This window comes from Telmatherina bonti, assembly GCF_933228915.1.
Source record: "Telmatherina bonti genome assembly, chromosome: 14".
NCBI lineage: Eukaryota > Metazoa > Chordata > Actinopteri > Atheriniformes > Telmatherinidae > Telmatherina > Telmatherina bonti.
The window spans coordinates 29,943,658-30,015,746 of record NC_136612.1 but is presented as its reverse complement, the minus strand read 5'-3'; the positions used below and the strand labels follow the sequence as shown (position 1 = coordinate 30,015,746).

Below are 72,089 nucleotides of genomic sequence, written 5' to 3'. Positions count from 1 at the left end.
TGTCCACAGTGAGAGAACACGCCCTGTCCTACCGGGCACACCGTGCACTTCTCGCAGCGTTCAGACACTTGGCTGTAGAAGTAGTTGTAGTTGCAGATGCATCTGGCATCGTTGGAGTCGGTGCAGGGCGTCGCCATCCGCATCAAGCCAGTGCACTGAGTGCACGGCCTGCACTGCTCCGTGTGGCTGTAGTTCTCAGAGAAGGTCTCACCTGCAGATCAGAGGACAGGTTGAAGGAGACAAGACAGAGAAACCAGAGAAAGGAAATGTGAGATGGGGAGAAGAGGATGGGAGGGTGGAGAGTCCACATGAAATATGAGAAGGTAAACAAGGAGATAAACAGTGAGTCTAATTATATTAATCATGTTTACTGCACATTCATTAGAAGGAAGGACACATTGATCCGCAGGGCTCTTTGTGATTTGTGCTCCAGGACAAGAAAGGGGCTCCAGTAGGGGAGCAACTCAGAAGCCTCCTTTTGCTCAATATATTGATCCCAATGTGTTTGTTTTGCTCTGAGTCTTATAATATCAGTCATATACAGCCAGGAGGAGTGCAGGGGTTCCATCCACATGCTCATGCAGAAGATCTGCAGCAAAAAGTCCAAAGAAGTTCGTCAACCTGCCAAACCAGCCTTTCCTGCTTCCCTTAAACACGTCATGTTATGCTTTTAGGGGGGATTCCTGTAACGTGTGTAACAGCAGCATGATGAAGTGCTCGGTAAAGGTAGTTATTCTTCCTCACGCAGAGGGGTCACTTCCTGCACCACCTGATGCACAGCGGTTGGGTCAAAATGCTCCTTCCCTCATTTATCATGTAAAATATATTCATCATATAGAACCTGTTGGGTTTATTTGTTTATCTGTTTTTTCGTCCACATTTCACTGCTGCATCACAAGATGCATTTACATGACACACAGTATTTAGCAAAAACCTAAATACAACAATAAAAATATGCAAATGGAAAAAAAACCAACCTCAAATAACGCTAAAAGGATTTAGCTGTCATGAAGGGGTTTTTCAGTTTCAATATACAAGTGTATTGCTTTAAGTGTAATGGAAACACTTTTTCCGCATTTACGTATAAGGGGTCATGTGACCAGTTGTGCTGCAGTGTGGAACAAACAACAAATTTTAGCTTTACAATAAATAAGAAAAGGAAATGAGGGAAAAACACTTCAACAAGCTGCGGAAAGTTCTCCACAGCAAGTAGAAAGCTCCAACATAACGCTATGTGGCTACGCTGCTTATGAGTTAAACACCATCCGATGGAAACACCTGCAAATCGCAATTGTTTGTCAAAACTTACATCTTATCGCTTTTATTTTATTTCCAATCAGCTAAACAATCTGTTGTTGATCAGCCTGTTTAACAAAGGGATCGTTGCAGGAAGAGAAGGGAACAGAAAAAATGGCACTGCCAGTAGCGCTACACGGCAGCACCGTGTCCAACTGGACCCACAGCTGTCTGACCAGCACTAATCTACGATGCCCCCTCCTGTTTGATTTCTTACTTGTGTTGATTTCACTCTCAGATGAGATAGAATAGAATAGAAAAGGTGAGCTGTCCAGGGTGTACCCTGCCTTTCGCCCAAAGACATCTGGGATAGGCTCCAGCTTCCCCGCGACCCTGAATTGGATTAAGTGGTTTGGAAAATGAATGAATGAATAGAATAGGAAAAAAGGGATCTTTAAGCTCCGTGACAGTCGTCCTATGACACTCATAAACAAAATCTCAGTCAGATCATCTCAGTGACTTAAATGAGTTATCTCAGTGAGAGCCAGAATGAGCGGCAGCGTCAACCCTCCAGCACATCGGGCTAAAACCTGTTTGTTCTGGCTTTTGTCAAACCTTTGCAGAGCCTTCGCACTGTTTGGACAAACCAAAGTAAATTATCACGACTTGATTGTCCTTTCTCTTGTAAGATGTAAAATAATAATGCTTAAAAAATCAGCACACTTCCAAAAGACGTTTGTTCTAAAGCCCACCTCCCTTACATATTATTGATTTTGCTTTAAATAGTTTTATAAGGCTGTAAGCAACAAAGACTGCAGACCACAGCTGAGATTTGGAGAGCTGTATTGAATAGGAGGAGGTAAACGCCATGGTGACTAATTGCCATCTGCTTTTCAATTACTTCAGACACTTCAGATTTGCTCTCCAGGAACATTTGGTGTCGGGAGGATTTAGGAGAGTTCGTCACTGAGGAAGTGATGACCTCAAATTAGCTTTTTCTTACACTGAGAGCTCCTTGGGGCACAACGTATTCTATTAATATTGCATGTTCATATAGAATTATTTTCAGATATAATTGGATGCCTGCTGAATTATGCATACAGGCGAGAGGGAGAGTGTTTGTGTGTTTTAGTGGTTGAATGAGATGCGATGCAGAGTAGAGAGGCTGACAGAAGAGAGGGAGAAAAACTTGCAGCTCAGATTCATTACAGAGGCAGCTTCTCTCTTCTCCAAATCCCATTTTATGTTTTTGTGACGTGCTCAACATGAGAGCGGTCACCTTGCAGAGTTCAGACAGAAACGGTGTGGAGCATGACGTTTTGATCCCTGATGCTTACAGAAAAGTTTCAAGCTCTGCAGAATTACAGCTGGAAGATCAGTATGAAAGTTTCACAATGTGATATAATGAGCCAAGAATGTGTGTTCAGGCCCTTTCTTTTTTTCTTTTTCTTTTCTTTATTTTACATAGTTTAACACCAGAAACTGTCTTTTTGGCTTTTGATGTTACAAAATGAGCCATGTATTAAGTTTACTCTACTTAAAATCTTGTTGTTTAAATATACTTTGTTTTACAGTAATGTATAAATCATTTGGACTTGGTGGAACTAAATAAATAAAGCCACATGACTGTGTGGCCCCTCTGTGCCTTTCCATATGTTTCACTGTGCTTGTCTCATACGAGCTGCTTGGCGGCTGACATGTTGAGCAGTCGCATATTTCCAGAGTGAAAAACCCTGCAGACTTGTCCCAGCGCTTGCCTGTGCATTGTAAGCGGCTCCGGCAAGTAAACACTGGCACCGAGTGGAGCTTTGAACACCTTGTAAACAGCAGTACAGGTAGGTCTGTTACATACAGGCAGACTGAGCGGAGCAGATGGAGGCAATGATATGGAGACAGGTGGGGAGGAAGCTGTAAGATTTGCTCAAATGAATCTCAGGACTGTTTGACGCAACATAATCAGAAACAGTCTTTGAGGGTGGTCTAGAAGTCCAAACCCAGTCTAAAAAAAAAAAAAAAGCATAATTTGGCAATCAAAGTGTTGAGAAAGTGCTGATGAAAGACTGAAGAAGAAGGATCAGAGGAAGAGGGGAAAAGGGTTCAACTTGTGTCTCAGCTGCACCTCCGCATCCAGTGATTTTCTCTTTATCCTTCATCACCTTTTGCTCGTATTACTGCGTTCGGGCCCAAATAGAGGAGAGGAGTGACACTGACCAAACGATTCAGACTCAGAAGGTAAATGATTATTTGAATTAGTGAGCTTGAAAGTCTTTGTTTTGTTTGAGCTCAGGGAAAGCCTGTAAAGCTCCCTTTCTCGTTCATTTCAATTATCCCAGAGCGTGCAGGCCTCATTGCTCATTTCAACTGTGTATGCATGATCCCCTCTGCAGTCCTTGTGTGTAAACTTTTATAAATGTGACCATATGCAGCCAGTTTGAAACAGGCACAGAAGAGGTGTGTATGCGTTAGCGCTTTCATCTGAGGCCTAAAGACGTTACTTAAAGGCTATCGTGAGTCAGGAGGGGAGTACCTTCTTTGATGTTACATTCATTTTTTTCCCAGTTGTTCTCCAGTTGAGCGACATTCAGATCAGCTAAGCATTTAGAGTTTTTTATGTTTGGCTGTGATGATGGTTGTTGGAAAAGGGAGATGTGCGGTGGCCGGGTTTGTTCCACTTAAAACATGCCACTTCAGCCCCCCCCCTCTCCTTCACACAGTGATGTGTTTTGGTCCCATTAGTGTCATCAATAATGTAACTATGGATGGCCTTGAAACTGCTCAGTGATCTTCAGAATCAGCACTTTGGGTGTAAGCTTTTAGCCACGCCGGACATTTATCAGAGCCCACGATTCAGTGGAGACGCCTTTTTTTTTTTTTTTTCCTCAACCGAGTCGCTGACCCTTTACAGTCGAGGGATAAATGATCAACATGTGAAGAACTGCGTGACCGCTTTATTTGTCTTTTTTAATTCAGAACATGTCTGTGTGTAATTATCGCTCGGCTTCATAGGTCAGCTTAGCTGCTCTCCTAATCCGAAACAGGTGTTCGAGGATATTCCCAAAGTTATTATAACGAGGCAAACATTTACCTTTCCATCCTGTTCTAATGAGTTTTATTTTTTCCATGTCAAAGTGTGAGGAAGAAGCTTCCTCTTCTGTAGAGAAGATCCACCGCCAGTGGAAACTCTTCTGTTTCTCATGTCTTCATACTGAGCTAAAGTTGGGAGTGATTCTTGCTTCTCAGTTCCAGACGTGTCTGTGATTCTACTTTCCTTCCTCCTTAAATCCTGAGTGAGCTACGGTCCCGTCTGCCAGCAGGGATTGTCTTAAATTCTACTCTGTCTCCTGAAGCCTTTTTCTTTCAGAACTTCAGCCAGTTTTCAGTGCAAGCTTCTGTGAAGGGTTCAAGAGCGAAGCAGGTCTGGTTGTCTCGACTCCCTTGACGACAGAGAAAAGTGGAGGAGAGTGATGAATATTTCAGGGCTGCTGATGCTGGCACTCATCCCATGTTGGGATCGGAAGACCATGAGAGTGGATGGGGAGGGGGTTAACCGACAGGAAGTGGGAAAAGTGGCAAATCAAGAGAGGGGGGGGGTCGAGGTAAATACAGGTTTTTCCCCATATTTACCATGAAACAGGAAATGGAGTTGTTGAATTTGACTCTTTAATTATTCATTTCTGCACTTAAGGAAATGTATTTATGGCATTTTTTTCTGGTAGGGTCAGTGCCTTAGCCTCTAACCCCAATATAAATCCGGCTCAGCCTGTGGGTGTCAGGTACATTAAGATTTTATCTGATGTGACAAAAAAACAATATTCAAATATATGAAAATCCGCTCACACCGGAAATTGAGTGCGGCCTCCAGGGTGTTTCAACTTAATTGCTGAGTGTTTATCAGCAGTGAATAGCGTTGCTGTACTGCAGACTGGGATAATTGTTCACTGTTGGAGCCACAATAGACTTTTCAATACGGTTTAATTAGCTGGATCAAACAAGTAAGAATGCATTGATGTAACAGTATGCATGATAAATGAGCAGATCGTGCCCTTTGCTGCCTGGTCCTCTAATACCGTCTTATCTGCTAGTACAGACGATGAGTCATAGCAACCAGAAAGGCGGGCGGGGGGGGGCATGCGATGCTGGCTGAGAAAAGTGAGATCAGGAGAAGAAGGGAGACACGACAGTCATTTGCTGGCAAAGAGTTTGAGGAATTTAAGACAGAAAAATCCAATCAGTACAGTCCTGAGGGCCAGCCTACATCACAGGGTGACGAAGCTGCGGCAGCTTACTATCTACGCATCATCTGTCAGCGCTTTCTGCAGGAATATAAAAGGAAGGAAAACTCTGTGACGTCAAAACAGAGATAAAGTCCAGAGGCTCGTTTGTTTCTCTGCAGAGACCGTGCACCTCCTAACCAGTTCCCAGCATCAGCATGTTTGTTCAGTAATAAGCAGGAAATATTCTGCTCACTCCATAGCTTGAACAGTGTGAGGATTCTCCTCCTAACATCACATCTGTTGGGCAAGCTACACCGTAACGGATTATCAGGGAACAAAACAGCATCTCTGAAAGGCTGCAAGCGTTCCTGCAGAACTCCATCATGATGACATCCAGCGGCATTCTTGAGGTGTTTTGCAAATGAGAAGATTTGTTGTTGAAGGACTTAAACTCAGCAGTCCTTGTTTACACACAGGATTTGTTTCAGTGTTTACATGTTTCCATAATGGATTTATGCCTCCAATCAATGCTCACCAGCTCTGCAGTTTTCACTTCTCAGAGATGCTCATGACCTGCACTTTAAAGTTTGCTCATCATGCTGCCGTAGCTACAGACCAACGTCTGAAAGGGCAAAGACAACAGCTGGGATGTGATGCAAAGAGACTTCTGAATTAAAACGAAAAGGCTTCTTTGCAGCACTGACTCCTCATCACTTCTTTGCATCGTAGTGATGTTGGCACCTCTCCCAGCTCTGGTCTGTAGACTCAGTGCTAATGGTTTACAGCCTGAGCTGAGATGTGGGTGAGCACATTTGGACCCACTTACAAGCATCAAACATATGAATTCCTGACTTATATCAGAGGACATTCAATAAAGTCAAATCAGACACATTATACAAATGAGTAAATTGGAAGATAATAGTTTGTTTTGGCTTTAACAGCCTTTTTGTTTGGGATTCAGAGCCTGAGCTCAACCAGTAAATGTGGATTTATACAAACTTTAACCTTCCTGTGTTATGCTGCTGATGACATGTTAGTTTTTGCAGCAGTGTATAGATTTTCATTCATATATACACAGATCCTGTAAATGTCTGCAAATATAAGCTTAGCGAGACATTCAGGTGTTTGAAGTATGGCCACCTAAATCACTGCAACAAAGTAAGAAACAAAGAATTATTTATCATAACTGTACTGCGCCATACATAAAAACTGTTGATAGCGAGGTTTGCAGACACACCAACAAATTCTCACCTCCAGCTCATCATAAAGTGCTGCTTGGTCAGGAGTGCGAAGCCGAGTCTCCCCGCATCATTTTTCAGCATACAGGGTTGTTAGCGATCTACCTGTAAATCTTGCTGACGAAGCATGTGGGGTTTGGGTGGATGGTGGAGGAATAATTTGCAGAACTTCCAGCCAGAAGGCTCAAATTTAAGTCCTATGACTTTATAACATTTTCCAGTGTTGTAAATAAAATTTATGTTGAGAAAACCCTCCTTGATGAGTTGAATTCAACCCATTTACTCCATGAAATGTAAGACTCATGTCACCTGGTAACTATGGTGATGCATCCTTTAATTGTGATGTTACTGGAATATAACATTTTTTCTTCATCTCACAGTATTTAGTTCAGATCTTATGGGAATCTGACAACTTTCTTTTAGACATCCTGCACATTGGAAAGTCAGACTGATGAACTCATCCTTCTGTTAGATACTTGGTCAGAAGCCCTTAACATCCATTGCAGAACACAGGACACCCCTTCACTTCACACTGCCCCAATTCACACATCAGCAAATACAATAAAAGAGCAATACATAGGCCGGAGACATTTTTTAGATTTCTTTCATGGTTCTGTTGTTTCCATGAGCAAACCTCTAAGATGGATGGATGTTTTTTTTATTTTTTTATTTTGACTTTCAACACCTTGTTCATTGTGGTTCACATTGAGAGGATTTGGTTAAGATTCCTTTTCATGTCGATAAACCAACTAAAACATCACAGTAAGGTCTTATAATACACTTCAAAGAAGTTACTGCAGACAAACTTGCTGATATGGCAAGTTTGTCTGAAATGTGTGTTGCTATGGCAACACATCCAACAACTGTTATACTGTCTGCTCTGGGAAGCCCCGCCCATCAGTGTGGCCGAAATGAAACTTATTACCTGTTCTGGTATCTGGTTTGTTATTGGCTGATGTGCAGCTTTGCTTTGGTTTACGAGTAGGAAGCTTAAATAACATCTTTCCAAGTGCAGGGGCATGTAGATCAGTCCTCTGGGGCTTCTGTCCTGCAGGTTGTTGTTGTTTCCCTGCTCCAACACACCTGACTGAATTTAATGGGTCATTGTAAAGAACTTGGCAAGAAGCTGTTGGATCCATTTGATTTAAATCAGCTGTGTTGGAGCGACAAGGACACAACAAAAACTTTCAGGATAGCGGCCCTGCAAGACCCGAGTTTGACAGGATTTCATACAAGCAGACGACTTCTTCAGTAACAAGCGGTGGCTGATCTAAAAGACACTGATTAGTGATGTGTATGTGATATGACACATTTTGTGTTAGGACTTGAGTTTTAGTTCCATGAGCTTATATAGAATTCACAGCACATGCATAAATAAGGAACAAACAATAAAAAAAAAATCTCATTACTCACTGTCCAAACACTGAGCGCAGACAGTCTGAGAGGCTCCACATTCTGTCACCACTCCCTCTCCAGGTGGACACTCCTTACAGCACTCCCCACCGTTGGTGTACTTTCCAGAGTCACACTGCACAAGCACCGCCCGCTCAGTCTTAGACGCCAACGTTAATGTCACCTGGCACACCCGGGAGAGTGGTTCAGTTAAATCCCAGCAGTCCAGACACAAACACACTCACATTTAACCATAAACTTCACAGCATAGAAACAGTGGGACTTAAACACATACAGCAAAACAAATTGATGAAAATTACTTCAAGGTGTGCGACCTGTAACTGCTTTCAGGATTCATCATAAATCATGATGCCTTGGCCTGAATTAGACACACTTTGAGCAAAACTGTCACCTAAACTGCCTTAATGATTCCCCCAAAGGCACATCAGCTCTAATTGTAAACTTATGACATGCTGCAGTGGCGGCAGAGACCATAAAATCATGTGTGCACAGCATTATACACATGTCCATCCTTATTACTGTCCAATGGGGAAAAGCTGCTGTAAATGTCGGCCTGCGCCTCTGTTCACACATAATTATGCAAGTATTTCTGTACTTGGGAAGACTTTTCATTGAAAAGGTTCTTTCGCTTACCGTCACGAGTTTAAATCCATCATTTATCCTGAATCTTAATCCTCTTTACCTTCCCATTTAGAAGTGAAATCCTGCTCCAACTGCTTGCAAAACTCAGGACTCAAACTGGTCCTTATAAATCAGTGACATTGTTTCGATTAGAAAACACAAAAGCAGATGTTGTTTTTTTTTTTCTTTGAAATTCCTGAAGTCAGCCGACTTATTAAAGCTGCATATTTCTTCACAATTGGTGACATCACTTTAAACATGCAGCGGTTGTCAGACAGGTAAATGTTTAATATCATTTTTGACTCATTACGCATCTATTATTTACTGTTTTTGTATCATGTCAGTCGCCATCTCCCCTCTGCCTCCTTCTCTTGTTGTGTTTCCAGTCCTCTGGTGTAAATGCCACGCAGCTTACTGGCAGAGGAACTGAGGCTTCCTCTGCTGGTGTGTACACAACCATGTTAAGAGAAAAGAATTTGCATCCAGCAGAGAAAATTCATTGTATTGAATCGCTTTAATGTTCTGTGGTTTTTATTATGTAACTACAGCAAAAGTCCATCTCCACTGAATCAAAATTGCTGAGGCATCATTTCAGACTTTTCTGTCTTTCTCTCTGATTCGTCCCTCCTCGCCTCTCCCCCTCTCTGCCGCTGTCCCTGCTTTCATTCAGAAACAGATGTACTGAGCATTCTTTCTGCTTCTCTTGCTCAACGCTCCCCCCTCTCTGTCACTCCTCTTTAAGGCTCTCAGGGTGCATTTCTCTTTCTCAGCGTTTCCCCGTGACTCTGCAACCTGTTATCTCAATATTTCTGCACAAGCCTCAGTTTTTTATTCTGAGTGTGTTGACAGTCAAACTTAAATTTATGTCAGGATGCAGCTCAAAACCAGAAGATGTTCATGTCTCAGACTGCCAGCTTCTTTTTCCTGTGTCATCTCCCTGGAATATCACTCGGCGAAAACACAGATTAATAGCAGATTTTGTGGATTTTTTTTTTCTTCCCTCAGCTGCATCAGGAACATGCATCAGACTGCACAACGTGATGTGCTTTAGTTTGTATTCCCCACAATTTCATGGTCAATTTCAGAGTTTATTTCCAAATTTAATTTTATCAAAGTGCACCCGACTGTCACCAGTCTTTTACTCCAGCTGTCATAACAGAGTGTCCCCTCACATCCAGGGCTGTTCACATGATGACTGAGCTGAGCAGCTCAATTAGACCAGCTGCTGTGGACATGCCAGAGAGCTGGGAGGATGTGCCCTCTGCCTTCCTAATCAACTCGTTCATGTTATCAAAATAGCCTAATCTTTTATGCAAAAAATAAAAATCTAAAAAAAAAAGAAAAAAATCAGGCAAATTATTCCAGCTCTGTCTGGATGCAGATTTAATCTATTTACTTTCCACACGCTGCAGCATTTTAATCTGTTCTTGGTTTAAACCGTCAAATGTGTCCAAATTATAATGGAAATTAAAACGAAATTACTTTTAGTAATTAAGCCCCTATCAGCAAACTGGATTTTTGGAGGCAGAAATCCACGCAGCACTGTTAAGTTTACTTTCATGAATGAAAACCAACAGAGAGGAAATAAACGCGCAACTATGCGTGGGAGGACATGGATGGTATCATCTGTGCGCAAACATTCCCTGATGTTTTTAGACGTGAGATACCTGCACGTTCAGCAAAAGCAAAAAGCAAACTGGTGTTTTATTAGGACAGCACCTCCACTGCGAAACTTACACTGTTTCCAAACTTTTACAAAAACGGGCTTTAAAAATACACTAAAAGCTGAAAGGTCCCTGCAGGATTGTTAAAGCTTGGCCACTGCAACTCAGCCGCGATGTGCATCTTACTGGTGCATTGAAGAAACGTCACAGAGAAGAGAAACTGTTTTTTTTTTTGTTTTTTTTTTTAAATGCAAGAAAAAAAAAAAGGTACACGAGGCGCTGCAGGCTACTTACCAACGCGCACAAAATCACCAGCGATATGATTGCAGTCATCCTGGTTCCTCTGGTGGAGTCACATAAAAATAAGATCTTGAGCAGAAAGGCAACGTTATGTGGAAGAGAAGAGCCACTCAGCAGGAGTGCTCATCTTTATTCCAGCGGCACCATTAAAAAAAAAAAAAAAAAAAAAAAAAATCAGAATAAATTGTATCAATGAGTCCTCAGCATCGCGCTTCTGGTGGGACTTGGGCTGCTGTCGGATGCAACTGTCGTGCAGCCTCTGGACACAATATCACAAGCTGCCAACACACACACACAGAAAGAGACAGAAGGGGAAGACGAGGAGGAGGAGGAAGCCGTCCTGTCCGGAGAACTGCTCAGCTGCAAGTGCACTGCGGAGGAGCTGAGAGACAAGAGGAGAGGGGAGCATGTCCACCCTCCAGTTTATAACCCCCTTGGTAGTTCTGCAGCACCTCTCTCGTGCGCAAGCTCTCTCTTGAATCACGCGCGAACTGTTCAATGCAACAGTAAGAAAATGATTAACAGTTTAATCCCCTGAAAATAATTCAGGAAGTTTTGATATTACACCATAAAATGAGTTTTATATGATATTCTTAAGCTGTTAGTTTGACAAAGATGAATAAGATCATGGAGTCATTAAGCAGATCCAACTGGTCAGGCTGGTCAGGGACCCGAGGTGTCAGAGCCAGGGTGCTTTATCATGGAAATATGAAAAGAAAAACAATGAAACTGAAGTGATGCAACGGAGATTTAAGCAAGACTTAAAGATGAAGGGGCATTAAATGACCACAAAGACAGAACATGCCAAGAAGGACCCCCAAAACAACCAAAATGGGACTGAAAATAACCCAAAGGGGAAAAAATGACACCAAGTGTATAATGCTGTGCACCAAGAAAGCCAAATGAACAGATACAGCAAGACCAAATGTGACACAAAATGATCAAAGTTGGATGCAAACAACCACAAATAGATGGAAAAAATGACCAGTTTAAGTCACAAAACAACCATGAACAGATGCAGAGCTGACCACAAAGAGGCAGAAACTGTTCGAGAAAGACAAAGAAGCAACTTTCCTAAATGCAAAACGGCCTCATAAAGCAGAGTGATACTGGTGCACTGTTTTCTGCTGCACTGCATCATGCTAAGATGTGCTTCTAATGTTACTACATGTAAATAAATGACATTTAATATAGGAAACACCTGAATATTTAGAGCACTTAAAAATACCCTATAGTCTAAAACCTGATTCAGAAATGGGTCTATACGGTGCTGCTGTTCCAGACTTCCTTCATATCTATATTGAATGGTCTCTACCTCAGACTCCCGGAAGTGTTTTCATCATGTGCCACAAGAGGGCGACTCAGCTGAGCTCAGGTCAGCCGCAGCTCCCACTGAAACCTGCAGCTCAGCAGTGACAGATGTTCCTCCCCTCCTCATCACGAGATGAGCACCTGACAGAGGCTTCACTTTTAATGACAGCATGTATCATAACAGAGCTGCATGATCATGGTGTCTCACTTTAAAATGTTTTGTTTTTTCCACTTACTGTTTGTTTTCACTTCTCAGCATGACATGGACGTTGTGTAGTTTGAGGTTTTTGTTTGAAAACCTGCTAGGCATGTTGAGGTTTGTTGACTTTTTATCACATTAATCCATTAAGCCCCGTCTGCTGCCTTTTTTTTTCCCCCTTTCTGTCAAGATGATACTAAATTTGGGATGACCACTTCAAAACCACTAATGCGCATCTTAGCAGTGTAATTGTATTTTATGCTCATTGAGGTACTTAGCCTTTACACTCAAGGAAAACCAGTGTTGATGGATATTGATCCAAGATATTGTGGCCGTAAAGCAGTCGCTGTCATAAAAAAAAACATCCTTTTTTCAACCTTTCCCAGTCAGGATCTTCCTGATGCTGCAGCTTCAGCCTTCTCCACATGTCACTGTCAGGGAACACAGAGGCTGATGTCTCTGCAGCCGCAAGCTGATCTAGTTACACTGTTAGATCTGAATGCTCTTTAGCATTGATTTAAGGACACATCAATTTTCCCACTTCCTACATCCTCCTTTGAGATCACCCCAAGACTAGCCCTTGTTTTGATGACTTTGGCAGCACTTTCCTCTGTGCCACTGCTGGTTTTGCATTCATGTGTTGACTCAGTTAGATCCAGTAATTGCTATCTATAATCAATGCAGCATGGGTAAAGCCACTGCATCACCCCAGGAGTATGAAGTGCTCTTCATCAGCCGTGTAGCATCTACGTGTTTGTCAAACAAATGCTAATTTAACAGATTTCAGCCCGTCGCCATCAACTCTTTTTTTTTTTTTTTTTTTTTTTTTTTTTTTGTCTTGTCCAGCATTTAAGCAAGCAGACTGATGTTCTGGATGCTGTGTTCTGCTGAGCAAATTTATTTTGCCAAAGGGAACTTTTGTAGATGTAATGATCCCCTTGTATTTCTTGATTCTTATTTTATTTTTATTTTATTTGTTTTGGATAATAGCTTGTATTACAGAGTTTATGCTGCTGGACCCGACCGGAAAGGACAGGAAAGGGGCAGAAAGAGAACAGAAAAGAGAACATAAAAAAACAAAAAAACAAAACAAAAGAAAGAGATCAATGCATACATGTATATGCACATACATACCCACCTACATATATATGTATATACACTCGCACATACATTATATATATACATATATACATACATACATATACACATACATACACATGCATACACACACATGTACACATACATGCATACATAAAGATAGATATACATACATACATATACACATACATACACACACACATATATATATATATATATATATATATATATATATATATATATATATATATACACATATACATACTCACATACATACACACACATACACATACATACATACACATACATATACACATACACATACACACACATACACATACATATACATACATACACATACACTCACACATATGCATACATATATACATATCCATACACATACATACATACACATACACATAAGTACACACACATACCCACCCACACACATAAATATATACACCCACACAGGCCAACTCTAGATTCGTGGAGAACAAAACCGTTGACAATCATGAGGACCAGAAACTAGCAAGTTAAGTCAAAAAGACAGAAAGAGAGCTACCTGCTGTTAGTGAATAAACTTGCTGGATGACTCAGTGACTGTGACACATGCAGAACATTCATGCAGAACATTCAGAGTGGAACGTGTTTAGAGAAGAGTGATCATGCCAATGTGACCCCGCCCGCCTACAGCTAGAGGAAGGCCAGGAGAACCCAGAGACCCGGGTAACCGACAGTCACCCCCAGGTACAGATCCCAACCCCCCCACTCCAGAGCCAGCCATGCATCTGCCCAGGAGGTGGCGAAGGAGGTGCCCAACCAGAGTCCCCCGCAGTCAGGGGGAACAGGCCCCAGCAGGCCCAGGCCGGCAAGGGCCGATCCCGCCGGGCACCGGCCACCTAGGGCAGACAGAGCGCAGGCCCCAGGGCCCCAAGAGCCCGTGAGCAGCCCCCCGCCCCCGCAGGCAGAGGGCACAGCCCACACCGACGGAGGACCAGGATCCCCAGACCGCCACCCAGCGGCAGCCAGGTCACACCCCAGCGCACCAGCTGCGCCCCCGGGTACAGGACACCACCCCCCCACCACCAAACCACACACACATGTACATGCATACCACCCCCCCCCCCCCCCCCCCAACACGCACTCCCCTCACACATATACACATATACACTTCGCCATCAACTCTAACAACAGTGTAACTGAGATGTTCAGCGCTCCAAGGAAATGTATCCATCCAACGGCCAGAAATAGAAAAATGTCCTTTGAATGTGAGCTTGATTAGTAGTGTTATGGATTTATAGATATGTGCTGACAGGGCCTTTTGCTGTGTTTGTTTCTGTACATATCACGTTTCAACTATGTGACTGGTCAGCAGAGGCTAATGTCATATTAGTGAGCAAGGTCTCTGTCTTATATCAACAATGAAATGCTGATTAAGACAAATTGGTGTTTTGATTCATGGTTTGTTTTTATTTATATGTTTATTAAGTTGAAAATTAAAGAAGAAGAAACAGTGTGTGGCTGATCAGAGAGAGAATCACAACAACACAGAACCAAAGCCAAACCCGAACCAGCAAACCTTTAAGAAGCTCGAATTGAGCTGATTTCAAGTATCTGTTGTTCCATATAGACTTTCCTCTCACCTTTCAAGCCACATTTTCGATGACATTTATCCAGGCGGCCAAGGGCAAAAAAGACATAACAGTAAAATGTTCTCTATAAGAGATGAGTTATTTTCGCCTGTTTATTTATATTATATTATTATTATATCATTTATATATTATATTATTTATCTATTTATATATTATATGTGTTCTGCCATGGCCTTGAAATGTTTGACCCTTTGCACCTAGAGCCAAATGTAAGAAATGGCTTCGGTTTTATGTGAAATGGTGTTTTTTTTTAATGAAAGAAACTGAAAAGTCGCTATTTTGTTTGTCCTAAAAAGTTTAAAAGTAAAAGTTTGTCAAAAAATGTGTTTCACATGAAACTGAATTATTGGTGGAACTCATTCATTCATTCCTTCATTTTCCGAACCGCTTATTCCAATTCAGGGTCGCGGGGAAGCTGGAGCCTATCCCAGCCGGCTTTGGGCGACAGGCAGGGTACACCCTGGACAGCTTGCCAGTCCATCGCAGGGCCACACAGAGAGACGAACAACCACTCACGCTCACACTCACTCCTAGGGGCAATTTAGAGTGACCAATTAACCTATCATGCATGTGTTTTGGAAGGTGGGAGGAAGCTGGAGTACCCGGAGGGAACCCACGCATACACGGGGAGAACATGCAAACTCCACACAGAAAGGCCACTGACCAAACCAGCCAAGGATCAAACCAGCAACCTTCTTGCTGTGAGGCCACAGTGCTAACCACTGCGCCACCGTGCAGCCCTATTGGTGGAACTGAAAGTAATTAATACACCGCACTGAATTAGTCTCAGTGCAGACTAAATGAGAGCTGGTGGATGTTACATCAGCAGTTTGTAGATGAAAAGGAGGTGAAGAGGGAAATATTGTCCTTTCTAACCGTATGTTGCATGTTCATGTTGCCCAAAAGCCTTTATCTCTGCTGATATTCTCTTCATTTGAACTCAACTTTATTTGTATTTTACCAATTCACAACAAAGTCCTCTCAAGGCCCTTTACAGACACAATCAGTTCAAGCCATGTGATCGTGATTTATGAAAATAAATTCACTGTCCAATTTACAACAACTGTGTTCAAACAAGCCAGTTCATAAAAATAATGATCCATCTAAGGAAACCAACATGTTGCATCAGATTTTGTCCTCCATCCTGAGCACACATGGGACAGTGGAAATGAAAAAACTGTCACGATGCATGGTGGAGGTGTAGACCCAAATGCAGGAATGGGAGCCAGGGATGCAAAATCAAGATGCTTTAATAAACTAAACTGAAAGCTGGAAGGTTAAACTAAAGCACGGAGAAGCAAATAAAGGAGACTAAGGATAAACTAACACATGAAGCAAAAACATGAAGCTAACAAAAACACATGGAGCTCAAAAAAACAATGAACAGAATGGGAACAGAAACCAAGGGGTATAAATGTTATACAACTGTCCAGGTTATACTCACTCCTCTTATAGTTATGGGTAGTCTTGCCATCCATTACTTATGTGGCAATGGGGATGTTACCTGATGCACTGAGAAGTACCTCACTCTATTACTCTAATATATTAATGTATCAATATATGTCAATATTGCAGTCTCTAACTTATTAGCCGGGTTCTGCCGGAGGTTTTCTTCCTGTTAAAGGGGAGTTTTTTCCTTCCCACTGTCGCCGCATGCATGCTCAAGATGGGGGATTGGATCCAAGTCATGACTCGATGCAATCAGTTGGTTTCTATTATAGAATATGTATGAATTGGCTCGAAATGATGTGTATGTTGATAAAGTGCCCTGTGACAACATTGTTGTGAAGTGGCGCTGTACAAATAAAGCTGAATTGAATTGGAATGCAGGGAAACCAAAAAAGATGGAGGTGTAATGAATCAACTGAGTCCAGGCGAATCTAATGAACAGAAACAAAGGCTAAACAAGAAACAAGACACAAGGGAACTGAACAGGGAAGACTACAAACTAAACCAGGAAACCAGAACTAAAGATACAAAACACACATCATGACAAAAACTCCCTTCTATCTCGAAGGAAGCCCTCCAGTGGAATCTGGCTCGGAGATGCCGCCACCTGCCTCCACCTGCTGTAGGTGAAGAGGACAGGAAAGTAGGATCAACATGTACCATGACTTTTAGCCAGAGAAACCTGCTGAGAGAGAAGAAGAGAAATATAAGTTCAAAACTGCTATGAAATAAAAAGAGCAAAGAGATGAAAGGGAAAGAAGCTCAGTGCATCATGGGATATCCCTCAGCAGTCTAAGCCAATGCCAGCATAACTGGCTAAGCCCCCTAACAATAAGGCTGATCTAAAAGGAAGGTTTAAAGCTGAATCTCACAGGTAAAGAGGGTGTCTGAATCCTGAACCCGAACTGGGAGCTGGTTCTATAAGCGAGGTGCCTGAAAACCGAAAGCTCTGCCTCCCATTCTGCCCTGTGGCTCCCAGAAACTCTGGGAACCACAAGTAAGCCTGCAGTCTGAGAGCAAAGCGCTCTGCTGGTGATCTGTCGGACTGAGAGAGACAATGAAGCTCAGGAATTTCAGTCTGTTCTGGATTCTATCCTGCTGCTTCTCATCACTTCTCATCGCTGCAGCATTTTGGACAAACTGGAGACTTTTCAGAGCACATCTGTGACAGGGACAGTAAGGAACTGCAGTGGTCTAATTATGAAGTAACTTAAGCTTAGTTTAGTCCAGTGGTTCCCAAACTGGAGGGCGGGACCCCCAGGGGGGGGGCCCAGAGCTATCCCAGGGTTGGGCACGGCAAGGCTAAATAAAATTTGCGAGTTTTTACACTGGATAAATTTGTAAAAGTACTCATAGGAAATTATGATGAATCAACAAGAGAGACTTCAAGTAATAAAAAAGAACAATGGAGCAGATCTGTCCCAGCTTGACCAGTAATAACCAATGGTGGGTAATGAGAGCACAGACTTTTGCATGTACCAAAATATTATCATCTAATGTAATGAAGTATGAAGCCAAATAAGTTACACCCCCACTTGGAGACTTTTCATCCTGAACACAAAGAAAAGCCTGCAGGTTACTTTAGAAATAAACTATCCAACTATCATATACAGCACAGTTGTTTTCCTAAAGCAGCTTCGTCTCATAGAAAACTCACCTGAAGTAGTTTGCAGAGAATCCTGGTTTAAAATGTTTCACACTAAAGCAGAGGAATGGATCATAATAGACACGATTTCAATTATAGTTACCTACAATACATCCACTAAAACTAAAGACGCATTTCTTAGTATATGTTTCTGTGGTTCATGTGACGGGAGGGGGGGCTCAACATTATTGTCGTTGATGAAAAGGGGCCCTGCAGAAAAAGTCTGGAAACCACTGGTTTAGTCAAAAACAACTTTTCTACATCACTCTGTGACAGTAGGCCTCTTTTTAGCAATACTACATGGAATGAAGGTGGTCCTAGAAACCTGTTTTATATGTGGTCAAATCATGGTCAAAAATAACCTGAATTTACCACAAAACTAATCACTTTTCCATCTTTTTCCTTTGAGAGTTTCAGCTTATCAGGGAGACAAAAAAAGTGCATCTCTCTCTTTGATCCCAGTTAATCTCAACTCACATTTAGGTTGCCAAAACTATCAACATTAAATAACAAATGATGAAAAGACTGACTGAATTTCCAAGCTGCGGTGAAAGATTCATGGTTATGTAATCCGTTCTCTGGATACTGTAGCAAAACTAATTCCATCCTTAAACCTGAGATGAGAGTTCATGTTTTAATGGACGTCTTGTGCAGTGTGTGTCAGATCTCTGAGCATCACCTGTGTAAATACAACCTGTGCCCTGCGTCTCAGCTTCTGTTTTCCAGGTATGTCAGGTTCATCTGTTCTGAGGGGGTCACATGTTTTACAGCCCGCTGCCTCCCCACACAGTGACAGCGGGGGATCTGTGGGTGAATCTGGATGTGCGCGTGCTCTGACCACCAGCCAAGAGCAGACAAACAGAAGGAGCACTGAGGGTTTTTTTTTTTTCTTTCTTAAAGACAGATCAGGAATGTGTTTGCTGTACCTGCTCAGTGACACTGTTCTCCGTATGTCTGCTTTGTGTGTTCTGAAAAGACAGTGTGTTGGGTCACTGTGAATACAGTGAACCAGCTCAGAAGCAATATGACACCGCTCAGATGTTTTACTGCAGTTCTGCTGCATCCTGTGGCTGCCTGAGAAATCCCTCACAGGACATATTGGCTTTCTGCTCAAGACTGTTCTCCACCAAAGCGTGCTCACGTGGAGAGTTTGCATCCAGACAGATACATAATTATATGCAATTACGAATCTACAACCTCTTGCAGATGAAGATGCCACCCGTGATGGTGATGGGAATGTAAACAGAGTATATTTCAGTCTGTTTCACTCATGATTTGTTTTTGTTTTTTTTAACTGGAACCAAGTGTCTACGCCCAAAGCAAACCAGGAAATAAAGTTTCATCATAACATACTTTTCTGCTACTCTGCCAGTGTGTGAAAAGACATCCACAGCGGTGAGGATGTGACTCAGCTCAACCAAGGAGTGTTTAGTTTTGGTGTTGTTGAGTTTCAGAGGAAACACCTGTTGGGCTTGATGTCACACCTAATAAAGGCCTGTGGTTGAAAGCGCAGCATTTAGGATTTAGCATTTAGTAGAACCATCTAACCACCCTTCCTTCCTCCTTAGGAGGACTTTGTGGCTTGTTAAACAGTAGATTTCACAGTGACGTCAGCTTTGTATGAGGCATCTGACCCTCATTCTGTTTGTAGGAGTCGTGCCTTACAGGATGGGATCTGGACTCACCTTTTGAGAGTGTGAATAAATGACAGATGTGTCCATTTCAGTTCAAGAGCTTATTCTGATCAGACGTGCTCATCCTGCAATATGTCAGGGTCCCAGACATCGCTAAAGTTGCTTTCCTAGATGTGCTAGATGGGCTTTTCTATAGTGAAAAACAAACAATCTGATTTACTCAAATGAGCATGATTGCATCCTTGTTCAGTATATTATTGTTGTTACTTTAAATTTTTTTTAAATCAACAAAAACATACACAGAAGTATTTTATGTGTGGAGAATCAGCAGCATCCGTGTTGCAGGGAGCAGCGGTTAAATTAATGGTGTCCCTCACTTCCACATATATCATAGTCCAGGATGTCATGCTTTTTACTGTGGACCCAGCTGCATGATAAATGCAAATAACCACAGAGTGCACCCCTCCTACACACCTTTCTGTGTGGAGTTGGGATCTGGGAAGTGAATATCTGCGTTCCTATTTAAACCTTCAGTCTGACATCACACACACTTTATGCTGTGATTGACCAGTTCAGTCAAGATGTAAAAGGAATCAGGTTTTTCTCTTCTTTAACAATCCTGTGTTGAGAAAGTGAGACCCTATAATATTTAACAAATATGTTAAGTAACTACATAAATTTACTTCCTGCATCACCAGTTGTAGGAAAAGTAAGCGTTGCTAGGTGACTGAAAAAACATCCAGGGAGCAGATACTGTTTCCAGCTGCTGACTTGGGTGAGCCTGTTAAGCTTCGGAGGAAAGCCCTGGAATTATTTGTACTGAGACGTCAAGCAACAACGAAGGAGTGGGTTCATTAGATGTGCAATCATAATAATACCTTTCTGCTTCATGACCAAAGGGCTTTATGGAGGGTTCAGGTGCATCCAGGAGCTTCACCTGAACAGTGGCCTCTTTAAGGTTCCTTTCTGGATAAATAAATAGCCATTTGATAGTCTGTTGGCAAGAATCACAAATAGACTCACAAAAAGTTTATTGACCTCTGCAAAATATCTGTCTCTCAAGATGAAATTATTTTTCAGATCAGGGAGCATCGCCTCACATATTTATTATTGCTTAACCCATCAAACAGACAAGAAGGAACATAAAGTGAAAGAAAAGTTGAAAGACAGCTTCCTCCAGACTGGACTCATGGTTTCATGAATGTGTCTGACCGACAACACATACACTACAATTTAGTTCTCAGGTAAAATTGGTATTATTTCTCCATATAATCACACACAATATTATATTTTTCTGCTCCATTAAGGTTGATATCAAATTCATCAAAGCCAAAGTTCTGAACTTTGTATTTATTTTATTTATTTATTTCTTACATGGTCATACAAAAGGTAAAACAAGACTTTGCAAAAAAAAAAAAAAAAAACAGAACACCATGCTTGAAAAGGAGCAGAAAAAAGAAAATTTCTTGTAATATCTGCCCCCCCCCCCTTTTTTTTTTTTTTTTTTTTAAAGAAAACATAACGTACCAATAGATGGTTATTGGTTTTCTTCGCGATACTCAATGAAAGAAGACAAAAAAAAATCATTATCATAGCATAACATGCCATATGTCTTAGGTTGTTCACTTTATACATGAATATTCTTCCACATTTTAACTGCTTGTTATAATTTCCACACAATAAATTAAATTTCTCATACATATAGCTATGTACAATCACATAGATGTATATACATACATACATGCGCATATATAAATATGCACACATGAAGCATGTACATATATTGTGACAACATGGTTAAAATAGACTTAAACCACTTATAAGGATCATTTTTATACTCTTTTCCATTCTCTTATTTAAAAACTGCTAAAGTTATCCATAATCTTCATTAATATGCATTTAATTTCTAGTTTACTTCTAGAAATTAAATGCTTGAAGATTACCTTGGTATTCGTAAGATTTATTATAAGCAGTCAGCGGTCCTGATCCGTGCCTCCACCTTGACCTCTCCTATACTATTAAATATACACAATATAAAAGTTGTATGGCTGAAAACAAAGCTTTGAACATCCGAGCACAATGGATGAGAGGAAAAACTGTCAGATGAAAAGTCTGGAATTTGGACCTGCTTTGATTTTGGGCAACGCTTGTGTCTTTCCTATAAATTGCTCTTTAAGTCACAAAGAAAAGTCTGGCTTCGTAGAAATGGATAGTAAACATGAGTCATTGAGGCACAGCACCCAAGGGGGCAGTTCCTCTCACAAAAGCACACACATTCAGACAGGGTACACATGAAAGTAACAGGAAAAATAAAGGCTCAGTGGATCCAAGTACAGTCGAAGTCATTTATCACTCACCTAATGTAAGTAGCAGGAAGTTAATTTATGTGTACATAAATCAGTTTGTCAGAGTGTAAAGGGCTGATTAATGAAAACCCTGTCATGTGTCTTTATATCAATAAAACACGTGAGCATTTTGTAATTGTCAGTAAACAACAGCAAAGAAAACCTTTTTTTTTCATTATATTTAAAATGAATAATTAAGGCTTGTGTCACATAGCAGACCAGGAATTTTGAGCTGTAAAATTTCAGTGGTCATTTATCTCGTTCACATAAATATACAAGATATACGAGAATATTTTGGTTGAAAAGCTCGATGAAATGAAGCTGCAACGCTCTGAAGAGACTGATGGGACCATCTGCTTAAAAATCCATCTTTTTATTCCTGTCTTTGATCCTCTGATATGTGAGTGTAACGTACAGGACGCAGGCAGCCAGAGTTACACACACACACACACACACACACACACACACACACACACACACACACACACACACACACACACACACACACATAAAATTCAACAATGAATATGACAGTGTAAAGACGTCCTGCCAGCAGGAAACTGTGTGTTCAGTTTTGGCCCGTTTCCAGCCTTCAACATTTATATTTTCTGGTGTATATTTGCAAATGATTTGCGTCTGGTCAATGCATCTGCACTTCAGTGTGGAATCATAACAATAATTGCTGTTTTCAGATCTGTAACCAGACACAGGTGAGGTACTATCCCCTGCTTAGCAGCCTGTTTAAAACACGTGGCGTCCTGTTTTAGGGGCCCTCCCCACCAGCATCTTTCCCAATACATGCTGGGTTATAGCTTAATACAGTGACATCAGCCCAGATCTGTTACTTCAGCTGCATAAAGATAAGGAATGACTATGTAGCTATAAAATAATACCAGGGTCACACTGTTTTCAAGCTGCAGCAGAAGGTCGGGCTGTCATGAAAAACATGCAGTTTCTGCAGACTGAGCAGTGCAACATCTGCATTTCATATAGACTGGGTTTAAATACTTAAAGCGTTCCCTCAAAACTTCAGTCACGTTTCAAACAAAGTGGTGTTAACCTGTTTATTTGTTTTATTTATATGATCAGGGCTCGAACAAGAGTCAAGAAGTGACTGGATTTATGAAAAATGTTTATTCTTTACATGTAAAATAAAAAGATAGACATCAGTCTGACCAGGACAGAGAAAATCTAAACTTTTAATCATTTTCATTTTTAATCAGTTTTATTTTTTTGGCTTTTAACCCAACGTAAGACAGCTTCCGGTCAGTGTGCCTTATTTTTATTATTGGTTTTTACTTACTATTTATTTAGTTTGTTTTATTGTTTTAATTCCATATTCCTTATATGACCTTGTTTTTATGTTATTTATTTGCATTTGAACTGTTTTATTCTGTTTTTATTTTTGACGATTGTGCACAGCACTTTGTTTCAACTCTGGTTGTTTTAAAGGGCTTTTTAAATAAAGTTGAGTTGAGTTGAATTTTCTGAGGCTCTATAAAAACTGTCATTTGAATGTTGATCTGCTTTCTTATTTCTTCATTTTCTTTTGCTTTATTGGAACCAAAATGGGGTTAGATCCGACCTCATGTTGCAAGATGTTTAAACCAGTGGTATTTAAGGGTTTAACTCATGAACAGTTTTTATTGTTTAAAAGGTGTTTTACACCTTATAAATGACTTTCATTTAAAGTTTGCAGTGATAAATGACCAACACGGGTCAAAAACCTTATGATCACCCTTTCTTACTCTCAGACTGTCTGATATCGCCGCTGTTTGACAAAACTGGCATTTGAGTATTAAAGAAAATAATATAACTGTAAAAATGGCACATTGCATATAGTTGCTTATTATAAAGTGTTATTATTATTGTTGAACTGTATTTGCCTCATCCCATATCTGCACATTGCTGTGCTGAGGCACCAGTAAGACATCTACTGAAAGACAAAGTAGTCATTTTTGCTGCAGGAAGAATAAGACCTGATTGCTTGAGCAAAGTCTATGCGTCATTTAACCCACATCCAGCCACTGATGTCAATAATTATACATATCCCATTTCTGTGTGGACATTTTTTCATGTGGACATGGACGTGTCCTTTCCTTCAAACAGGACCATCTTCTTTTCATTTTGTCAAACTGATGAAATAATGTGTCAGAGTGCTGCAGAAAAGCTTGTAATTGTTTTTTCTTTGTTTGTTTTATTATAATAGCACCTCATTGTCACCTTATTACCATTTTAATTATCAGAGAAACTCTGTTAACATCTGACTTGAGTATTATAGCAAATTCCAGCTTTTCCCCACAGATTATCTTAATTAGATTTGTCAGAAGTAGAAAGTATTTGGAAAAAAAATGGCCTTTTCTGCTTTTTATTCCAAGGATTTGGTGAGAAGTTTGTTACATACTGTTGTAGTCAATATTTTTTGTTTATATCAGCAGATCTGCCCATAAGTCAGCTCATACAATGTGGAAATGATTCACTGTGTCTTTACTTTCAGTGAGAAAACATGTCTATATCTCCAGGCAAACATGTCAGTGATTCCTCACCTACAATAAGACTGAAAATGTCCTCAGGTTTTGCCAGCATGACACATTGGCTGCAGCAGTAATTGATGCCAGGAGCAAACATTGCCCCTTTCCCAGGTGACAAAATCCTCACATGGAGGTGTAATGCGCTGCCAAACGTACATTTCGCAGGCCTAGGATCAACGTATGTGTCAGACAGATGTGTTTTCACTTTGCTGTGCCTTAAATACCATGAGGTTGTGTTTCCTTCTTCGTTCTTCTGCTACACATTTTGATTCTTTTCATTTTCTTCATTTTCAACCCACACAATTATTTTAAATTTAATCATTAAACATTTTTTTTCTGGGCTGGTTTTTTTTCTATTATTTTCTACCTCTTAAAAAAGACAACAGCTTTGGAATAGACTTATAATGGACTTGGCAGGATGTTACAACACAGTTTCTTCATTCCTCCTCCTCCTCACAGGAAAGCGAAGACAGGATCGTTCTGTTATCCACTGGAAAGGAAGTACTTCTTATCTGTTTTTAGTCCTTCTTACTTCTTCACGGTGGCACTTCAGTAAACTACAATAATCCCCTGAATGGACGAGCTGCTTCGCTCTGTGTCTTGTGATGAAGTTTAGATAGGATTATGTGATTTTAAACCTTGACATTATTCTCTGCATTTTAAGGTACTTAAAACACCTGAGTAGATAAATGTTATGCAAATCGGATACACTTTCATTTAAAAAACTGCTGCCACATTTGCTATTTACGCAAACAGAAGCACTGCAACATCTGCATTAATAGCCTTGCAAAGCGGCATGTTTTCCATTGCAGGCATAATGTTCTGATATTAGAGCCGTTACATGTCATTGATAAGGTGAAACTTCCTCATTTCTGGTTTTATCTGCTGTTTATGAGCGTCTTCTGATCGCGTCATGTGCTAAACAAGAGATGAAAGGATGAGCCAGTAGTGACGAAGTGATGAATAGATTTAGCAGTAAAAATAGAGCCGTTCACCGAGAACAATCTGCAGATGTGTATTGACAGCCAAGTTGTGAAACTGGAGGAATACAATTAGTTGGATGGAAGATATTGAGCTGCAGTCATACATAACCTGATCCTCCTCCTCCTCTAACTTCCTATGAGCATCCTTTTACTACCAGAATGTGATCTGGACTTCTACAAACAGCTCCGTTACATAGAATAATACTAAATAATGAGAGCTTTAATTGCCTCTTGCTCATGAAGATTTGTGCACACGTTTTGGTATTTCCTCATCTTGATTTGATTGTATTACTGCGAGCGACGCTGATATAGTAATGTGTGTACTTGTGCACGTGTTTGTTCAGTGTGTAGTCATCTTGCATTTCCATCCCATCATGCTTTCTGTCTCATTGGCAGTGATCAAAGGCCATAACTGGCCATGTTCACTCAACCAGCACACATGGCTGATTTTTAATGTCCTGGAAATCCTCAACACACAGACTAAATAAACATTGTGAGTTTGAGTGAGTCTGTGTATGTAGCTCAAGGAGTCCATGCTTATATAAGAGTGTATATAATGCACTGTGTATAATGTCCATTTACCATCATTCTTGGCTTTAAACACAAAATCTGTATTCATTTGCTTGCTTTCTGTTCCTGTTCTTGTTTTTTTCCATTATCTCATTTTGCTAAAGGCACCATCAAATATCTGTCCATTCACGGCATGCATCTAAATATCCTCTTTACATCCCTTTAGGTTGTTGTCATTCAAGCCAGAGCTCAGGCTTCTCCACTCAACCATTCATTTTCTTCCCCGGGCAAAGGACCACTGGCAGCAGCGTCAAACGGCTTCAAGCGAATAAAGTCAGCCATCCGCGTATAACGTTAAAGACTGTATCAAAACAGACTTTATTCATGGATCTTGCGAGGTATAAAATGACCTCTATTACTGTGTTAATGTGTCACAGCAAAAAAGCACTTTATCACTTTCAGCCTCTCAGTAAATGGCTGAAAGTTTGGCTTGTAAGGCCTGAAACTAAAGACACTTACAGTGTGACTCATCATCGCCCTGCGATAGGAGCAGGATCATAAAACCATTTCTGCATGAGTTAGTTTTATTTTATTGCAGTATATGTGAGAGCAAGACGATGTAAAGCCATGCAGCTGATTACATGAACAGAACAAAGATCTTTACTCCCAGAATGGCAGGATGAAGCCACAACAGGACACCTTGCACCACAAAACATTTACTTTACATTGTCAGAAAATAAGCAAAAAGCATGTTTTTATTTGATTATTAATGGCATACTGATTAGATCCAAGTGTGAAATATTACAATTTTACAATAAATCCTCCAAAACTGCTTCCACTCATTTCCTTGAGAGACTCAGCTTACAGATATTTTTTCATGTAATGGCATTCAGACCTGTGTTGATGCATATGTCATTACATAAACCTGCACTTTTCATGCATCTGACATGTTCAGCAATGTAGATTTAACCACAAAAGCCTGTAAAGAAGAACAAGAACCATCCTGCACAATGTTTTAGTTCCCTCTAACAAGTTATTTTTCACCTTTCTCCTCTTCCTGTCACTGACAGATGGTTACGGTAAGACTACTTTTCTGTTACCATTTCTGACACATTCAGCAGACTGACAAAAGAAACATAAAAATATATGAATGATCAGAATTTATCAGGAAATCATCCGTGTTAAAATACACTGATGCTTTGCATCCATTCATCCATCCATTTTCTTATCCAGGGTCGTGTCGGGGGGGCAGCTGCAGCCTGCGGAGGGAAGCCCAGACTTCCTTCTCCCCGACTACATTTAACAGCTCTTCAGGGGGGGATCCTGAGACATTCCCAGGCCAGCTGAGAGATTTAGTCCCTCTAGTCTCTCCTCCCTGACATGCCAGAACCACCTCATGCTTTGCAGTGTTTTGAAAAATATACAGAAATATAGATCTTTTAGAGCCCTTTTGACATTACTTTGGTGTATATATGAAGGAGTTACTTTGGGTCTGGCTTTGAGAGTATTGGTTTCAAATTATTTCAGTCAGATTTGCTAATTTACATGCGTTGTCACACTAACAGAAAATCATTTGGCTTTCTTGTCATATAAACACACTCCGGCCTCTGTCTTTATAGCAAAGTAAGGAAATCAATAAAAGCAACAAACAAACAGGGGCACACAGTTGCCACCTGTTCCATATGCATTATTACTGACAGTCTCCAAGTAGCGATAAAGGTTTTGACAGGCAGCATCTTCCCTGGAGCCTCGAGGCTGGACTGGAACTTGCATTGTACTGCGACTGCACTGACTTTACCTTTTACAGTTTACCGTCCTTACCATCTTCATTAGGACTCATCACACACAGAGAAAGAGGAAGTACAGCTGGAAGGGCATTTGATGTTGCAGCAGTTTAGTCATAGACCAAAGTTCTGAAAAAGTTGGTATCTTGACCTTGTGAACGGCCATCCATGTGTTTACAATTCACCACACAGGAGGAATAATTATATCCATTTTCATGGCAGTCCAACCTAAAGCTGTCAAGGTAAATATACTCAGCTTTTTACAATGTTGTTAAGGCGAACAGAGAGAAATGCAGCGTCTTTCAAAATGTAGCATGAGTTGAAATACTTTTAAAAATCTCACATTTAAAGTAATGGAGCGACTGAAAAACCAGTACTGCTCACCGCAGTCATATACACAGACAGACGTGCATTTCTAAGACATGTTCATATTCTCCATGGTATATATCTTATTTAAGTGCTGTTGACATGATGAAGTGATGAAATGCTGTGATGGCATTTTACCTCAATATCCACAGTTTGCAGCCAAACACATGAAGGTGAAACCGACTTCAGGGTCAAACCACAAACCCAATAAGGCTGGACTGATTTAGAGAGAGCTCTCCCCTCATCTGTCTCTGTAACAGTTCTCTCATAATACCCACTTCTGAAGCAGATGGCATCGAGATTTTTAACATTCAACTGTGTTTTTTCTCTTCTGTGGCCTCGAGTTGTGGGGTTAATGATTTAACAAGTGAGACCAACTGAGAAACAGACACATTTCCAAAATGGTACTGGAATTTGGTTCACTGGTGGGTAGTCATTTCCCTTAATTGTTTCCTGAACTTTGCCCTTGAGGTTTTCCCTGAACTGGCATGTCCTGATGGGGCAGAATGACAGACATGGATTGGGAAGATGGAATAGGGGAAGCCAGTGTGTGTGTGTGTGTGTGTGTGTGTGTGTGTGCGCCCGTGGTTGCTTTGGTCTTGGCCAGGTGGTAGCAAAGCCAAATGTGGCTCATTTACTTCTGACATGCACTCCTCCATCACCTCCACACATGAAGCCTGGATTTATTCAGACTCTTCCTGAACCTTTCCAGTGAAATTGTTCCCGCAGGCTAAATGTGGCGTCGTAATGAGGTCTCAATGAGGCCAAAAGTTCCCACATCCATTTCCCATCTTTCTTAACACCGCATCGCGTCTTCAGCTCTGATACCTCTGAAGACATCTGTCCAACTTTGTCCCAAAACCAAAGACTTGGCTTCATTTTCTTCCATCCGCCTTTCACAAGATGACCCAGACCTCTCTCTACATACCTGTGTGTGTCAGCTGCTCATGAAGGTTTGAAATCTTTCAGTCCCTGACGTCCCTTTTGACTTATTAATATTTTGAAAAAGCACAACATCTATCTTTGTGTGTTTTATTTTCATCATGTTTGGAGGATTAACAGCAAGCACCCTATAATCAGATGTTCCTGGTTGCATCATAGAGGTGTGAGCTAAAGACTTGTCATCTCAAATCACAAAAAAAACATTTCAACTTGACTCCCCTGAAGACATTTTTGTTTTCCACAAAAGGTAATCTTAAGATGTTTTCTTTAATACTCTCCGTATAATTACTGAATTACCATAGAGGCTTTTTTGTTCTCAAAATCAATCAATCATTACAAACAAAGAAGGACTAAAAAAAACACACTTTTCCTGCAGAGCTGTATAACTCTTCCCATTTAATGCAAAACCTTTGCACTGTTGTTGTCCTGTTGTTGCATCCTGCAGCCATCAGCAGAGGTGATCACAGATCTAAAGTGAACATTAACGCAGTTGGCATGACTTTGTTGACTTTAGTTAACAAAAACTAGCATGCTGTTTAGAGGAGCATGCTGGGAAGGCAGCAGATCTCCTCTGTTTCTTCAGTGTGAGGAAGTAGATGGTGCCATTTTAGCTGTCTCAGAAAAGAGGAGAAAATTTGCTGGCGTGTGTTGTACATGTCACATTGAAATGATGGCACAAAGATTGTTAAGATTAGAATAACAAAATGCAATTATCCTGTAAAACTGATGAATCCAAAGTTTAAATGTAATCCATTTCTATTGATGGCCTACCATTACTATGGTTCAAAATTCAGTTGCAACCCAGTAAAAGGGCTTTATATGTTGTTTCATTAATACCCTCCAGATTTCCCAGTCAACAGCTTCTGGTGGGCTACAACATGGCATCATCGTTTAGTTTCTCTAAAAGCTCCAAATAGTCCAAATATGCAAAATCTTCAACAATCATCAGAATAAAAGCATGTATACTCATTACAACTGGACTTTTTTTTATTAGACTCTTTGGCCAGTGACCAAAAAAGTTGTTAAGAAACTCTTTACAGATAGAAAATCAGGATATTTGGATGACATTGCGTCAATGCCAACATTGCAGGCAAGAGTAATTATTTTAGTTAAGTCTTAACTCAAGAGTCAAACTTAATCAAAACCAGGAAAGATACGAGACCAAATGTCATGAAAGTATGCATTGAATTAAGTTGTGTGGGTATGGAAGGTGAAACCCTAATCTTTTACTGTATAATAAAGCAAGAAACCACAACAACGAACCTATTTACATAGTTTTCTTGTCTAAAACTAACAAAGTGGAAACTGAATCTTAAAATAATATCCCTGTAAAAAGTTTGAGCCAAACCGAAATGAACCTCAGTCTCCTGGGGGAAAGTCCAGCGTCAAATTCATGAGATTTTCCACAAATTTATCCAACAAAAACAGAAACTTGTGAAATAAACACAACTGAACTCTACAAAGAAAGCAAGTTTTACTGTTAACAAAAATAATAATCCCTTTAATACCCTTCCCACTGCCACTCCCTGTGGCACCAAACCCTCGTTCTGTTGTTTTACCCTCTGTGATTGCAGCCAATACAACAATGTTCTAATCATCTGGTGCAGCTGCTTCTGTACATATCCTCGGCGTTCACAGACTATCAATCTATCAGACTTTTTAATGGGCTGTACGAAGCAGAAACGTTGAGTCCTCCCACTGAGGTGAACATATCAACACTGCACCATGTAGCAGACATCACCCTGTGGGACATCAGCTTATCAGAGCACGACCAAAAAAAGTGGAGGATGGATGGTATTTTTCACACCAGATCTAAATTTCCCTCCTTTTCCACACTTTCCATCCTGGTTCCCAGCCTCTGTTCATCTCTCTGCCCGACTTTCTTTTTCCACCTGGAAAAATAGTGGGCAGTGAAACGTGATACAGGGCAGCGGGTGGGGGGGTCGTGCTGGTCGCTCTGCTGTCCCACTAATGGAGATGAATGTGGGTTGAGAATTGTCTCCTGAACAGCCTCCACAATACAGAGAGAGAGAGGAGACGAGCAGATCCATTTCTCCTGCTCCTACTCCCTCTTTATAGACCTCCTGTAATGAGTGGGGCGGGATGAGCACGTGCAATTTGATTTGAGAGAAGGAGGAGAGAACGTGAGATGGAGACCTGCAGAGAGAATGGGATGGCAGAGAGATAGAGAAGAGAGAAAGGGCGAAGCAGCGGGAGAACAGACCGGAGGAATGACATGCTGACAACAGAGGAAGATAGATGATAAGGAGAGTAGATTGAAGGAGTAATGATGTCCATAGAGGCTTAATGCAAAAAGAAAGAAAAAGTGTCAAGATGTACTGATGGAGAAAAAGTGAGCATGACTGCAGACAAATCAACTATAATTCTTCCAGGGAGACCATCATCAAAATGTCACTGTTGTGTTCCTGCCTCTGCACAGCCGCACTGGGGAGGAAAAAAACCACCAGACACAACACTGTGTGTTTTAAACTCTTGTTGATGATAAGAAAAGCCAGACCTTCATGGTGGTCATAGAGGTTGGTCTTACTTCTCCTCGGTTGGCATGAGATTTGTAAATTCTCATTATTGATTAGATTTTTGTATGTGTAAAGTGATTTAGGGGTTTGGTTGGTGGTTCTTTAAACAGGTTTCAGTGTTCCTGCTTGCTGTAGCATCAAAGTTGTTTTGACGCTAAAAGCACTGATGGAAATGAGGTATTTTGTGAACATATTTTAAAAGTGAACTGCAGATAGTTGACCCGACGGATGAACTGTCTGGCTGGAAAAACATCAAACTTCACTCAGAAAACATCAACTTTTCCTTGTGAACCCAGGTGTTATTTTTAGCTTGACCTTTGATTCTTGCTTGACATTTAATTTATAGACAGCAACTGGTTGTTTGTGCTTAATTTGGAGCAGGAAGGTTAAAAGAAAATGAGAAATCTTTACTAAAAGAGAGAAATTTGTGCCCCTGTTCATCATTATGCCTTATGTGATAGCTAAATATAAAAACCCCTTTAACAAGTGCTTTTAGTTCACAAACTGTCTAATGAGGATGTGCAATATGTGACGGTCATTTTAGATTTTGATTAAATATTTAATTTATGAATTCACTCATTTTGCAAGTTTTGAAACTGTCCTCCCGCTCTCAGGATCTTGAACTACCACAAGTATTTCACTTGTCTGGGTATTTTATTGAGGATTTTTCAGCTGCTTGTCTCACAAGGGTTTGTGCTACCACCAACTTGCAAAGCGGTGTAATGCAGCTCTATAAAACAGAAACAGGCAGTGATGAATGAACACAATGATCTAAACTTGAAGGCATTCAGGTCTCAGATCTTTCCATATCAGACGGAAAAGGAACCCTCATCAAACAGTAACTAAAAGTTACCAGCTGTCCGAGTGTTGCCTCTCATTTATGACACCAGCCTTAACACAGTTCACTGTTTCCCCTGCCAGACTCCCATTAGCTTCTACAATCTGCTGATGAGCGTGTCTGTCTGAGAGTTGAAGGCTCTTGATAAAGTCAAGGGGTAAAATCAAATAAAACGGCTGAATGGAAACAACAGTGCCCCTCTGTTTTCTCAAGTGAGAAAAAAAGACTGAATCAACCTCCTGTGTTCAACTACTGTCAGATTATTGGAGTGTTTTGGGGACAAACTGGGTTGGAAAGACACATTGAGTCTCTGGTATCAAAGACACAGAGGTAATTTCAACATTTTAAGAGTTTATTGCTTCAACAAGAGGCTGCCTTTTGCATTTATGTTTATTTTAAATATGTCACATCCCATGATGACTTTTAGAAAACCTTTTTATGATTGTGGGTATGTTTGGATCTACATTGCAAAATATTGCCAAGGAGCTTAAGTTGAAGTCATTTTTAGGTGTACAGAAAGATGTTTATGTTATTTTATGTTCAAAATGCTTATTATTGTCTTCATACTGTTATTTAAGTACGTCGTCTTAAAGCTGTGGAGAGTGGCAAAATCAAAAGTCCATGACAGAAAAAGTATATGTTTCATCATAGACTGTGTTTCTTTTTGTTTCTAATCCTTTTACTGAAATAAGTTTTTATTCTCTTACAATGATCCATTTATATCTACAGTATTTACCATAGCTTCACATGCATGGCAGCTGGCATGTTTTTGCCAGCACTTTGACTACAGTGTCTCTGAAAGGACAAACAGGAGTATGTGTGACGGAGAACTCCCTGAGCTTTAGGACTGCATTAAGGGCTTTGGTTGATAGATTCTAGAGCGCCGTTTCGGATGAGTCTTGCCTAAAAAGGCACATAGAAGAAGACATCGCACATGTTTGTAATTTTGTAGTAATTACTTGGATCCACGAAGATTCAATCATGTTTATGTGCGCAAGAATTTTGGCCTCTGAAGGCCACCATCCATCACAACTATGCATGAAGTCATCTGGGTGAAAGAATTGCTAGATGCAAGTCATTTCACCCTGTACCTTTAAGGTCCCCTTTTTTGACAAGCCAAGTCTCCTCTGATTGGTCAGCAAATTGATCAGTAATAGCTGACGGAAAAATAGTTGAATTTCTTCAACTATTAAAATAGTAGAAAGAAATCACCTCCAGGCATTTGTTCCAAAATCTATCTTTCACTTCTTTGGAAAATATGATGAGATTCAGAGAAAATGATGGGTTAAAGTCAGACACACTTCGGCAAAGATGACCACACAGGTATGAGAAAACCAAACTATGCTGCGATGCAGTTCTGCAGCACTGAAACTAAAGCTGTTCTATAATACTACACTAAAAGAGTATTTAGTTGCTTTACATTATAGGATCTGATCATGTTACATAGAGGTTATATGTGTCATTTAATATGAAGTAATACTTTCAGTGTTTGTTATGAAGAAAGAAAAAGACATGAAGGCAAAACATGTCAACGCACGCTGCTCACGTTCGTTCTATTTAAACACATGCATCACACTTACTGTATTGTGACCTTCAGGTTGAATATTAAGTCCACAACAAGTTTTATCTGTTTTCTTTCCTAAAAGACAGTCCAAAGTGTCCTAAGCTAAAGGACATAATAGAGGAAACTCAAACTTTTTTTTAGAACTCAGAAAGCTTTCATGAAAGCTGCTTCTCAGGTACTTCTAGGGTATTTCAGTGAGCTTCTGTTTGACAAGTCCTGTCCGTTAATAGGCATAGTGATAGTAATAAGCAATCTTGTCATTAAGTGGAGGTGGTACATTACATGGTGAAATATTCTTCATATAACCGTATCTATATGTTTTTAATTCTCTGTTGTCATTTCTGTCATCCAAACCAACAGAGGAAGCTGGGGGTTAAAGGTGCAGACTATAAAGCCCTGTTTAAAATTAAATTAATTAAAATAACAGAGAGCTCTGAGTTCACCTAAATCTACAGCTATGGTATGAAATGGAAACCAGTTATTACAATACTAATGTTATTGTTTTCCATGCAACCGAGTTACACAATCTTTTGCAAAAACTTTCTTTTAAACTGGAGGCTTTTAGTTGTGAGTTTATTTCAATGTTTTCTTATATAAAAGCTCATTACATAGGGAGTGTAAAGTTGAATTTTTCATGTCTCATATCTTCTCAGTGGGAGTTATTATTAAACCTGTATTTTGGTTTAAACTAATATAAATATAATTTGTCACTTAAATTTGATTTATACTAAAGTATGTTTCTTTTTGTTAATTTCCACAGATTAAATAGACTAAAATAAAGGTAAAAACTTACAATTATTCAAAGAAATTTCTGTTACCTTAAAACCTGAACAAAGAACCAAATAAAGACCCTTCTTTTTTTTTTAGTATAAAGCAAACTCAGATGTTTGGTCATATACCATTTTCTGGCTGTCTTATTCACTAAAATAATTTCTATTTATTTTTTAGACATCAAATTCTTCCAGCTTATTTCAAGTTACTGATATTTTCAGGCAAAAACTTCTGAAGTTGCAGAGAAGTAAAGGTTTATCTGTTGTACAACAGCTCCCTCTGGTGGACAAATAGTATAACCATTGTCACTTTTTACTTTTCTTGTGCACATAAATTGAATTAAACTGGAAAGAATAAAAAATGTGATTCTACTTTAATTCCTCCATCTTTCATTTCTGACTACCTGAATAAACATCAGAATTGTTTTTAGGTTTGTCTCTGAGTTCTTGTATGGCCTTCCAGCTGCTCTCCAGATTCTGCCTCAGCTCTGTCAAGTCACCCCTGATCTCCTCCAGGAGCTCCAGCTTGGAAAGCTTCCTGTCGATGGATAAAAGTACCTCTTCGTCTCCTGCCCCACTGTGGACAGTGTTCTGCTCTGCTGTGGAAGGGTCAGTTTCAGGGGACTGAAATGACCCCATGGTTTGTTCCCACACCTTCTCAAAGTACGAGTCAATGAAAGCTTCCAGTTCCTCCAGGTTGCTTTGGCCCCACTGGTCGATCAGTGCCTGCAGGTCTCCAGACTCAGAGAGCCTGAGGAGAGTCCGCTCTTTCAGTACCGGATGGCAGAGGGAATTCACGCTGACGACGTCCTCATCTGCGGGCCTCCTGGATTGTGTCTGACATGACAGCAGAAGCATCGTTTGATGTGAGAGCGAGTTGTTGTCAGTGCTGAGCCTCAGCTGGCTGTGAGGAGCCGGAAACCTGACTGGCAGATCAACAGTTTGCCACATCAGTCCTTGTTTCCCAGAGAAAATAGAAGCCATGTAAGACATGAAGCTCCTTCTGTCCGCAAAGCTGACTCTAGTCCGCCATCTGGCTCTGCTTGCAGGTAATGCCACAACTTGTGCAACATCTGACATTTCTGGGCCAGCAGGTGATGAGTGAGTCGTGGAAGTTGCTGACTCAGGCACTGTAAAGGAGATAAAGACACATGATATGGTTTTGTGTTATTTAAGCTTGTTTTTAAACAACTACCCCATTATAAATCTGATCTGTCCTGGACTGAGGTAGTTACATCAGCATCGACAACATGCAAAAGATCTCACTTGATCTCTTCTAATCTTACAGCGAATGGGTTACATATGGCCTTGTCTTGATGTTACTTTCTTTATTCTGATTAAAATGGAATTTAATAACATGACAAGGACTCTCTGCCAAAGACACACTTATTTTATTCATCAAATTGTATTCATGAGCACCGCCTCTGAAATATTAAAAGATCAGTCCAATAATTGCTCCAATAAGGGCTGCGTGGTGGCGGGGTGGTTGGCACTGCTGCCTCACAGCAAGAAAGTCTTAGAATAAGTTATAGAAAATTAAAGAATAAATGAATAATCTAAAGGACATTGAAGAACATGTTAAAGAACATTGATACACATTATACTTTGTTTATGTCACATGATGTACCACTCTGTTGGTCATTGGCACATGTGAATCACTCACCTGCACGAGTCATGACCAAAACTGTTCTGGTCATGAGGTCCGGTGTGTGAACAGTTTAGTGGGGAGGAGAGTCCAGTGAATTGTAGGGGATGGAAAAGTGATACGTGAGACCACCTCCCCTCTTCAGAAATGTTTCCTCCCGTTTAACATAGATTGCTTCCTCGATGCTTCTCTGAAATCACCTGTCATCTCTGTGCAAACTGTGGACATTACTGTCCTCGAGTTGTTTCATTCAGGCTGTACGTTTGCACTGAATAAAGTATTTAATTTGTGTAAATACATCAGACTTCCCAGTTATATGATTACATTTTATTATTGTGAGTTTTTTATGTTTCTTCGTATATAATTTATAGCACAATTAATATAAATGCCATCCCAAAAGAATTGTTTTATTATATCTTGCTATTAAAGTATTTTCTTATTTATGGTGCAGATTTTAAAAAAACTGTTTTCCAAAATATGCTCATAAGAATCCTTTGATTTTAATTAATCAAAAAGAAAATAATGCAACAAGCCTTTTGAACCTGGATGTGTCTCGTGTTCTCAAGTTCTCCTCTAGAGAATTACAAACATTTGTAAATCTTTAATTAGATTGTATAATTTCTGCAATGCATGAAAGCTTGTTAGACTTAAAAAGAGTCTTTGTACATAATTTACAAGACACATCTCATGATAATCTCTATTGGTTAATTTTTTATCCTGTTCACCTGTTTGTTTTGTTTTGTCAAAGTGCTTTTTATTCTTATGATGTGTACGTCTACTCTGATTTAAAACTTGAACGTTTGCATGACTGACCTAAATTTTTGGTTCCGTTTTCATTAGTCTGGACACAAAATCTGATAAGATTAAATCACTGAACAGTTGCATGGGTGTTTAGACTTTTTCCAGCTTCTGAACTATGACATTGAACATGTTTGAGAACCACAAAATCCTCCCTCAGTGTGTGTCAAATCTCGTTAAAACACCAAACTGAGGAAAGGATGCAGCTTGTGTGTGATATGCTGCATGTTAATTCTTTGTAGAAACAGGGAATATGGGGTGAAAATGAACTAGTTTCTTTCAGATGATCTGTTAGTTGATCATTTGCTCTTAAAATTGACCTGAAAACATTCATGAGTCCAGAATCAAGCAGAATTATAAGTGACAGAAACTCCCCCTGTTAGGTTTTACTCACAGTCATGGGACAGCTGATGTCTTCTGCTCGTTTGCTGCTTTAAATCCTTTCCACACAGTGTGACATCTGAACGCCGCTCCTCAACTGAACACACACTTTTCCACATGTGCTCACCTCTGTGAAGATCAGCCAGCCTTTGTGCAACCAGCATCTCCTCCACCAGATCAAGCAGATCCCTGACCTGACCACCATGGCCACTGTTTTTATTATCCAGAACATGATATCTGTTCCCACACTGCTCAACAAGCCTCTGCAGCGGCTCTCCTCCACTCTCAATGCGCTGCTCAAGGCTTGTGTCTCCCAGCCAGTCGCCGTAGCTGAACAAGACCATGGCTCTGCTCCACAGCTGGCCTCCTCCAGCCTCCAGCTGCTTCTCCAAAGCCTCCCTGTGGACATCTTTGAATGAGGAGCTTATATTGACTACCAGGAGGAAAGCTGAGTGTGTGGTTTGGAGGTCAGAGGTCACAGGGAAGCAGCCTGGTGTGTCTACCACAGTCAGCATCTTGTCGGTGATCTTGCCTCGTGTTTCAGTGCAGGAGGTGGTTTGTGTGTCTGTATCGAAGCTCTCTCTGCTGAGGATGGTGTTCCCACAGGAGCTTTTGCCAACTTTCCTGCCACCGACAAGTACGATTCTCAACTCTGGCAGAGGGCTGAGCATCGCTGTCAGAGAAGAAGAAGTTTTATCAAATTATCAGACAATCTTCGCTCAGCATTTCAGTGGCTAAATTACTGTTTGATGGACTAAATCAGAGATACAATATCAGTGTGATGCTGTTTACCAAATGAACCCAACTCACCCAGCTGAGACCTCGCCATCTGCCTCTTTTCCTCCTTCTTCATCTGCCTTCTTCTGGCTCTTTCTGTCTCTTCTTTCATCGTCCTCTCCAGCTCCTCCAGCACTTTTCTGTCTATCTCATAATGCCAGCCACCATTACACCCAGCCATCATTTCCTCAATCTTCCCGATCAGTTCTCTGACCTGGAATCCATCTCCTCTAGTTTTACTGTTCAGAACGTGGTACCTGTTGCAGCATTTCTCAACAAGCCAGCGCAGAGGCTCCCCCTCGCTCTCAATGTACTGCTCAGTCATGGTTCCTCCCAGCCAGTCGCCGAAACTGAACAGTAAGATGACACGACTCCAGATGTGTTCACTGATGAGCTCGAGGTGCTCCTGCACTGCTCTCCTGTAGGTTTCTGGGAACGCTCGGTCCACACGGATCACCAGCAGGAAGACATGAGGCCCCGGAGGACAGCGGGACAAACTCAGCACCATCTCTCTCTGATCGAAGCGTGAACTCTCATCACAGAAGTAGTTCATCCACCAGCCTGGTGTGTCCACCACTGTCACCTGCCTCCCAAACACCACTTCTTCTCCTACCCAACACTGAGCTGTTCTCTGGAGTTCCTGGCCGCTTTCTCTACACAGGATCGTGTTCAGAGCTGAAGTCTTTCCTGAACCCTTTGCTCCAAGCAGCACAATGCGGATACTGGTAACTGGCTTTAGGTGCTCTGAAGAAAAAGAGGAAAAAGTGGGTTGTTAGAGTTCATTGTGATTTCTGTTCAAGATATTTTCATATTTCCATTTTATCTTTTCAGGCAACCAAGCCTCTAGAGGAGGAAGTTACAGGAACAGTTGTTGGTTGTTGCTGATTTTTCTTGACAACAGCTACATGTGAAGATTAATGACAGGCTCATGAAGCTGGAGCAGCAGGGAGTTTGTTTTCCTCGCAGCCCAAACAAGGTAGATTTGTAGTTTTAAAGAAGAAAGACAAAGAGATTGTTTCATTCTTTCATGCATTCATTCATTATCTGAACCACTTAATCTGATCAAGTGTCGTGGGGGAGCTGGAGCCCATCCCAGCAGCCTTTGGGCGAGAGGCAGGGTACACCCTGGACAGGTTGCCAGTCCATAACAGAGCTGGATTGTTTCCTACCTGCTGTAAATGTTTTTGGAAACACTGTAAAACTATTTAAAAAGCTTTATTTCTTTTCTGCCACACAGATGAAGCAAGTCACTTTTACATGTTCTATCAGTACTGATGTACTGGAGAGACCATTTGTTGTTGTGCTAGCCCTTAAAACATATGTAAAACTGCAGTTGGCTATGCACTCTTCCCTATCCTGTGATGGTATTAATTATTTTTCACTTCATATTATTCCTAACTATGACAGTCCCATTGTGCAAAGAAAAAACTTCGGACACCAAAGATCATCTGCTCTAATGCAGTTAAAGTTTTCCAACTTTTTCTTATGTGTAGTATTTAAACATTTCCATAATATATTCTGTTAATGCACAACATAATAATTCAGCTCTACAGACAAGTGAAAAACATTTCCCTTGCTCAGACTATCTTACCAGACCCATAAATGTGCCTGGTATGACACTCGCATAATAAGTGCAAATAGAAATCAGTCTTTGTGCATGTTTACTTCCAGGCATTCTTGGGTCTTTACAGGTACCTACAAATTAGTGTCCGATGTCTCTATAGCAGTCGGAGGTGTTTTACTCTGAAAATCAGTTAAAAATCCTCTCTATTGAATGCTATCTACCTCAGAAACAAACCAGAACAACTCAATGGAAGTTTTACCATATCATTTAGTGGAAATAAGGCTACAGTTGGGTTGGTGCCAGTCACCGAGGCATCTTAGTCATGCTTATAATTATAAATACATAAGCTGCTGCTAGCCTTACCCTGGATAAGAATGCCTTCTGTCTGTAGAAACACCTTAAGAATAAAACTATTAAATGGTATCTGCATAAAAATCACTTTAAATGATCCCCAACCTACAGTTCTACAGTCATTTGGCAGCAGCTTTCATCCAAACATACATCTGACTTACATCTGAGAAGTGATCAGTCAATTAACCTAACATGAATGTTTTTGGACCTTAATCTATTATTACAACCTTAATACCTTAGATTTGGTCAGTATTATTAACATAATACTGACCAAATATAAAGTAACTTAAAGGTGTGCTAAACAAACAGCAGTTCTCTGTGCTGGGTCTTTAAAGGGGTGCTATTATGGTATTTGGAGTTTTCTGAGCTTTCTACAGTGTTACATGTTGAATCCTCATCAGACATGTGAACGGCACTGTTTTTTATCACCTAAACGCATGTTTGAGTTTGAGTTTGAGTTCCAGCACTCTCCCCATTCGGTTTCCATGGCGACGAAAAACACATCATTTTAGAGAGTTTTTTTCTACTTGGAAATCCTTGTGACGTCCCGGGGGATAAGGTTCGGTGATTGGTTACCTTCTACTGGTTAACAAGGGCATGTACAAATACATCAGGTGGGTGGAAAACGTGGGATAAAGTTATTTCCAACGATGGCTGGTGAGTTTACCAAAGAGAGACGTCCTGCTGCATTCCTTGCTGTGGGTTGCTGTTTTCCACTTCGTTTTCAGGGTCTGATTCAGGTTCCAACATGTAGGGCTGTATGCTATGTGTTGACATTGTATTTTGTTTTCTTATTGAGTTCATATTAGCCGAATCCTTCTGTTTATGAGATGTTACAATGACGGCGAAAGCAGTTGCGGTGCGCGCTCCCGATTTAGTGCAGTGGTGGGGGGCGGGGCTTAATGCGGAAGAGTCTCAATCCACTCGTTTTGCCCACAGGCTGATCTGACAGCCTACGGAGAGGGTCGGTCTGAAGTAAATAAAGCGATTTGTGACAATAACTTGATCAATCCCAGCCCTCCTGGTCTCAGAAATAAAAATGAATTAGCCTGAAATGCTAATAATAGTTCCACTTTAATGAGACGGAGTAGTGGGGCTCATCTTTTTACTCACCTCTCATCAGGGATCTGTGCTGTTTCATTCTTATGAATCTCCTCTGAGCCCTTTCCTCCACCCCCCTCTTTTCTTCTGCAACTGTCAGCAAAATGTTTTCCTGCATCTCAAACACTTTGTTTCCGTTTCCTGCAACAAGTTTCTGTATCTTTACCAGCAGCTCTCTGACGTCTGCGTCATCATTCAAGACAACACTGTGACACCTTTGGCTGCACTTCTCAGTCAGCCAGCGGAGAGCCTTTCCTCCTCTCTCCACACACTCTTCTTTCCTGTATTCAAATCTATAGGTAGAGGTGAAAACAACCATGCAGTGACTCCACACTTTGTCACCCAGCAGGGCCACATGCTCTTCCACAGCTCTCCGGCGCCTCTCTGAGAAGGCCGAGCTCGCCTTGACTGTGATCAGAAACACATGAGGGCCTGGTGAGCAAAGAGAGACGCTGCTGAGGATCTCTCTCCTGACCAGATTTGATGTTTCCTGAGCGCTGAAGTCGCACCACCAGCCGGGAGTGTCCACCACTGTGAGCCAGCGTCTGGCCACCACACCCAGTCTCCTAGAGCAGGAGGTTCTCTCTTTGGTGACAAACTCCTCTTTGCCCAGGATTAAGTTCCCAACAGAGTTTTTTCCCGAGTTTCGGCCTCCAAGAAGCACAATATTTAACTGTGATGAACACCAGCTGTCCCCTAACAGAAACACAGCAAATTCTCCATCACAAACTCACCAATTCTAGGATACTTCAACACTCTAAATATGACTGATGGAACTTTTACAGTACGGGAAGTCATTATTTTCAAAACACATTTAAATAAGACAACAATAATGTGATTAAGAAGCATCTGATATAAAAACTTACATGCTGACAGGTCGCTGGCTGCCATTTCAAACTCGGTACCATCTAAGCACTAGATTTTCGAGCAAACATAGTTTATCTCATCCTTTTCCGTGTTCTTAACAAAGAGCGTGACAAGAGCTTGCTGCTGAAGGAGTGACAGCAGAGATTTCTGTTTTTATGTCTTTATGAGTCTGAAGGTCTTCTGTAATGAGTAAACAGACACATGCAGCGGACAGGAAGAGCCACACCTCTCAGTAGCAGGTTCACAGTCAGCTATGAAGCTCGTTTATCATTGACAAGGTATAGACAGACACGAGAGCAGGCATTATGTTCACTGCAAGAAGAACCGCGATGAAATACTAGAGATATAAAGAAAAAAAAGTTTACCCCTAAATGAAAAGGTAAACCTTCTGCTTTGTGCTTCTGGTTATGCCATTAGTTTTGATGTGAGTTGTCAGGTCAAAATGGTTTGAACAACATGGTACCATGGAATTGCTTGTGTAATTTTGCCATTTCTTAACATTTTGCATGAAAATTACACTGATTGATAGATGAGATAGATCATTTCTTGATCCCAAAGGAAAACTGGAAATTTATTTATGCACAATTCTGACTTGTTCCCTTCTTAAAATATTACCAAAAAGTGAGGTTACATGTGTATAGAACACTGTCTCAACCCTTTATAGTGCATGACATGCAAATACATGCATACAGTAAAAAAAAAAAAGCTTACTGATGACATATGACATGTCTTGGCATGTTATTATTATTCTCCTTCAGTGTACTCTACTAGGCAAGCAAGTTTATTTGTATAGCACCTCTCACATTCCAGACAATTCAAAGTGCTTTTCATAAAACATTAAAAGCATTACAGATGGTGTAAAGAAGCAAAAACCCAAACCAGAAATAGCAAAAATGAACAGAATGGACAAAATGAAGAGGACTCTTAGCTGGTGGTCCTTGGAGAGGCAAAAACATGTTTTGTTTTGTTTTGTTTTGTTTTTTAAAAGGAAACAAAGAACATTTTCCAAACCAAAATGATGACCCTATCATTCCAGATTATTCCAAAACCTGATGCAGATTCATGTTAGTACGGTACAGAAAGAAGCAAGCATACTAACTGAGATGTAGTGTTAGCTATAAGCTCTTCCAAAGACAGCATATCCGACAAGGGTGCGCATTAAAACTGCATCTATTGAACCCAGAATACAGGACATAGTTGCCACAGAATGGCTCCATCTGTTGCGAGACATAATACAGATTAACTTTGTCGCCTCTTGAATTTAATGCAATTGTTCTTTTTTGTCTCTCTTGCTTTATCCATTTCAATAAATGCAGTGACTCTGAGTTCTTCTGATTATTTTATGTGCAGTACTCCCTCAACAAATAGTCTTGCTACAACTCCCAGAATACCATCTCAACATGATCGGGTTCCCTGTCCTTCCTCCCTGGAGGCTTTTTTTCTCCAAACATTCATAAAGTGAAATGAAAGATAAACAAAACACCTGAACATAAAAGCAAATGCTCAAATATCCAATGAGAGCTTAACTATATTTTTCAAGTACAATCAAAATCATTTTTATATTCTGCCTCCTCAGCTAAGGAGGATGTTATATCTACAACTCTGTCACATACCCAAGCCTTGCAGTCATGACAATGTATGACTGTATGGATCAATTACCAAGCAAAATCACCTTTAAAGAGCATTTCGGAACAACACCAAGTGATTTTCAACTATAGATTTCCACCTAACTTGCTCTTGCTGTACTAACAATGCATCATCAGTCTTGCAAAACAAGTATGGCATAATCAATTTAAAGTGGATATTATGTGAAAGCCACAATGTCATACACAACATCCATGTCACATGCTGTCCTCCTTTACTTACAGCTGAGGAAATAATCCTTCAAACTACAATCACCAAACAAAGATTGAGGGTTATGACACTATGCATAATCATATGCTCTTTTTTCCAACTAGGGATGCTTTGTTATATTTGTTTTAACAGTGTTACGTGTGGAGAGACTCATGACTGTGAGGCTTCCTTGTGACTCACCATGCCCAACAACCTACTGTCTCCAAATTTCCATCAAATACCATTAAGTAAAGACAGCAGACCACACGTGACAGCGTCATTATCAGATCTAAGACCCATAAAAGTGTGGCGCGCACAGGCGAGCACTGAGTTATTTTCACTTAATACCTGTGAGAAACAATATCACCTCTATTAAGTCTATCAAGCAGTGACAATTTGTCATTAAACATACTGCTGCCTACCTGCATATTGTACCGATGGTGGTGCTTGCTGCCCATTATGAGCAACTTTTGTTTTGTTTTATCGAAGTATAAATTAGTTAAATTCTACACCCACTACAAACAGCTGACCTGTTTGTCTGTTTTATAAACTCACAATTCTTAACTCTGCTTCCCTACACCCTGAAACTGCAATGTTTTCTGACATCTCGTGGTATGACTGAAATCAGAGTTATAAAGGGTCAAGAATACAGGAAGTCTTTGCATTGTTGCTTGCAACAATTTGAGAGAACAGCTACCTTTTGTCACACATACTGAGGTCTCCTTGCGAGGGAATGTGTGATCCAAGTTGCCCGTGTACATCTCAGCAGGAAAGATGCATAGTGTTGAAAAGATCCCACTACTTCAACAGTATAGGCTTTCATCCTTCCTGAACACACCCTGCCTCACGCTGCAGTGATAGCAAGGTGAAGAATGTTGCATTGTTCATGTCAGAGGACATGGGCGGGGTTGCATCATGCTCAAAATGTGACTTTTATTTAGGAAATTGCCTTGCAAAATTGCAAACAAATTACTTAAATCAGTGGAAAGTCTGGAATTTTGAGGACCCCTGATGTGACACCCTGAGGCAGTATTGTTGCCCAAATAATAACTGGGGGTGTGCATGAAAGAAAGCAAGCAGACCAGGAGGGAGCTCCCCTGCCCACACTGTAACACCGTCACCACCAAAAACTCGCCTGGTGACAACAGTGGCTGATGCATAGCGCTCTCCCTGACGTCTCCAACATCATTGCCGGCCATCATTTCTGCTCAGTGTGAATCGACTTTGTAAGGTTTTAACCTTAGGGAGTGCAGAATGGCGACGTCCCCTCAGGTGCACAGCCAAAGGAAGAAGAGGAGGAAGAACCACGGGACATCAAAATTGGCAGAACTCGGTTTCTTTTTACTTAGATTTCTTTTCAGTTTCACATGCACAGACACCTTTCCCCCTTTTGTTTTCAATTCACATTCCTCCACCAGTATATATAGGCGAGAACCATATTCATTAATGCCCAACACAGGGGCGTAGTCACAAGTACAAATCTTGAAAACATACAATACAGCTTAACTCTAAACACCACTAGAAAAAGACTAAATTACCTCACACCTTATCCTTTTACTTTAATAATCAAAACAAGAAATACTAATCAACACAAATAAAGATTAACTACTTCTTTCCCAATTCCCCCCCCCCCCCCCCCCCCCCCCCCCCCCCCTCTTCTCAGGCCATTTGGTTTGTGCCAACCAACTAATTAAGCACACCAGGCCCTTGTCAGCAACATTCATGGGCGCGCCTCCATGACACTGCTGATCTCCAAGATCACCTCAGAGAGATAGAGAGAGAGAGAGAGAGAGGTTAGAAGCCAACCAAAACATATACAGAAAACAAACCAAATTAATGCATCGTTCAACTAAATAGGATCCATCTTTAGTGAACAAATACATCAACAGAAACAAAGAAATAAAGGGATATGTACATGTCCGAGTGACAAAACAGCACCTGATTAGTGAGGGGATGCCTGCATCTTCCTCACATTTCCCTCCCCTTCGGAAGGCTCCAGGTTCTCCTGGCGGGAAAGGAAGTCTGCCACTGTGTTCTGCTTCCCTGGCACATGTTGAATGCAGAACCTATAAGGCTGTAGAGATAGGAACCATCTTGTGATGCGGCTGTTAGTGTCTTTCATTGACTCCAGCCACTGGAGAGCCCTCTGGTCAGTTTCAAGAGTAAACTCCCTTCCCAACAGATAGTATTTGAAAGAGTCAATCGTCCATTTCAAGGCAAGGCATTCCAGTTCAACTGTTGAGTATCTGGTCTCCCGTGGGAACAATTTCCGACTGACATAAGCCACAGGCTTCCTGTCCTCTCCTTCTCCCTGGAGTAGAACTCCGCCAATGCCCCTGCGAGATGCATCTGTCTGGACTGTAAATGGCAGATTGAAGTTTGGACTCTGTAATACTGGCTCTTGGCACAAAGCTGCCTTCAAATCCTGGAAAGCTCTCTCCTGGTCCTCTTCCCAGACAATCTTTGTCTTTGTTGCCCTGGTTAGATCTGAAAGTGGTGCAGCACGTGCAGAGAAGTTCTTAATAAACCTCCTGTACCATCCAACTAAGCCCAAAAAAGACTTAACCTGTCTCCTGGTTGTTGGTCGCTCGCTGGCTCTGACAGCTTCTACTTTATCCTTCACCGGCTTAATTATGCCACTTCCCATGATGTGGCCCAGATATTGAAGCTCATGCTTTGCCAATGCACATTTCTTGGGGTTTATTGAGATGTAGTGTTAGCTATAAGCTATAAGCTCTTCCAAAGACAGCATATCCGACAAGGGTGCGCATTAAAACTGCATCTATTGAACCCAGAATACAGGACATAGTTGCCACAGAATGGCTCCATCTGTTGCGAGACATAATACAGATTAACTTTGTCGCCTCTTGAATTTAATGCAATTGTTCTTTTTTGTCTCTCTTGCTTTATCCATTTCAATAAATACAGTGACTGAGTTCTTCTGATTATTTTATGTGCAGTACTCCCTCAACAAATAAAGTCTTGCTACAACTCCCAGAATACCATCTCAACATGATCGGGTTCCCTGTCCTTCCTCCCTGGAGGCTTTTTTTCTCCAAACATTCAAAAAGTGAAATGAAAGATAAACAAAACACCTGAACATAAAAGCAAATGCTCAAATATCCAATGAGAGCTTAACTATATTTTTCAAGTACAATCAAAATCATTTTTATATTGTTCTGCCTCCTCAGCTAAGGAGGATGTTATATCTACAACTCTGTCACATACCCAAGCCTTGCAGTCATGACAATGTAGGACTGTATGGATCAATTACCAAGCAAAATCACCTTTAAGAGCATTTCGGAACAACACCAAGTGATTTTCAACTATAGATTTCCACCTAACTTGCTCTTGTTGTACTAACAATGCATCATCAGTCTTGCAAAACAAGTATGGCATAATTAATTTAAAGTGGATATTATGTGAAAGCCACAATGTCATACACAACATCCATGTCACATGCTGTCCTCCTTTACTTACAGCTGAGGAAATAATCCTTCAAACTACAATCACCAAACAAAGATTGAGGGTTATGACACTATGCATAATCATATGCTCTTTTTTCCAACTAGGGATGCTTTGTTATATTTGTTTTAACAGTGTTACGTGTGGAGAGACTCATGACTGTGAGGCTTCCTTGTGACTCACCATGCCCAACAACCTACTGTCTCCAAATTTCCATCAAATACCATTAAGTAAAGACAGCAGACCACACGTGACAGCGTCATTATCAGATCTAAGACCCATAAAAGTGTGGCGCGCACAGGCGAGCACTGAGTTATTTTCACTTAATACCTGTGAGAAACAATATCACCTCTATTAAGTCTATCAAGCAGTGACAATTTGTCATTAAACATACTGCTGCCTACCTGCATATTGTACCGATGGTGGTGCTTGCTGCCCATTATGAGCAACTTTTGTTTTGTTTTATCGAAGTATAAATTAGTTAAATTCTACACCCACTACAAACAGCTGACCTGTTTGTCTGTTTTATAAACTCACAATTCTTAACTCTGCTTCCCTACACCCTGAAACTGCAATGTTTTCTGACATCTCGTGGTATGACTGAAATCAGAGTTATAAAGGGTCAAGAATACAGGAAGTCTTTGCATTGTTGCTTGCAACAATTTGAGAGAACAGCTACCTTTTGTCACACATACTGAGGTCTCCTTGCGAGGGAATGTGTGATCCAGGTTGCCCGTGTACATCTCAGCAGGAAGGATGCATAGTGTTGAAAAGATCCCACTACTTCAACAGTATAGGCTTTCATCCTTCCTGAACACACCCTGCCTCACGCTGCAGTGATAGCAAGGTGAAGAATGTTGCATTGTTCATGTCAGAGGACATGGGCGGGGTTGCATCATGCTCAAAATGTGACTTTTATTTAGGAAATTGCCTTGCAAAATTGCAAACAAATTACTTAAATCAGTGGAAAGTCTGGAATTTTGAGGACCCCTGATGTGACACCCTGAGGCAGTATTGTTGCCCAAATAATAACTGGGGGTGTGCATGAAAGAAAGCAAGCAGACCAGGAGGGAGCTCCCCTGCCCACACTGTAACACCGTCACCACCAAAAGCTCGCCTGGTGACAACAGTGGCTGATGCATAGCGCTCTCCCTGACGTCTCCAACATCATTGCCGGCCATCATTTCTGCTCAGTGTGAATCGACTTTGTAAGGTTTTAACCTTAGGGAGTGCAGAATGGCGACGTCCCCTCAGGTGCACAGCCAAAGGAAGAAGAGGAGGAAGAACCACGGGACATCAAAATTGGCAGAACTCGGTTTCTTTTTACTTAGATTTCTTTTCAGTTTCACATGCACAGACACCTTTCCCCCTTTTGTTTTCAATTCACATTCCTCCACCAGTATATATAGGCGAGAACCATATTCATTAATGCCCAACACAGGGGCGTAGTCACAAGTACAAATCTTGAAAACATACAATACAGCTTAACTCTAAACACCACTAGAAAAAGACTAAATTACCTCACACCTTATCCTTTTACTTTAATAATCAAAACAAGAAATACTAATCAACACAAATAAAGATTAACTACTTCTTCCCCAATCTCCCCCCCCCCCCTCTTCTCAGGCCATTTGGTTTGTGCCAACCAACTAATTAAGCACACCAGGCCCTTGTCAGCAACATTCATGGGCGCGCCTCCATGACACTGCTGATCTCCAAGATCACCTCAGAGAGATAGAGAGAGAGAGAGAGAGAGGTTAGAAGCCAACCAAAACATATACAGAAAACAAACCAAATTAATGCATCGTTCAACTAAATAGGATCCATCTTTAGTGAACAAATACATCAACAGAAACAAAGAAATAAAGGGATATGTACATGTCCGAGTGACAAAACAGCACCTGATTAGTGAGGGGATGCCTGCATCTTCCTCACATTTCCCTCCCCTTCGGAAGGCTCCAGGTTCTCCTGGCGGGAAAGGAAGTCTGCCACTGTGTTCTGCTTCCCTGGCACATGTTGAATGCAGAACCTATAAGGCTGTAGAGATAGGAACCATCTTGTGATGCGGCTGTTAGTGTCTTTCATTGACTCCAGCCACTGGAGAGCCCTCTGGTCAGTTTCAAGAGTAAACTCCCTTCCCAACAGATAGTATTTGAAAGAGTCAATCGTCCATTTCAAGGCAAGGCATTCCAGTTCAACTGTTGAGTATCTGGTCTCCCGTGGGAACAATTTCCGACTGACATAAGCCACAGGCTTCCTGTCCTCTCCTTCTCCCTGGAGTAGAACTCCGCCAATGCCCCTGCGAGATGCATCTGTCTGGACTGTAAATGGCAGATTGAAGTTTGGACTCTGTAATACTGGCTCTTGGCACAAAGCTGCCTTCAAATCCTGGAAAGCTCTCTCCTGGTCCTCTTCCCAGACAATCTTTGTCTTTGTTGCCCTGGTTAGATCTGAAAGTGGTGCAGCACGTGCAGAGAAGTTCTTAATAAACCTCCTGTACCATCCAACTAAGCCCAAAAGAGACTTAACCTGTCTCCTGGTTGTTGGTCGCTCGCTGGCTCTGACAGCTTCTACTTTATCCTTCACCGGCTTAATTATGCCACTTCCCAGGATGTGGCCCAGATATTGAAGCTCATGCTTTGCCAATGCACATTTCTTGGGGTTTATTGAGATGTAGTGTTAGCTATAAGCTATAAGCTCTTCCAAAGACAGCATATCCGACAAGGGTGCGCATTAAAACTGCATCTATTGAACCCAGAATACAGGACATAGTTGCCACAGAATGGCTCCATCTGTTGCGAGACATAATACAGATTAACTTTGTCGCCTCTTGAATTTAATGCAATTGTTCTTTTTTGTCTCTCTTGCTTTATCCATTTCAATAAATACAGTGACTGAGTTCTTCTGATTATTTTATGTGCAGTACTCCCTCAACAAATAAAGTCTTGCTACAACTCCCAGAATACCATCTCAACATGATCGGGTTCCCTGTCCTTCCTCCCTGGAGGCTTTTTTTCTCCAAACATTCAAAAAGTGAAATGAAAGATAAACAAAACACCTGAACATAAAAGCAAATGCTCAAATATCCAATGAGAGCTTAACTATATTTTTCAAGTACAATCAAAATCATTTTTATATTGTTCTGCCTCCTCAGCTAAGGAGGATGTTATATCTACAACTCTGTCACATACCCAAGCCTTGCAGTCATGACAATGTATGACTGTATGGATCAATTACCAAGCAAAATCACCTTTAAAGAGCATTTCGGAACAACACCAAGTGATTTTCAACTATAGATTTCCACCTAACTTGCTCTTGTTGTACTAACAATGCATCATCAGTCTTGCAAAACAAGTATGGCATAATTAATTTAAAGTGGATATTATGTGAAAGCCACAATGTCAAACACAACATCCATGTCACATGCTGTCCTCCTTTACTTACAGCTGAGGAAATAATCCTTCAAACTATAATCACCAAACAAAGATTGAGGGTTATGACACTATGCATAATCATATGCTCTTTTTTCCAACTAGGGATGCTTTGTTATATTTGTTTTAACAGTGTTACGTGTGGAGAGACTCATGACTGTGAGGCTTCCTTGTGACTCACCATGCCCAACAACCTACTGTCTCCAAATTTCCATCAAATACCATTAAGTAAAGACAGCAGACCACACGTGACAGCGTCATTATCAGATCTAAGACCCATAAAAGTGTGGCGCGCACAGGCGAGCACTGAGTTATTTTCACTTAATACCTGTGAGAAACAATATCACCTCTATTAAGTCTATCAAGCAGTGACAATTTGTCATTAAACATACTGCTGCCTACCTGCATATTGTACCGATGGTGGTGCTTGCTGCCCATTATGAGCAACTTTTGTTTTGTTTTATCGAAGTATAAATTAGTTAAATTCTACACCCACTACAAACAGCTGACCTGTTTGTCTGTTTTATAAACTCACAATTCTTAACTCTGCTTCCCTACACCCTGAAACTGCAATGTTTTCTGACATCTCGTGGTATGACTGAAATCAGAGTTATAAAGGGTCAAGAATACAGGAAGTCTTTGCATTGTTGCTTGCAACAATTTGAGAGAACAGCTACCTTTTGTCACACATACTGAGGTCTCCTTGCGAGGGAATGTGTGATCCAAGTTGCCCGTGTACATCTCAGCAGGAAGGATGCATAGTGTTGAAAAGATCCCACTACTTCAACAGTATAGGCTTTCATCCTTCCTGAACACACCCTGCCTCACGCTGCAGTGATAGCAAGGTGAAGAATGTTGCATTGTTCATGTCAGAGGACATGGGCGGGGTTGCATCATGCTCAAAATGTGACTTTTATTTAGGAAATTGCCTTGCAAAATTGCAAACAAATTACTTAAATCAGTGGAAAGTCTGGAATTTTGAGGACCCCTGATGTGACACCCTGAGGCAGTATTGTTGCCCAAATAATAACTGGGGGTGTGCATGAAAGAAAGCAAGCAGACCAGGAGGGAGCTCCCCTGCCCACACTGTAACACCGTCACCACCAAAAGCTCGCCTGGTGACAACAGTGGCTGATGCATAGCGCTCTCCCTGACGTCTCCAACATCATTGCCGGCCATCATTTCTGCTCAGTGTGAATCGACTTTGTAAGGTTTTAACCTTAGGGAGTGCAGAATGGCGACGTCCCCTCAGGTGCACAGCCAAAGGAAGAAGAGGAGGAAGAACCACGGGACATCAAAATTGGCAGAACTCGGTTTCTTTTTACTTAGATTTCTTTTCAGTTTCACATGCACAGACACCTTTCCCCCTTTTGTTTTCAATTCACATTCCTCCACCAGTATATATAGGCGAGAACCATATTCATTAATGCCCAACACAGGGGCGTAGTCACAAGTACAAATCTTGAAAACATACAATACAGCTTAACTCTAAACACCACTAGAAAAAGACTAAATTACCTCACACCTTATCCTTTTACTTTAATAATCAAAACAAGAAATACTAATCAACACAAATAAAGATTAACTACTTCTTCCCCAATCTCCCCCCCCCCCCCCCCCCCCCCCTCTTCTCAGGCCATTTGGTTTGTGCCAACCAACTAATTAAGCACACCAGGCCCTTGTCAGCAACATTCATGGGCGCGCCTCCATGACACTGCTGATCTCCAAGATCACCTCAGAGAGATAGAGAGAGAGAGAGGTTAGAAGCCAACCAAAACATATACAGAAAACAAACCAAATTAATGCATCGTTCAACTAAATAGGATCCATCTTTAGTGAACAAATACATCAACAGAAACAAAGAAATAAAGGGATATGTACATGTCCGAGTGACAAAACAGCACCTGATTAGTGAGGGGATGCCTGCATCTTCCTCACATTTCCCTCCCCTTCGGAAGGCTCCAGGTTCTCCTGGCGGGAAAGGAAGTCTGCCACTGTGTTCTGCTTCCCTGGCACATGTTGAATGCAGAACCTATAAGGCTGTAGAGATAGGAACCATCTTGTGATGCGGCTGTTAGTGTCTTTCATTGACTCCAGCCACTGGAGAGCCCTCTGGTCAGTTTCAAGAGTAAACTCCCTTCCCAACAGATAGTATTTGAAAGAGTCAATCGTCCATTTCAAGGCAAGGCATTCCAGTTCAACTGTTGAGTATCTGGTCTCCCGTGGGAACAATTTCCGACTGACATAAGCCACAGGCTTCCTGTCCTCTGCTTCTCCCTGGAGTAGAACTCCGCCAATGCCCCTGCGAGATGCATCTGTCTGGACTGTAAATGGCAGATTGAAGTTTGGACTCTGTAATACTGGCTCTTGGCACAAAGCTGCCTTCAAATCAGCTGCCTCCAGAATGGCTCCATCTGTTGCGAGACATAATACAGATTAACTTTGTCGCCTCTTGAATTTAATGCAATTGTTCTTTTTTGTCTCTCTTGCTTTATCCATTTCAATAAATACAGTGACTCTGAGTTCTTCTGATTATTTTATGTGCAGTACTCCCTCAACAAATAAAGTCTTGCTACAACTCCCAGAATACCATCTCAACATGATCGGGTTCCCTGTCCTTCCTCCCCGGAGGCTTTTTTTCTCCAAACATTCAAAAAGTGAAATGAAAGATAAACAAAACACCTGAACATAAAAGCAAATGCTCAAATATCCAATGAGAGCTTAACTATATTTTTCAAGTACAATCAAAATCATTTTTATATTGTTCTGCCTCCTCAGCTAAGGAGGATGTTATATCTACAACTCTGTCACATACCCAAGCCTTGCAGTCATGACAATGTATGACTGGATCAATTACCAAGCAAAATCACCTTTAAAGAGCATTTCGGAACAACACCAAGTGATTTTCAACTATAGATTTCCACCTAACTTGCTCTTGTTGTACTAACAATGCATCATCAGTCTTGCAAAACAAGTATGGCATAATTAATTTAAAGTGGATATTATGTGAAAGCCACAATGTCATACACAACATCCATGTCACATGCTGTCCTCCTTTACTTACAGCTGAGGAAATAATCCTTCAAACTACAATCACCAAACAAAGATTGAGGGTTATGACACTATGCATAATCATATGCTCTTTTTTCCAACTAGGGATGCTTTGTTATATTTGTTTTAACAGTGTTACGTGTGGAGAGACTCATGACTGTGAGGCTTCCTTGTGACTCACCATGCCCAACAACCTACTGTCTCCAAATTTCCATCAAATACCATTAACCAAAAGGTAGCTGTTCTTTCATCAGAGAACAGCACTGAGGCCCACTGGTTCCTCGTCCAGCGTAAATGCTCCCTGGCCCATGCAAGACGATGCCTGTGCCTGGTGGTGTGGTCAGGTACCCGTGCAGGTCATCTAGCACGCAGACCACGCTGATGGAAACGGTTTGGAATGGTCTGACGTGACACTTGGGTGCCTCTCACCTCTCTTAAACGTGCCTGGAGTTGAGTGGCATTCATCATCCGGTTTCTCAGGGCAGTGTTCACAATGTAGCGGTCATCAGCACGGGATGTGGCCAAAGGACGTCCACTTCTAGGTCTTTCTGTGACTCTTCCAGTCTCTCCATATCTCTGTTGCAACCTGCTGATGACACTCTGTGACACTCCAAGCTCAGTGGCCACTTCTGTCTGAGAACGTCCTGTTTGAAGCATCGCAATGGCAAGGGACTGTTGTTCCATTGTTAGGTGTCGTCTTGGTCTCATGATGTCAAAATGTGAACAGCATGATGAGGACAACTGTTTAAACACCAGCTCTAATTGAACCAGGACATTTATTGGTCAATTCAAGGATCACACACCTGCCGTGATTTTTGCCGTTAAGCTCCTTGTTAGAGAACAGCAACTTGTGCAAAATTTATTGAAACATTTAACAGTTGGACATGTGCATTTAAAAGCTTAGAGAAGATCACATTTAGTTCACCTGTACAGGTTTGAATGCATTTTAGGCTTGTTGTGAAATGTCACCCAAAAGCTGAATATCACTAACTTTTTGTGAATAGTGTGTATGTATATATATATATATATATATATATATATATATATATATATATATATATATATATATATATATATGTATATATGTATATATGTATGTATATATGTATACACACTATTCACAAAAAGTTTGTGATATTCAGCTTTTGGGTGACATTTCACAACAAGCCTAAAATGCCTGTTAGTTTCACTGGTGCCGCTTGAAGAGACGCTCTTGTTTCACGTTACGCACGCAACGTAACGTCACGTAATATAATCTCCGCCCCCTTTCGGCTTACTGTAGTGCAAGCTTGTTGGTTACAGAAGCAAACCGAGTGCTTCCCTGAACACAGGCGTAGCTAGAGCAGAAGTAACAATGGGAGTGAAAATTCAAGTCGAATACTGGTATTTTGAATTTACTTCAACCATTCCTTTGTTTTGTGTTGTTTCTTTGGTTTTCGGGCAACCTTTCAGTTGTTTCTTTTCGTAAATTAAATCTCAGACAGTATTTATTCGTGGTCATTATCACCGCTAGCTAAGCTAATTAGCGTTGCATTCAGTCATACTATGATGGTTAACTTGTCGGCTGGTTTTAACAGGCATGTTTTGACTCGTTTGTTTGTTTGTTTTCTTGTAGTGGTGGATGAGGATACGGACCCCGCTATCAGGAGCTCGCTTCTTCTGTAAAGAGTGAGTTTCCCGATGCGGACGTCTCCGGCTTCGTGGGAAGAACAGGTATTTCATGCACATAAAATTTATCAAACCGTGATTTGAATTCGCATTTATTGAAATTTTTGTATCCGCAACAACTAACAGCTAATGATACCAAAGTTCATGTTATCCTGGTTGTTTGCTTTTATTTTAGGGAGCTTTGAGGTTGTAATCAATGGGAAGCTGATCTTTTCCAAGCTGGAAACTAGTGGCTTCCCATATGAGGATGATGTAAGTATGATACTTCCGCATACTGTGTACAGATTAAAACATGATGATGTGGTTTACAATTGTTTTGGGGTTTTTTTGTTTCTGTGATAGATAATGGGCGCCGTACAGGATGCCCATGATGGAAAACCTGTGCAGAAGATCACCAAAAGTCGCCCGCCTTGTGTCATCATGTAAATTTCCCTCTGCCCTGCAGCAGCATTATGGAGGGCAAGTCTACCACCAATGCCCCCCCTGGTGTTGTTACAACTGGCTGGGATGAAGCACCATGATTCATGTCAACAAATTTTACTCTGCCGTCTGGCTCCACTCTCTGTTTCTGTTTGGTTATTCAGGCCGTTAATGATTACTGTAGCTGAAAATCAAAGGTTATGGTATGATGAATATATTCCTGGATTTCCTGTCATCATTGGAGCAGCGACAAGGAGGATTTATGGCATAGAGATTGAAGAGAGCTCACTTTAAATTTGCTGTAGCCTCATTGCCTGGCATTCTACAACTGCCAACATGTCTTTATTTCTTATCCAAGAGGGGGGTTTTTTGTTTGTTTATTTTTAATAAATGCAAAGGAAGAGCTAAAAAGTTGCAAAAATTTCTTTGTAGAAAGGGAGAAAAATTATGTTATTATAACACTAAATGCAGAGTAATTAAAAGAATGGAATTAAACTCTGGAAACTCCGTACAGGAGTGTTTGTTTACTACAATATTTAAAATGAATTGGCAAAGCTGATCATGCAGCATGAGCCCTATCAAGTATTTGATTTGATCTCATTGTTCTGCTCTCTTTTTTTGGGTTTCAAGAATTTGTCTTTCAAATTGGACAAATATTTTGTTTTTGGGGACCATCACTCACTGGTCTGTCCTGTCCACAATGGCAGCTTATTTGCATCAAACCTTTTCATCCAGATCCCAAAAGTAGGTTTTGAATAAAGGCAATGATTGTTCACGTACTGCTGTAGTCACTTCTTATTTTTATCACTCTGTGTTTAAATTCAGACTTGTTTTTGAAGTGTTTTTCAGTGGGTGTGCCATTGTTTGTGATACAAAGAGCTTCTCTTGGGTGTCTTCCTCTGAGTCCCCTGAGGTCATTGGCTAGCAAAAACCTGTTTTACACTGTAAAACAGGTTTTTGACTATGCTGAACAGTCAAGGTTAAAGCTATGGCAGTGAGTTATGCATTAGGTTCTTCATACACTGATTTGCAGATACAAGTAAAACTTTTTTTTTCCAACTTTATTTTTTATTGGTTTTTATGCAAACACACAACAAAAATCACAAGAAAAAAAAAATCCTCATACAAAAAATTAAATAACGAAATAGAAACTTGCAAAAACACAATTGACAACAATAGAGCATCTGTCTGGGTATTTTTGATATCTTTCACATTACACCGATATTTCCATTTAGTAGTTTACTACGTCTTGTGTGTCACTTACAAATGAGATCCATTTTTCCCACTGCTTGTCGTATTTAGATCCTTTCAATCGAAGATTATGTGTCATTTTTTCCATTGTCGATATTCCTTCCACAATCTTGATCCAGTCTTCCTGGACAGGAGGATCAGGCTTCAGCCATCTTTTTGTTATTGCCTTCTTGCTTGCCGCCAAGACCACCTTCGTAATAAACATGTCTTCCTTCTTAACAAAATGTACTATGTTACCAAGGTACAACACAAGACAAGTATTTGGAATGCTGTAACCCAAAATTTTTGTCAGAGCTGTTCCTAACTCTTCCCAATATCTAGTGATTTTAGTGCAACTCCAAAAGATATGTGCGTGACTAGCCTCAATTTCTCTGCACAACCTCCAACACTCTTGTGGAGTATGTGTCTGTCTGCTTTTGATTTTAGGAGTAATAAAAAATCGTGTCAAATTCTTCCAGCAGAATTCCCTCCATATCAATGAATTTGTAGTACTGTGCTGAATTTCACACATTTGGAACCATTCGTCCTCTGTTATTTCAACTTCCAATTCTGTTTCCCATTTTTTTTAAAGATACATTGTCGTTTCCTGCCTGCTTCCCCTCAAGGAGTTATAAAGGGCTGAGATGGCTTTTAATTTTTTTTGCAAATATGAATCTATCATTACCCTTATAATAATATGCGTAGTGTCTATAAGTTTTGGTTTAACTTCTTTCATATAGTAATCTCTGACTTGTAAGTATCTAAAAAAAGTCTTTCTTATCTAAATTGTACTTTGTTTTAAGTTCTTGAAAGCTCATGAACTTGCCCTCTTTCAACAGAGTAAAGACTGCCGTAATTCCCTTTATTTCCCATTGTTGAAATGCTTCATCAAGTAAAAAAAAAGTCTCTTAAGACTTAAAAATTTCTATTGCAGACAGTTTGAGAGGAAAAACATGAGATATTCACCAATGATCAAAAGTTAAAATGAACAGGAAAGCTCAGGGTTTTGTTTGTGAATATCATGATTTCAGTGACATTTTCCCAAGAGAAGGATTTGATCATAATAAAGACCTGAATCATTTTATTATGCAGTGTTCTGTACTGTTTACACTAAGGGGCGCCAAACTCAACAAAGAGCTCTTTTTATTCGTTTGCCTCTGGCTTCTGCTCAATTTGAGCTGTTGTGACACTACAGTCAAATTTGGAGTAAAAGAAACAAAAATGCTTTGGGAAAAAGCTTCAACACATGAGGCTGCTTTCACAATTTGTTGCAGTTTTTTTAAGCATACACCACATTAAATTACTAACTTCCTCTGAGCCTATCATCAATTAAACTAATTGGGATTATAATTCATTCTAGAAAGGGAGTCTGACAACTTTGTATTTACTAATATGCCAGCCCTGAAATCATCATAAATCCACCTCTTATTCAAGACCGGGTTTGCAGAGTTGGCAGTTGTTACAGTGTCTGATTAAAGTGACTTAACAATGGGTCCCGCTGTGTTTACTCCTCATTACAGGATGACATGTTGTGATGTGTTGCGCAGTGGGACGAGGTGGGTCTTTGGCTCTGGCCTGCTGTGATAACTCACACCAGCCTGGTTGGTGAACTGCAGATAGCTCATCAAGGCTGTCTTAGTTCTCCAATTAAAGAAATGAGTTTGCAGAGCATTTTAGAGTCTGACCTTCCAGTTGGAGGCAGATTTAAACCTCATTCAGCTCCACACCATTCATCTAGTAATGGATCCAACTGGCTTGATCCATTATTTAGTTTAAAAAGTGAATTTTTGTTTTACACACTGAATCTGTATGAATCTGACACCCCAGTCACATGATCACCCTTATAAACACTAAAGTTTCCATCCTGTGGTTTCCATGTTCTCATGTGCAAGACATAGAAATCACACTTTTTTCACAAAACTTGTCTGATATTTTAGAAGTTATTTTCATTATTTTACTTTAATTTATTACAAGAGATTAGAAGTTCTTCATTTTTATTATTATTATTCTGTGAGAATAATATGTGCAGATTCATATATACCAAGATGTGTGTTTGAAAGTGTCTATATGAAGACTGGGAGTGTCTGCGTACTGTATGTTACAGCACATGGACCTAGCAGATAGCTTCTACAATTGGCGATAACAGGCCTGGGCCACAGTCTTCATCTGGGGCCCACTGTTCCTCACCATTTAGTGTATTTTCTCTGTGTGGCTAATTTCACAGTGTAAAGCTGAGCCCCTAGGTTTTCATCCAGATGTTTTAATAAGATTGACAATCTCTGTGATATTCTGGTTTACTTTGACAAGTCACCCTCGGGTTAAATGTTCATGTCTTCACACAGTACTCCTGATGATGTGCTTTTTATGAATTGGATCATATGTGAATGAATTAATTGAAGTTTTAAAACCAGCTAAGTGCAAGAAGACACCCAGATGTATGTAAAATGAATCAAAATAACTAGAAATTCTGGCAAATTACTATATGAAGTAGAATAAGAAGAGAAAAACTGAAAGACACAGAATGGTCTTTTTATTTTCATGGACAGATGTTTGAAGATGCATTTAAGGTTGAAATTTAAAAACAGCTTGATCATTTGTTTACCTTGGAAGTACACTGGGATTTAGAAACATCTTAACACAGAAATGTGACATGAAATCAAGAGAAATTGTCTCTGATTCTGCTTTTCCTGGTGAACATCTGAACTCAAACAGATCAGGGAGACAGATCATATAAGTTGCTTTGTGCAAAAAAGTCAGAACAATATACAAAGAACGTTCAGTTGTTCTTTTTTTTTAATCAATAATCGGAATCCACATTTTATTTTCACTTTTTATTCAAAGATTTTAACTTATTTTACATAATTAAGCGGTACAGAAATCAGAACTAGTGAAAGTGGCTGAAGTCACATTGATATTATCATGTAGGGCAAAGCTGAGGAGATGATCTCACTGGATGGGATATGCCAGTAATTCCCAGCAAATTATGCATTAAATTACAATGTGGCAGTGATAGACATGTGTACACCAGAAAATCATCCATAAGCTGAATATTATTGCTGCAAATCAACCGTGCAATGACTAAACTTGCAAGATACCTGCAGGGAATCAACTCCATCCTGACCCCAAAGAGGCTGCACTGCAGAAACATGTTCCACCGGCTGGTTTTCATCTTTATGAGTGAATTATACTGCAACGAGCCCGAACGTGCCTCAAAGATTTGAGCAACTACATGAAGACAAACAAAATCAAGGAGTGCTGACTGTCGTGCAATTTCCTCCCCGATACCTGACCTTAGACCTTTTAAACACACCAGACAACAAACCAGACATTCCTGACATCACAACAAGTCCTTGCGACATGTTCAGGTGATGCTGGGATAACATACATTATCAGATTCCAGTAAAACAGCGTAGTTCCTGTGTTGTCATGGTGAAAAACAGGGCTTATCAAATATTAACATGATTCACCTCTACTCGCATGTCATGCAGTCTTTCAAGTGATTTTTCATTTGCAATGACAACTGCATTAAAATCAAAGCAAATGCAAAATACAAGTATTTTAACTTGCATTGCCAGACCTTTGGACTGAGCTGTATGTGAACACAGATATTCAGGGAAACTGAGTTTATCACAACAAAAGGTCTTCAAACATTCTACAAACCACAGAATCATGTTTAAATCAAACACTTTAAAAATCAATCAAGACGAGTCATGAAACAAAATGTCTTCAAAGAGCAAATTCAAAATGTACAATTTACGGAAAAGAGAACTCAGAAGAGAAGATTCCCAGTAAGAGACATGCATTTCAGTTCAATAACTGATGAAACAAAGCATACAATGACAGGAAAACATCTGAACAGGAAGTACTAAAAGTAAGCATGAAGCTTTGCATAGTGCCTGCTCAGTTCATGTGTGCTCACAGGTTTTTCCCTCTGATGCATGAATAATTAGAAAATACAATGCAACATATTTAACATGCAATATTTTACTTCTACAGACATGTACAGACACTTTCCTTTGTCTTTAATATTATTTGACTTTTTATATATTTATATATATATATATATATATATATATATAAAATTGAAAAAATCTATAAAAATTGACTAGTGTCATTTCTTGTCCCTTTTTATCAGTAAGGTAATCTTAGTAATTATATACTTATGAATAAAATATGAAATTTTATCCCATATTTTCTTATTCTTCAATGCATGGCAGTGTGTTGGATGACCCATAAATTTCAAATATACCATCCTCACTTCTGAATCTACTAAAAACAGCCTTTAAAAGGGTGTCCACTGCAGTGGACACGATGTATCAACGGCTATAATAAGCAGCATCATCACACTCATTGTACATTTTATTCTGCTATGTGGAGCATCAGTGAAGATGTATAAAGATGCTGCACAAACAGAATTTTTAGATTTTTCAGCGCATCCACTGTATGTCTTCTGAACAGCTCTCTACACCTTTGGAAGAATCCCAGCTGGCTTTGTGAAGCTAACACAATGATTGATTGATTTCAGTTAATAGCTGAGCTTTATTAAAAGTTAATGAGTGGAATACAAACACTGTAACACAGAAACCCCCTGTTCAGTTGCCGAAGGGCATAAATCATGGAGCAAAGGAAAGAGAAGAGTTAATTGTCAACATGAACGTCAGTTCATGTTGCAAATTAGAAGAGCGATTTTCAATACATTATCAAAACTATGGCGAGACTTTCTGCAGAATATGAACACTGCTGCAGAGTTCTCTGCTTCAGAACCTGGTGGTGGAACTGCTGCAAAGAAACCATCGAGAAGAACAGATTAAGGCATGGACACAAGTGGAAATCTAGCTGTGGTCTGATGAATCCGATGTGGAAATGGAGCCATTGTTTCACTGTCAGAAGCAGATATCATGAAATGATGGCAGGATAACTGAATGGTGATGTGTTTAGAATTCAGGGTAAGTGATAGCCTTACCCTGCATGGATAATAGAGTATCCTGCATCAATACAACACCAATAATATTTTGAATTTTAATGCATCAATTGTATTTCAGTAGGCCAGTGAGCCAAAACACACTGACAGACTGATAAAGAATGAGTGAAGTGGAACATTGCAAAAGATGAGCCAGCCTCACTTGAATCCACAGAAAAGTAACCATCATTTGTGCATCATGCGTGAGAGCTCCAGGTAATTATTTCATGAAGTAGAAAATCATGTGCAAACCTCATTCCTTCATTTAAGTCTGAATGACAGTGAACTGTACCGTCTTTAACTGTGTAATTTGTTTTCTATTCTTTTACAGTCAAAGTAGCCTCATGTTTCATGTTCTGTGTGTTGTTTTTAACTTAAAAATCTTTGTCAAGCTTTAATGTGTTTCCTTTTCACCAGTCTGCCCATCATCATGAGTCATCATCATTTATCAGCCACCAGGGTCCCGTCCAATCAGCTGCAGAGGAGGTGTCGCTTTGTGTCTCTTCTCTCATATGGATGTGAGACATCAGACATGAGCTTGAGGGTTGTACAGAAAAACATGAATGTCCAGGAAATTGCATCTCTTAGAACCAAGCCCACAACTCTCATCTGCAACCCCAGCTGTGAGGGAATTCCCAGTTGGTAAACAAGATGACGTCAAAAGATGTTCAACTCGTGATACTGTAATTTGCCCCCTTCTCTACCCTCTTTGGCCCATGTGTGCCCCTCAAACAGGTCGAGGTGCAGACCCTGTTCAGCCTTGGACTTGGTTCATGCAGAGAGGGCGGAGCGGGCAAATTAGGGCTGGGATATCCCTGTCTCAAGGTGTCCCAAGCTGATAGAGATGTTTGTATATCATACACCCTCCCTCCCCCCCACCACCACCATCACGATCAGCAACCAGAGGTTTGCGGGGTATTGAACTTGTTGACGTTGTTTGGTGTGGGTGTTCCCGCTTTTCTGGGGCTCGCACTGTAGTCATCTTTTCGTTTGACCTGTCTCATTTCGTCACTGGGCTTGTCGAGGCTGACAGAGCAGTGATCGTCCTGTGTCCGGTGCTGGAGACCAGGTGGAATACCTGCATTCAGGTAAGGGTGTGGCCTCCTCTGGCCAATGGTTAGACACATTTTGGCTGCTACTGATCCAGAAGTTAAAGGGTCAAACAAGATGGATATCTATTTGAGCTTTAATTAGAAAGACGGGCAGGAATTCAGTGTAAATACTGTAAATTTAAGTTCTGTTAAAGTGGCATAAAAGTAACTTTGTGAAACAAAAATGTTAATACTCTCTTACCATGGTTCACATTTTTTTCTCTCATTTTACTTTGACAATATGAGATAGTATGTTTATTACAGATGGAAAGTAAAAAAAATAAATTAAAAAAAAAAACCTGTAGAGCCAAAAATTAATCTTATGTTTTTCAGCATTTAAAACAAACTTTAAATTTCTGTATATATGTATGAAAATATATGCCTAATATCAGTTCTACAGATAAAGAAATTAAGTCTGAAAGGAAAATTCTCACATGTTTTGATCATATATGAAGATTTGTTTGTTCTAAAATAATAATTCACACATAATAAATATGTATGAAAAAAACAGCTTTTTTAAAGTTTTTTTGGTTTTTTTTTTTTTTTTATAAGATTGTCTGGAATTTTATGTTATTCGATGTTACAGTAGCTTTAGATGCTACATTTTTCAAATTTCTCTGTGCTGTCTCTGAGTGGGACAGATGTATCTGGCTGAAGGGTGTCACCAGAAGATAAGGGACTCTGTACGCTCCTATTGAAACTATATCGCTCCTCAAATTGTCAACGGCTGATTGATTATCTGCCCTGAGCTGCAGCTCTGCAGAAAAACTCAAAGTGCAGCTTGTGATGGTGGACTTTTGTGTCTTTATCAAAGTTGTCTGAAAAAGGCTCAAAATAGAGCTAGTTAGGAGCTGGTTGGTGAATGAGTAACTTTTCCTTGAACAGTAAAAACACCCAAACAGTTTGCATGCAGAACAGAGGCGCTTTACTTGTGATTGTTAAGATTTTGGGGAAAAATCTGAGGTTTAGAGTGATTTAGCTGCATGAAATATTTGTCAGACTTAGGTTTGAAGTAATTGGTTCCCTAGTTTTAATATATATCTCATCATTTCTTTATCTTTGGGTGCTGATTAATTCCTCTTCTGTTTTAGGGAATGCATAAAAGTAACTGAAAGTTGAAGGGCAGACTATTCAACATCCATGGAGAACAATTTCACTTTTGAGGAGGTTGGTCTACTTTTGTCATCTGTCAGTTTTTTTCTTTTTATCTGCAGCAGTGTAAAATGAAAGTCCCAAAAATTGATGTGGTCATCACAGAAACCACCTTTTCTGATGCAAAAAGAAGTATTTTCCCACATGATTTTCTTCCAGCAGCTTCCATTAATTCCTCTCTAATTTTCCCTCTGATGTAGGGCAGTGAGATGTCATATGAAGACAATGACTCAGCCTTCCCCTCTCCAGTGAGACTGTAAGTTCCTCATCGAAGCCTCTCTGTTCTCCACTGTGTAGTTTACTCTGAATTTCTGCACTCTGTATCTGATAAGATAATGGGTCTTACTTACCTTACACGGAGCATGAGCAGTGTACCATTCCAGCAGAAAACCTTCAATTCAGATCAAGAGGGAGGGTTTAAGTTGCTCTTATCAACTATTTTAAAAACTGTGCAACAGGTCCTACTTTTATTATTATTATCCTACCTATATCTTTTTTGTTTTGATTTATTTGCAGCTGCAGTGCACTGGTCTCTTGCACAACATCTTACACACTAAAACAGTGTTATACGCGGCAGCAAAAAAAAAAAATCCAGACAGGTCTTATTAGAGCTGATGGAGACAAAAAAAAATAAAAGGTTAATCTTGGAATTGTACTCATCGGATAAATAAAAACCCATTTGCGTTCATGCTCATAGAATGTACAAAACATCCGCTCTTTGCCAACACTGTCTAAGATAACAGGTTATAGTAGCAAAGGTTTGTGCAAATTTGAACAACCTTATGTAAACCATGCATTAAAACTATTTTTGGAACAGCAGCACTGACACTATATGATAAGTGAATGTTTTTGAAGTGCAGGCAAGCTCAAGATGGAGTTTTAACAAGTTAAAGTAGCAAAGGAGGAAAAGACGTTAGTAGGATGGTTATGGTTAGAAGCAGCCAACTACACTGAATGTTGCACCACAGTCTGTAGTCAGAAATGTGTGAGTGTCTGAAATCACTCTTCACAGTCTATCAGGCCAAGTCGTGATGAGGCTGCAGCTGGGAGGTAGGACGGTGTGGTGCTGCCATCTCGTGGCTGCGCAAAGAATAGCAATAAAAACATTTTTAAGTTTTCAGGAATTGGCCATGCACTGGGAGGTGTTGCCAATCATGCAATCCATTTGTCTGACTTAAAATTTCTCCAAATCAACAGGGATTCACCAGGCTTTGATCCTGAAAGGAGGGAAGAGGAGGAGGAGGAGGAGGAGAAGGAGAAGGAGAATGAACCTCGCCCAGAAGCCATTGTTGTTCCCATCGATTCAGATGGTAAGTTCCTCTGAAAATATGTGCAGATTTCAATGATCTCTTCTAATATAAGTGCAAAAATCACTTATTTGCGTCTTTATTTAAGCTTTTCTGAATCTGAACACCAATGCCACCACGAGAGGGGATGCTCAAGTTAGTCTGTCCTTTTAAATAAAATGCTCAAGATCAATATTATAACATTTCATATGCTGGAATGGAAATACTTTACTTTTCACTTTGCATAACACAGTCCTATGTAGAACTGAATGAGCTCCAGGGTAACATCTGGCAAGAGACTAGCCGATGGGTGGGCTACGAAGAGAACCTGGAGATTGCCACAGGAAAGTGGGGACCTTCTCACGTCTCCTATCTCGCCTTTAAGAGCTTGATCCAAGTCCGTAGAACCCTGAACACAGGTGATTTTGAAACCTAAAATTAAATAAAAATAACCACCCATGTGGATAAGATCAGTTAGAAAAACGTTTCAAGCCGTGGTAAACTCAAGCCTGCATCCTCAGGTGCGATCATCTTTGACTTGAATGCTGGCAGTCTCTCTACTGTGGCTGAGAAAATTGCTGATGAGCTGGTGAGCAAAGAGGAGATCCAGGCTAGTGATCGAGAGGGCCTGCTGAGAGCTCTGCTGATGAGACGCAGGTAACACATGCAGGATAATGAACTCTGGAGTTTGTTTACAGAATGCACTCTTTAATAATTTTGTTTGTTGTTTAGTCAGTCTACAGGACCAGTGGTCACTTCCTCTGGAGACATTCAGATGCAGACTTTTTCTGTTGCAAAGAAGGTCTTTCAGGAGTTCTACTTCTTATTATCCATTATGACGTCTGTACGATAATAAAACCATTTTGTACCTGTTATTTTTTTTGCAGAGGGAAAGCTCTGACAACATGGAGGCCTCAGTTGTCCTCACAGGTAAATTATTCTGATTCAGGTTAGGCAACTTACTTCACTTTGTTTCTGGAGCAGATCTTTGCTAAAGGGTGTGTCCCATAGGTGTCCTCGACCTACTGCAGAAACCAGTAGTGGCCTTTGTCAGACTGGTGGACTCTGTGGTGATGGAGTCCGTTCTGGAGTCTTCTGTCCCCGTTCGTTTCATCTTTATGATGGTGGGCCCCACAACAGCTGGAATAAACTACAGTGAATGTGGCCGGGCCATGGGTGCTCTGATGGCTGACTGGGTAAGTTGGGGAAAGTGGAAATAGAAGCAACTTCGGTAATGGAAGCACACATTTCCCATACATGCATTTACTTGATGCAGGTGTATGAACATTTTTTTGTTTCTTTGTGGGATTTGTCAGGTGTTCTGTCTGGAAGCTTTCTTGGCTCAAAATGACAAAGATCTGAAGAACGCCATTGCTGACTTCATGGACTGCAGCATTGTGATTCCTCCCACTGAAATCCAAGATAAGGTGATGCTGGAGCCGATTATTGCTTACCAGCAGAAGATGCTGCGTGACAGGCTCCGTCCTGCTGACACACGACTTGCCTTCGGAGACAGGGCCAAAGGTCAGAATCCACAGCAAGCTGCAATGTGTACACTATCATTTTACATCCTAACTCAATCTTTTTGGATCTTGAGTAATTAAACTAATAACTTATTCGAAAAAATAACACCAGCAAATAAAATTCAATACATGTTTTCTATATCACCTTAGATAGCCAAAGAAACCAAGTTTTGCCAGAATCTACCTTAATTTTGACTAAAGAATACCCTTTTTAAAATAAAGAAAAAAAGAGACAAATGTAGACAGTGGTGAAGATGTAAAAAGCAGACAAAAGGTAGATTTAGTTTCATGTGTTAAAGTCAGTTTTTTTTTTCTTCTTGTTTAGTGGATGCAGCTGCAGATGGGCCCAAGGAGGACCCTTTGGCCCGTACAGGCTATCCTTTTGGTGGAATGGTGAAGGACATAAAGCGCCGGTTTCGCCACTACGTCAGCGACTTCACAGATGCTCTGAACCCCCAGGTCCTTGCTGCCATCATCTTCATCTACTTCGCTGCCCTCTCCCCAGCTATCACTTTTGGAGGGCTTCTAGGTAAAAGACAGGAAGGTGGACTTTTCTCATCAGTGGCTGCTGAAGTTATCAATAATTATTTCTGATTCTGTCCACAGCTGACAAAACGGAAAAAATGATGGGTGTGTCGGAGTTGATGATCTCTACCTGCATCCAGGGTGTCATCTTCTGTCTCATTGCTGCGCAGCCTGTTCTTGTCATCGGCTTCTCTGGACCTCTGCTCCTGTTTGAGGAAGCATTTTTTGCTGTATGTCCAAAATTAAATTATTTAAAACTCCTTCAAAAAGCCTTCAAAGATTTAATTTTCTTTATTAAAATAAATTTCCCTTTGTTCATCCCATCCTAGTTCTGCAAGTCCCAGGGCATTGAGTACATTGTGGGCCGCATCTGGGTGGGTATGTGGCTGATAGTGATCGTGGTTATCATCGTGGCAGTGGAAGGCAGCTTCCTGGTCCGATACATTTCCCGCTTCACCCAAGAAATCTTTTCCATCCTCATCTCGCTCATCTTCATCTACGAGACCTTTGCCAAACTCATGAAGGTTCCCTCATGTTGCTCCTCCATCTCCTTCACATCTAAGACTCCATTTCACTTTAATATCGTCTCTTTCTATTCCCTTTGTTTCAACTTCTGCTTTCTCTTCCTCAGATCTTCAAAACCCACCCTCTGATTCTGAATTATGACCATCTCAATGACACACTGGACAACCCCTTCCACACAGTTGTCGTGGAGCACACCGAGTTACATCCAGATGGCAACGTCACAGTTAAAGAGCTGGAGATTGAACGGCCATACCCCAACACCGCCCTCCTGTCTATGTGCCTGATGTTTGGCTGCTTTTTCATCGCCTACTTCCTCCGAGGTTTCAAGAATGGTCACTACCTTCCCGGCTGGGTAAGATCAGATTTTTTTATTCTATTTCAGGGGTGTCCCGCTCCGGTCCTCAATCCTGCATGTTTTCCATGCATCCCTGTTCCAGCACAGCTGACTCAAATTTATCTGTCATTGTGAACTCATAGATTTTTAGGTCTGTTTAATGTAAGCCAAGTGTGTTTGAAGAGAGATACATCAAAAACCTGCAGGACAGCAGCTCTTGAGGACCAACAATGGACACCCCTGTTCAATTTGAACTTTTAAAGTTTATTCTTTGCTCCTCCATGTCTCTAGCTTCGTCGTCTGATTGGAGATTTTGGAGTCCCCATTGCTATTTTCTTCATGATTGCTGTGGACATCAGCATTGAAGACGCTTATACCCAGGTAAGGAACGTCAACAAACTCTTAAAAATGCTTCAAAAGGGGGGAAAAATCCTGATTACATGTGTGAAAATTATGATTATGCATATGCATGATAGTGTAAGTCCATGTGGATAAGGATAATTTCATTCTATTCTTAAACAATACCTGAGAACAAATTCATTCACTTTGAAAGCAGTAAAATTCCCAAGTGGGAAACATTCAAGACAATCAATTCAATCACATTCAACTCAGTTCAAGTCACTCAAGTCAATCACAGCTGCATGGCTTAGGTAAAGTTATTTCTGAACAAAGTACGAGTCAGCACAAAGTCTTAAGCAAATTGAATTTGTTCTGGAGCTAAAAGACCTGGACACCTTGCAGTCCCTGAGTTGACATAAGCTCCTCCGTCAATAATTATACTGGAGTCAAATGCGAAGTCATGCGCTTGAAATTGGTTCATGCAGCAGGGGAATAATTGGTGGCACAAAGCTACAACAGAATGGCTGAAAATAAAACACTCAAGGTGTTGCAATAGCCCAAAATCCAGACTCCAACCGGACTAATGCTACGAGAGCTGTGCATGAACAAATGTGTGCATGATAGGCATCCTCCACAATGATGCATTAGACAGATAATGAATCCATGGTTACTATTTTGACTGATTCTCTCTCTCCTCTGCCCAAAACATGCCCAGAAACCCTCACTAGAACAGAACAACTTACAGCTCCACCTTTTAGTGATGTTTTTCTGAATGAATATGGCGCCTCTCCTCTTGCAGAAACTGGTCGTGCCAAAAGGTGTTGAAGTGACCAACCCCAGAGCCAGAGGCTGGTTCATCAACCCCATGGGAGAAAAGAAGCTTTTCCCAGTGTGGATGATGGGTGCTTGCTGTGTCCCTGCTCTGCTCGTTTTCATCCTCATTTTCATGGAGTCCCAGATTACTACGTGAGTTGTGAATGATGGCATCACCATTGCCTGCAACTCATGTGAACAATAGTTAATAGAAGTGCTTTGTGTTTCTGTTTTCTGCGGATCCCAGGCTGATTGTGAGCAAACCTGAGCGGAAGATGGTGAAAGGATCTGGTTTCCATTATGATCTGCTCCTCCTGGTCACCATGGGAGGCATATCCTCTGTCTTTGGGGTGCCTTGGCTGAGCGCTGCCACGGTGCGATCGGTCACCCACGCCAACGCTCTCACTGTCATGACCAAAGGCCCTAAACCAGAGATAGAGAAGGTGATTGAGCAGCGGATCAGTGGCACAATCGTGGCCGCCCTGGTTGGTAGGTGTTGCCGTCATCTAAGCTGCTGAAGCAGTTGGAGCAGATTCAGTTTGAAGAGTCATTTTTCCTCTTCCTAACCATTTCTTCGCTTTCTTTCAGGTGTTTCGATTTTCATGGAACCCATTCTGAAGATGATTCCCATGACAGCTTTGTTTGGCATCTTCCTCTATATGGGTATCACCTCTCTGAGTGGAGTCCAGATGTGGGACAGGATGCTTCTGCTCATCACTCCAAAGAAATACCATCCCTCTGATGCCTACGCCACCAGGGTAACTATCCTCCACAAATGTTGTTTATTGTATGTCCTAGTGGATATTTAATGTATCAGTGGTCATCTTTTGTCTTGAGCCTCTTTCTAGATGATTCACTGCTTTATCACAATATAAACTTGCTCTTTTTTCCCTTGCATTTTGATGTCAATCAGCTCCTTCTTAACTCCCTCCTGTGTGGTCATCTGTGCAGGTGAAGACCCTGCGGATGCATCTCTTCACCTTAATCCAGCTTGTGTGTCTGGCTGTCTTGTGGATGGTGAAGATGAGCCCCTTCTCTCTGGCTCTGCCATTCATCCTCATTCTCACTGTTCCTCTGCGCATGCTCATGACCGGCCGGCTCTTCACTCCCCTGGAGATGAAATGTGTAAGTACCTGTCTGAATATGATTCACTAAACTCAGGGCTCGCCGTTTCATGTGTTGGTTTCTTTTGCAGTTGGATGCAGATGATGCCAAAGTGAAATTCGACGAGGAGGAGGATGGATTGGCGTGAGAATTTAAAAAAAAAAAAAAAGAAAAACATGAAGTCTTTAGTGTTGTATAGTCAAACTGTTCTGTTATTTATCTTTAAAGGAAATTACTTGACACATACACACAATATCCCTGCATCTGAAAATGTGTTAGTGTTGGTATCTGCTCTTTATCTTCATGGATAAAAATAATGGTATTCCGATTTAAGAGCAACATTTACATAAAAGCAGGTATTTATTTTTCCCTGAAGATGTGAGTTAAATCCGCTTATTGTGTTTTTTCTTTGAATAATCAACTATGGAGTGACTTTAAGTGACTACAGTGCAGTGACATCTTAAATCTGCCTTATTTTTTCTAACTTCCCCATAATTTAATCAAATTTGAATCAACATAATTAATCTTAAGGAAATAATTAACTTTGTTGAACCATCAGAGGTGCTCATATCTTATTGTCTGTTATTTTTTATCAAGTTAATTTAATGCGTTTCTCTGGTTTGCTCCATTTAATTTGTTGTTTTGGACTTGTTTACATTACAGCTTTTTTTCTTTAGTTGTCTGATTTGTATAAAAGATGTGAAATTTACTTTGAGCTGATTTTGGAGTGGAATTGCTTAAAGATTATAAAATGCAATGAGAAGTAAAAGAAAGTTGTGGTGAGATATGATTGATTGGATTGTTGCACTGATGGCATCAGGGAAACATTTCTTTGTAAATGTCTTAAAATGCATTTTGTGTTGCCCATTACATTTGTTCGCTTAAACACTGTACATGCTTTGAATTTCCCTTTATTAAAAATTACATGGAAAAAAAACAACCTTAATATTTTTAAATAAGAGCAAAACTGATAACACTGATTTTATTGCGTTTTCTACTTTTACTTGAATA

General features: G+C 40.6%; 4 protein-coding genes across 4 annotated transcripts in view; 2 read left to right on the top strand and 2 right to left on the bottom strand.

Annotated features, from left to right (window-relative positions):
• The window catches only part of ngfra (nerve growth factor receptor a (TNFR superfamily, member 16)), a 27,209-nt gene extending 16,488 nt beyond the window's left edge, over positions 1-10,721 (bottom strand). The window contains exons 1-3 of the mRNA XM_079253518.1: positions 10,681-10,721; positions 8,102-8,264; positions 1-211 (exon numbers count right to left, since the gene is read on the bottom strand). The exon at positions 1-211 is cut by the window's left edge and continues 149 nt beyond it. Of these exons, the coding sequence (XP_079109644.1) occupies positions 1-211; positions 8,102-8,264; positions 10,681-10,719 (413 nt within the window). The 5' untranslated portion in view covers positions 10,720-10,721. The remainder of the gene's footprint in view (positions 212-8,101; positions 8,265-10,680) is intronic.
• A 24,513-nt stretch (positions 10,722-35,234) lies between these two features.
• LOC306765636 (GTPase IMAP family member 8) lies at positions 35,235-42,352 on the bottom strand (the record flags this gene model as incomplete). Its single annotated transcript, XM_079253119.1, has 5 exons — positions 35,235-35,974; positions 37,682-38,341; positions 38,479-39,189; positions 41,474-42,157; positions 42,328-42,352. 5 exons carry the CDS (start codon positions 42,350-42,352, stop codon positions 35,235-35,237), a joined length of 2,820 nt encoding a protein of 939 aa, XP_079109245.1.
• Positions 42,353-55,398: 13,046 nt separating this feature from the next.
• On the top strand, positions 55,399-56,975 carry LOC306765334 (migration and invasion enhancer 1-like). Its single transcript, XM_079252752.1, has 4 exons — positions 55,399-55,491; positions 55,724-55,821; positions 55,952-56,028; positions 56,119-56,975. Exons 1-4 carry the CDS (start codon positions 55,463-55,465, stop codon positions 56,200-56,202), a joined length of 288 nt encoding a protein of 95 aa, XP_079108878.1. The 5' UTR covers positions 55,399-55,462; the 3' UTR covers positions 56,203-56,975.
• A 6,364-nt stretch (positions 56,976-63,339) lies between these two features.
• On the top strand, positions 63,340-71,803 carry slc4a1a (solute carrier family 4 member 1a (Diego blood group)). The gene is made up of 21 exons (XM_079253533.1): positions 63,340-63,474; positions 64,569-64,644; positions 64,830-64,885; positions 65,827-65,939; positions 66,025-66,071; positions 66,169-66,334; positions 66,437-66,572; positions 66,648-66,717; positions 66,803-66,845; positions 66,927-67,111; positions 67,232-67,439; positions 67,764-67,967; positions 68,045-68,193; positions 68,293-68,487; positions 68,595-68,840; positions 69,114-69,203; positions 69,961-70,127; positions 70,222-70,463; positions 70,563-70,732; positions 70,926-71,099; positions 71,170-71,803. The coding sequence occupies exons 2-21, from the start codon at positions 64,618-64,620 to the stop codon at positions 71,224-71,226; spliced, it is 2,745 nt and encodes a 914-aa protein (XP_079109659.1). The 5' UTR covers positions 63,340-63,474; positions 64,569-64,617; the 3' UTR covers positions 71,227-71,803.
• The last annotated feature ends 286 nt before the right edge of the window (positions 71,804-72,089 follow it).

What these genes read in the sequence shown, in the direction of transcription:
- slc4a1a (XM_079253533.1), top strand. Translation starts at nt 64,618, where the DNA reads ATGGAGAACAATTTCACTTTTGAGGAG. An exon ending in GTCACTACCTTCCCGGCTGG is followed by an intron (nt 68,841 to 69,113) that starts GTAAGATCAGAT and finishes CCATGTCTCTAG; the next exon opens with CTTCGTCGTCTGATTGGAGA. An exon ending in TTGAAGACGCTTATACCCAG is followed by an intron (nt 69,204 to 69,960) that starts GTAAGGAACGTC and finishes CTCCTCTTGCAG; the next exon opens with AAACTGGTCGTGCCAAAAGG.